This window comes from Scleropages formosus, chromosome 25 (assembly GCF_900964775.1).
Source record: "Scleropages formosus chromosome 25, fSclFor1.1, whole genome shotgun sequence".
Taxonomy (NCBI): Eukaryota; Metazoa; Chordata; class Actinopteri; order Osteoglossiformes; family Osteoglossidae; genus Scleropages; species Scleropages formosus.
This window is the reverse complement of record NC_041830.1, coordinates 5,597,299-5,649,771: the sequence shown is the minus strand read 5'-3', so window position 1 is coordinate 5,649,771 and position 52,473 is coordinate 5,597,299. Positions and strand designations below refer to the sequence as shown.

General features: G+C 42.2%; 2 protein-coding genes across 2 annotated transcripts; both read left to right on the top strand.

The window, feature by feature from the left end:
- The first annotated feature begins 3,040 nt into the window (after positions 1–3,040).
- LOC108928276 (serine/threonine-protein kinase 17A-like) lies at positions 3,041–20,228 on the top strand. The gene is made up of 7 exons (XM_018742157.2): positions 3,041–3,435; positions 7,625–7,837; positions 14,074–14,218; positions 17,010–17,136; positions 17,294–17,342; positions 17,853–18,032; positions 19,089–20,228. The coding sequence occupies exons 1-7, from the start codon at positions 3,323–3,325 to the stop codon at positions 19,372–19,374; spliced, it is 1,113 nt and encodes a 370-aa protein (XP_018597673.2). The 5' UTR covers positions 3,041–3,322; the 3' UTR covers positions 19,375–20,228.
- A 30,272-nt stretch (positions 20,229–50,500) lies between these two features.
- On the top strand, positions 50,501–51,913 carry LOC108928174 (guanine nucleotide-binding protein G(I)/G(S)/G(O) subunit gamma-T2-like). Its single transcript, XM_018741963.2, has 2 exons — positions 50,501–50,584; positions 51,788–51,913. Exons 1-2 carry the CDS (start codon positions 50,501–50,503, stop codon positions 51,911–51,913), a joined length of 210 nt encoding a protein of 69 aa, XP_018597479.2.
- The last annotated feature ends 560 nt before the right edge of the window (positions 51,914–52,473 follow it).

Below are 52,473 nucleotides of genomic sequence, written 5' to 3'. Positions count from 1 at the left end.
ACATGTACTGGCTGCTTTCATCAAGCCCATGTCGGGCCTCTGAAAAAACCTCTTCCTGCTTTCACAGGAAAATATATATGAAATGTGGGTACAGCTGCACGATATCGTGACAAAATATGATGATTGCTCCAGTTCATCAGCACTGCACTATGTAAGAAATACATAAGAAACACTAATATATCAATATTACTTATTCACTTTCTATAAAATATGCTCCTAATTATAAACTGCTGTGTTCAGAAGTGACATATACATGCTAGAAACATCAGTTTAATAGAGGATATGAGGTGGTTTCATAGCTAGTGACCTTTAACAAGTGGCGATTGGTAGTGTTGAGCATAAGATGCCCAAGTCGAAGCTTGCGAGGTAAGGCAGGTGAGGTTTCTCTCAGTAACATCATGCCAAGCTCTTTCTGTTGAGACAAAGAAAAAGTTATGCAGGGCTTGAGCAAATGTTTATTTACTCTGTGGCATCTTCAACAGAATCAAGTGTGACACCTTTAATGGGGAGAAAAGACTTCAACCACACTTGCAACAGTGTCACCTGAAGAGTTTGGCCCGTACAGAGTTGTTTTTTCTTTGTGGTAAAATAATCGGACAAATTTGTTCATTGAAGAAATAAGAATATGACTATACTAAAAATCTCCGACCTGCCAAATAGCTTATTCAATGTTCCAATTTATGCCTCGCTCTATGGACTGTATACAGGCGGTCCCCGATTTACGACGGGGTTACGTTCCGCGAAACCCATCGCAACTCGAAAATATCGTGAGTCGAAAATGCATTTAATACACCTAACCTACCAAACACAATGGCCTAGCATACATGCGATGGCCATTACGGGCTTGACACCTTCATGCTGGGCAGTTATCTTGAGTTTCTCCTCAACAGTAATTGCTCTCTTCTTCTTCTCACCAGAAGCAGGAGACAGAGATGGGGGTTTCTGTTACATTATGGATGCACAAAACACAACGTAAATACAGGGGGTATCTGTATAGCGACTGCGTGGCAAACTGGGAGATGCGGATCCCAGCATCACGAGACAGTATTGCACCGCATATGGCTTGCCCGGGAAAAAAATCAAAATTCGAAGTATGGTTTCTACTGAATGTCTATCGCCAGCTCACCATCGAAAAATTGAAGAATCGTGAGTCGAACCATTGTAAGTCGAGGAGTATCTGTATTTTTGAATCGGTGAGTTGGTTAATTAATTTGCTAATGCAACTATTTTAAACCTGTCTATAGTAAATTTAGAGCAGGAGAACCACAGGACCATATCTTGAGATTATTACACTCAAAAATTTTAAAATCTTCAGGTTACATAATCCTGTGTTACTGTGCCTAATGACTTTGGAAACAGTCGGAACACTCACATTCAGCAGCACGTTCATGATTCATTGTTATGATAACTTGAAATCTTGCGTTAAAAAGCCACGACAAAACGCAAATTCGCTTTCATATGATGTAAAAAAAAAAAAAGCAAACATTCCTCTATGCTTCTTGGTTTTTAGCAGTACTTACATTCAGGCTGCTCTGTGTGTGAAACACTTGCTTTGCAGTATCTAAGGAAATGTGCATTCAGTTCTTCCCCCATACAGTGTCAATAATTTAGAGAATGTATATTGGTGCTGCTCAGTTGAAGGGTGGAATCCAGCTCAGCCTGTGGGGAATTTGTGTTCAACCAACCCACCAATATCTACAAACGCTCGTCCCAAGCAGGGTCACGGCGAGCGGGAGCCTTACCCGGCAACAAAGGACACAAAGCCAAAGGTGGAGGGGACACACCCAGGACGGGATGCCAGTCTGCACAAAGCACCAACCAGGGCTCGAACCCCAGACCCACCACATAGCGGGCAGTAACCCAACCTGCCACGCCCCCCGACACATTCAATTCATTTTCATAGAGCGTTCTTGTCATGCAGTGACACAGAGCGCTTTACACAGGCATAAGGCAAAAAGAATAAATACGTCAGAACAAAGAAACAAAAAAGACAGCTGACTAGGGACTATCGCAATATATTATCAATGCTTTTATAAAGCTATAATTATGCCTACTTGCCACAGAAGGAAGGATCAAAAAACTCCCAAGTGAAAGTTGAAGGAGAAAAAACCTCTGGGCGTCCCAGTGCCAGTGGCTGCCCACCGTCTTGGGTATTCTAGATTAAATGGGACTTCTAAGTCAGTTTACAGGTAATAATGGCACTGTTGCTGTATGATGGCTTGATTTCCCAGTTCAGCAAAGTACATCTCGTCTATCATGGACGTTGGTCATCATCTTCAGTCAGCACGGGATACGTCTCAGACCGCCAGCCGGCCTCCTCAGGTCTTACGTAGGGAGACGATGTTCAATGCGTGTCCTCCCCATGTGGGTTTCAGCCGGGTGCTCCGGTTTCCGCCCATAGTCGAAAGACATGAAGTTCAGTTGATTGTTGATGCTAAATTGCCCATGGCATGTGGCTGCCCTGTGATAGACTGGTGTCCTGCTTAGAGTGTTACCCTCCTCAGCCTTGCATATAGTGATTTGGGGATAGGTTTTAGACTGCTGCAACCCTCAAGGATGTTAAACTCCCTTAAGAGTACTAACTAAACCGAGTACTGCACTCAAGAGTAGGTTCAAAGAAGTTCAGGAAATGCTGAGATCAAGTGGGATGTACCGACAATCTAGAAAAAAAAAAGAAAAATTCTATATAAAATATTTACTTTATGACAAAACCTAACCTTTGGAACTACTTCTCGCAACGCACTTGCGTTTTTCAAATGTAAACCCGCATGCACGTATGTAGAACTATAACCATTCACAGTTCGTTCAAAGGTAACGCCTCCTGAATTTCATTGGTTGTCTCTCGATGAAGTCATCGCAAAAGCTCCGCCCTTCGGGAACGCGCTCTGTGTTTTGAACGTCTGCTTACTGCCGGTTTTCCGCTTTGGTCCTGTGTGCATATACCGGTAGAAGTTACCACGATGTGATTGGTTGCCTCTACGATACATCATTAGGGAAGCCCCGCCCTCCAGACCTCATTTGGTGTTTAGAGTATCTGCGGTCCAAAGTTGGAAGCCGTCTGACGAGTCGGCGATAGTCGTAACTACCGGCTGCTTCCCGTTTTACTTCTGTTTTCTTTTGATCTTTTGCCTTTATTTCTTCTTTCTTACATTAAACCGCATAACAGAGGTGCGAAGTCTGATTTTGGGAGGATATTCTTTTTTTTTCCGTTTCTTTTTATTGTGTTCCACGTTAACATGACATTGAGTTAAATGGTAAATCGCACGTGTCCTTATTAGCAGTCTTTGCGCATCATCATTCGCTCAGCGACGGATTGATTGCGATGCCCGATTCGAGGATGTCCGGCAAGAAGGGCATGGTGTCGAGCATTCGCACTCGAATCAGGACCGATTCGTTTAGCACCAACTATGAGATAGTGGGCAAGGAGCTGGGCAGGTACGTACGTGTTTCCCTTTCTTTTTTTACAGCAGCAGTGTGTGAAAATCAATGACAATGTCATGAATATCATGCAGTTAACATCGGACAGTCAGATTTACTAAGTCTTAGGCTGTAGTTCGGTGTCATGATCATCATCATGTCATGTCCAGCCCGGAGACAGACTCCAGTTTTTCTCTTTTTTTTTTTTTCTTTTCCTCCTTTCCCCCAAAAGCGACATACTGTGAAACTACAATTATTGACCCATGATTTATACACCTAGGTAATTTTACTCGATCAGTTCAGGGTAAGTACATGATGATCTAGAGTGGTGGGATTCATTCAAACCTAGGACCTTGGGTCCAAGGCTCTAACCACTATGCTGCTATCCGTTTTTTTTTCCCCACACTAAACTTTACTGCGAGATCCAATTTTAGTAGAAAGTTAAGAAGGTCTGATGACCCATCACACACTCAGTTACTGAAACCTGCTCTTTCTGCACGCATTCTACACAGTATCCAGTACATCACACCATCATAACCCTGGTATTATGTCAATGACCTTCTGTCTTCTCAATTCCACATATAAAATTTAAGAAAAAAAATTTAAAAAAATCCAAGATGGTGCAGCGGGTTTGGCTGGGTCCTGCTCTCTGGTGGGTTTGGGGTTTGAGTCCCGTTTGGGGTGCCTTGCGATGGACTGGCGTCCCGTCCTGGGTGCGTCCCCCTCCCCCTCCAGCCTTATGCCCTGTGTTGCCGGGTTAGGATCCGGTTCACCGTGACCCCGCTTGGGACAAGCCGTTTCAGACTGTGTGTGTGCGCACGCAGTGTTGCGGAAGACTGGAAGTGTCCTGTGGCGTTTGAACCTGTCTGATAGTCGGAGGGCTCCTGATGTTGCCCTTGACCGACGTCCCCTGTCCAGGCTATGAATCTTATTCACTGCAAGAATGGCAGATGTGTTCATCCCGTGACACAGACGCTAAAGTTGGACGAGAGCTGAGAAGGTATGGGGGTGTCAGAAGGTCACTTCCATTCTCACGCAGTTGTGAAGGTTAACGTCCCAGAATGTGCCGAGCCCATCCTACGAGATCTCGTTCATCCGTGGACTGCCGCCTTTAAGAGTCCCCCGGCACATTAGGGTCATGCTTCAGGCTGTGTTTTTGGTCGGTCTGCTTGTCAGCTCAGTGAATGCCTGAGTAATTATTTATTTGTTTTAAACTGACTTGACTGCTATTTCTGAAACATTCTTCCAGGCTCTGATTTGGGTTCAGGGAGGGTTGGTGTGGTCTGTTATTTGACATTTGCACTCATTGTTTTGTTGACACTCCGTTTTCCACCTTTGACATACTGACCCATGATTTATACACCTAGGTAATTTTACTCAATTAATTCAGGGTAAGTACATCTAGGGGTGGGATTCAAACCTGCAACCCAAAGGGTGCAGGTTTGAATCCCACCCCTAGATGTACTTACACCACTTATCTCACCACTAGTTGTACTTGCTGCTGTTGGTCTCCAAAGCAATTTCCAACGAACTCTGTCGTGTTATCAGCCCACACACCTTATCCACCAAGGTGACTTACACTACTTACACTGGGTCACTCATCCATACACCAGTGGAACACACTATGTCACTCACACACTATCAGGGAACCTGAACAGCATGTCTTTGGAGTGTGGGAGGAAACCAGAGCACCCGAAGACTTGCACTGCTAGATACACTACAATGGGTCACTCATCCGTACATCACTGGAACACACACACTTTCTTTAAGCCTCACTCATCCCCTTTAGACTTTGAATAGGTTTTCTTGTTACACATGGAACAGCCCTGTACCCTACTAGCTGTGTTTTTTTTTTTTTTTTCTTCTCCCAAGAGTGGACAGTATCCAGCTCTCACTGTCACTTCATTTTACTTGCAGATCAAGTCAGTCCAAACTAATACTTAGATTATGCCCATTTACTTATTTTTTTTGAAATCTGGGTGCTTTTGAATGAATTTATGCTGTTTGTCTTTCAGTTGCCAGTGGATGCATCTCTGTTTAACTATAACCTAAAGGTGGCTTGTGTAACCCCGAGTCAGTCAAAGCATCAAATTTAATGGTCTGGGAAGTTCATACATTAGTGGCTGTTGTATTTTAGCTCACTTGTTCATGTTAGTAGGTGGGGGAGCTTTGGATTACTAAAGGTCAGGGTGAAAGAGGCCTTCCATCCTGACCTGTATCGGACAATTGATGCTTTTTAGGATATGAGTATTTTTTATTCAGTGAAACTTCTGTCATGAACCACGAAAACCTTTTTCTCAATTACATTCTCTTACTTTCACCACTAATGTTAATTTTTTATTTCTTCATTTATTCCCTTTTATGGATGTCTCTTAAGAAATAGCTCAAGGTGTGATGATGCCAGGAAATGATGCACGTCTGGATCCCTTCATTTTGCACAAGCTGGAATTAGCTGGATTGCACCTTTCTACATTTATTATGACACATCTAATGCTGTTAGAACTGGATCCTTCCTGAAGGGAAATCAGGTTGGCTTTTCATACAGACCTTGATACCTAGTTTCTTTTTTGGGGGAAAGGGAGTGGTTTTATGCATATATGCATATGGGTGGTGATGCCTAGAAGGGAACCCTTCAACCTTTGGGCCACTAACTGCATCCCTTTCTTTTCTTATGTGAAATTTTTTTTAATTGTTTTTGGTTGTTTTCACTTTTTTTTTCTTCCCCCCCCCCCCCCCGGTCAAGACACACCTGAAAACACTTCAGGGAGAAAAGTAAATACATCTTGTGTGTCAACAATTACCAGCTTTTAATGGCTCAAAGTGTGTTAGGCTAGAGTTTTTTTTTTTTTTTTTTTGAGGACTGTTCATAAGTCCAGTGGGGTGTGTTCTTACCACCCTGTGTCATAACAGCAGCAGGTTTTTATCAGTGGGTCAATGTCCTTACACATCATGGACCCAAGGTGAACTTCTACCCTAAAATACATCATTCCGATTGCTACAGCGAGATTGTCTGATAGATTTCCAGTAGCTGAAACGGACTTTTACATTTATTTAGCGGATGCTTTTCACTTTTCTCCAAAGCGACTTCCAACGAACCCTACGTAGTGTTATCAGCCCACACACCTTATTCACCAAGGTGAACTTACACATGACCGTGCTTGTCTTCCCACACCTCTCATTTTCGATTCGTCGAAAGAATAACACGACGAACACAGTTCTCTATCTGCATAGCATTGCTTTCTAAATTCAAGGAAACTTTTTCTTAAATTGTGTTGCAGATTTAAATTTTTTTTGCCAAGGGCCAAAGAGTAACTTTAGTGTCAACTCTTGAGTAAACCACAAATTTATTAGGATGGCTTATAAATGCTCAGCCAACGTTGATGATCCTTCGGTGAATGTTACGCATTCTGCACTGCATGCAGAAGGAGTTGTTTGTTTAAATGAACACACCTCGCCAGCTTCCTTCATTGCTCTGACAAGACTCACCTGAGGATGTTTCGTAAGTCCGTTGTAATGCAGGAGGAACGGTTTACTGTTCCATATAAAAGCTCCGCATGATGGCTCAAGATGGTAGATCCAACAAATATCAACAGGCTGAGGGTGCTACTGACTTCAGTTATGGCTATAAGCATTAAGGTTGTTATTATAGTGACGAGATATGAAATTAAGTTCTCCTCCGAGTCATTTTGGTTTTAATAGCCTTTAAGTAAATTATGTATATAAGTGTGTTGGTCTCAGTCCTGCAGCTATGCTTTTAATGATTCTGTTAAATATTTCTGTAGTTCACGATCTGGCTGATCACATTGAGTTCGCTGTGCGGCTGGTAACGGACGCGGCGAATCCGCCTCGAGCTTTTAAAATGACCTTTTTATTTTGATCGCTCCTTTTATTGTAACTGAAGCACTTTCAGATGAACTTGGAAACCAGACAGCAGCCCAGAGTGTTAATTGTCATCATTAAAGTTGTTAAACGATTTCCTATTAAGCTACGGCACGTACCTCTTGGCCTGCCGACCTTCTCCAAAGAAATTTTGTTCACTCGACTTTACTCTGGCTTAGGTGTGTCGTATTTTGTCAGCGCTCCCTAATCGTTGCACATAACAAAGACACGAGGTTGCTGACATCAGTCATTTGGAATGAATCGCAAAAATTCGGGAAGGCCGTTGAAAGAGGACTCAACCTGTTCCTTTCTGTTGTGTGTGTTTCAGGGGTAAGTTTGCTGTGGTGAAGAAGTGTATCGAGAAGGCGACGGGCAAAGAGCACGCTGCCAAGTTCCTGCGAAAGCGGCGGAAAGGGCAGGACTGCCGCTCGGACATCATCCACGAGATCGCTGTCCTGGAGTCGGCCGAGTCCAACCCCTTTGTTGTGTCTCTGCACGAAGTTTACGAGACTGCAGCTGAGATCATCCTGGTGCTTGAGTAGTAAGTTCCTCCCCGGTTGGACGGATTAGCTCATGCAGGTTCACGCATGTGCCGTGCGTTGGAAGTCCAAGTCGAAGTCTTTTTGGCATGTAGAACAAGTTGGCTCATCATTGCAATCTTGGAAGGCAGAGTCCAGCAGGTTTTCTGTTTTCCAGAACTTCTTGCATTGTTAAGAGCTTGAAGAGCTTGAAGGCTCATAGAGCACTATATCTGATGGCCCACTGTTGTGGTGCAATAAAAACCTCCTGGACCAAGATTTTCTGCCCTGCTGAAAATTTATGGTATAAAAATACCTTGATATCTGGTAAATTTCCCTACTCTGCACAAAAAAAAGCATCTACTAAATCGATAAATGTAAATTCCATACACTTCCCTAATGCTCGTAACGTAGATGACAATGTTGATGCCTGCTGTGCTTAATGTCAGTAACAGGGACAGCTGGTAGGGTATGCTGCTGCCTTTAGACCCAAAGGTCGCAGGTTTGAATCCCACCTCAAGTTGTAGTATCCTTGAGCAAGGTTCTTACCCAAAATTGCTCCAGTAAAAATTACCCCGCTGTATACATGGGTAAATAATTGTAAGTTGCTTAACATTGTCAGTCACTTTGGAGGGGGGAAAAAGAATCAGTTAAATGAATAAATAAAAGTCACCTTGTGAAGGAGTTCAGCATTTCAAATGATTATCCGTATGATGTGGAATTTTAGGTTTAATAGCTTCTCTGGAAAAGTTTAGTTTTCTGTTAGAGCAGATTTTCTTCAACTTGTCAGCTGTGTTGGATTCAGATACATATACTCTTCCAGATTCATATTCTGGTAATGCTTCTATGCTTTTTATGATGAAGAATTTAATTAGCTAAATCCAGGCATCTTGGGAACTGAAACTACTTTGATAAATCTGAATCTCTGAAAAGAAGTGATCTTTACACCTTTTTCCCCATCATATGACATTCTTTCTAAACAGCTGGGAGGAAATGATTTTAAAACCTTTGGTCAGATGTGTAGATCAGGGTTAGAAAATGTCACGGTCTTTTAAACAGCGATGTTTCACAGTGGCAGGAAAACAAGATACCGTCTCAGGTTTAGAAAAGCTGGTTTCCTGTGTGTGTGTACGCACGCCTTTGAACGTAGGATGCTCGATCAGGACATCTGAGCCTGCAGCTTAAGCTCTTACTCCATCTTCCGTTTCACACGTGCGTCTGTTTGCCTTAAAAGGATGTTAAATGTCTCACCCTCTTTGGTTCTCACTCGTGTGTGACTGAGTCTACAGTGTAGAAATGTTTTCATGCCTTTAATAGTTGGTGCAACGTTTCACGTCAGTGGCCTGTTGGTCATTTTCAGTTCTGATTTCATGATCTGCTTCTGTTTATAGAGAAATTAAGTCCAGCTCTAGAAGAAAGTCACGCATAGTCTACATTTATTAATTTAGCCGATACTTTTCTCCAAAGAGACTTACGCTGTTAAGGTTACAATTATTTATCCATTTATACAGCTGGGTAATTTTATTGGAGGAATTCAGGGTAAGTACCTTGCTCAAGGGTACTACAGCCAGAGGGGAGGCTCGAACCTGCGACCTTTGGGTCCAAAGGCAGGTTCTCTAACCACTATGCTACCAGCTGTCCCAGTTGTGAACCAGGATAAGTATCTTGCTCAAGAGTACTGCAGTAGGAGATGGAATTCCATCTTGGGTCCTTTGAGTGCAAGCTCTGGCTCTAACCACTTTGGTATGTGGTGCCCATGTCTGTCTATACTTGAGAAGCATTGACTGGTTATTGGTGTTAATCAAGTTTTGCTGGTATTTTGATCACCATAGTCTGAAAAATCTCTCTGGTGTTTGGCTCTGCAGTGAATTAGGACTATGCTTTTATTTTTCATACATTGATTCCATCTGTAGCAGGCTTCTTTTGGAGAATCTTTATGAATTATACATATATTGTCTATGAGTGCGCTGGGTTGTACAGCGCAGCTCTCAGCTGTAGAGTTTGCGTGCCAACGCAAGGTAAGATGTGGAAAGCAGGTTACTAAGAAGTGTGAAAGAGGAAGTTTTGCCGCCAGGTCCCCTTTGCATAATCCAGACAACTTCCTGGAGCAACGCGCAGCTGCAGGCACTGGTGCGGTCATGCGGTCCCAAGCAAGGACTGTCACCGTCCCCCGCGCCAGGCACCAGCCTACAAGAGAGTCGTAGACGGCAACGCTTTTCCAGATGTGAAGCTCCTTTCATGATCTCATTCTTTTGTGCTCTGCGCCAACAGTGCCCAGCAGGTTCTGACATCGCCTTTGTACCACACTAGGCATGGTGTTTATGTTCATGAGTTCCTCTCTGTCTGTGGGCGAAACTTCTGACCCCTCAGAATTATTCTGGTGCATTCCCCACCGACAGTTTAAAAATGTTAATTGTCATAGCCACCGAAGGGGTTGCGTGCTTTTTAAATGCCCTAGACTCCAATGCGACACGTCGTACTTTGTCAGCATCTGTGCTGCGGTTGACCAAAACAAAGCTTTCTTAGCTCGCCGACCTCACCGTCGGCTTGCTTCTGCGTAAAGCGGTGACACTTAGTGAAAGAATATTTTCCATTTCCTTTAAGCCTTCATGTTTGTGATGTGAGCTGCAGTCTGAGTACCGGCTGCTGCGACCACATCCTGCGTACTGCAGAACTGCAACTTCTCATCATTCACTTAGCCAGACTGAAACCACGCTGCGCACGCTAACGGGGAGAACGCATTCCGCTTATCCCCACGCTGGGGTTTGAAGGGCTAGGAAAATGTACAGCGCTGAATAAATGATAAAGATGTTTTTATGGTTCTTAATTCTGAAATGTGTAGCATAACCAGGAACCGTGATGTTTTACGTGACTCGCTATTACCGAAAAAATACAGGAAGTAGCTTGCCAGAATCCAGATGAATCGAAAGGGCTCTTATGCCCAGAAAATAAAAGCAAGTCATATGAGCCCTGCTGATGCTCATCCTTTGAATGCTCTATATGATCATCAGCTACCCCATTCTAGAAAGTACTGTTGTATTCCTGAGCACGTTATGGAAGACTATCAGAGACGAGATTTTTGCCAAGAGCTTTCGCATTTTTCCTTGTCTTTCCAGAGCGCTTGCTTGCTGGGAGAATTAAAGTGATGGCACTTTCGTCAGACGTGTGACGGGTTTCTGAGGGACTTTGCAACTGAGTAGCAAAGCGCTCCTGACCAACTCCCAGCCTCCGTCTTTGTAGGGTTAGGCTGTAGCCAGGTTCCGGGTGACCATCCCAGAGAACAGCTGTCGTATGTTGACTTTGTCCAGATGTAAAGGATGATCCTTTTTGTAAAAGTACAAGTGGAGATATGAGTCTCTTGTTATGGACTTGCGGGGCAAAGGACAACTTATGTAGGCTGATTGGGGCTACAACGCCAACAATGTTGTGATGTATTCAGCATCCCTGGTGGGAGATGCCCCTACGTTGATCTTTGACAGCATCTCCTGTGCAATTCATAGCATAGCGGTTAGAGCTGTTGGCTTCACATCTGAAGGTTGCAGGTTCAGATCTTAACTACTGCTCTAGTACCCTAGAGCAAGGTACTTACCCTAAATTGCTCTCGTAAAAATCATTCAGCTGTATAATCGGGTAAATATTTGTAGGTAGCTTAACGTTATAAGGTGCTTTGGAGAAAATTGTCAGCTAAATGAATAAATGTAAATGAACGATGGCTACACTAATAGGCCATGGTCTCCTCAAACCAGATGTTCCACCTGATTAATCCCAGCTCTCTGTGTAGGCTGATCAAAGAGCATATTCTCCATGCTTGTAAAGCCCGAAGGGCATGAATGTTCATCCTAAGCCGGTATGAGCATTCCTGGGCTTTGTGAATATTTTGACAGGGCTGAATAGGATCTTGTTTTCGTCCTCGTTTAATTGATCTTGATATAGTAAGACTTTTGTACTCAAGTTCACCCCATCTTTCATCTGCTTAAGTGCGGCAATGTCATGTTTTGTTCTGGATGCTATGAGGCCTGTTATGTAACTTGCAGTATTTTCATATCTTTTAAACCAAGAAGATTTTGCATTTTCGGGAGCATAAAATCTAGCGTTTGTCCAACTGAGAATACATGTGCTACAGTGAAATGTTAAATATCCATACCCAGTTCTTGGCCAATTAGTATTGTGTTCTCTTTTTTTTTTTTTGAATTTTCCTATGAAATTCAACTAACAACACAGTTGTTGAAAACTAACCACACAGTGTTAGGTATAGTGGACAGCGTGTGAACATAGACATTGCATGACTGAAAGCTCTTCAGAAAAAGGGAGAATTGTATGAGATTATATAAGCACACAATAGAAATATAAAATGAGCATTATAATATGGCATTGGTGATTACAGCTTTGTTATTCAACATTAAATTGCTTCCATAGACTGAACTGTTTTATGTCATACCAAAAGTGGTTCTTGGAGAAATGGTTGCAGAACAAGTCTGGTCTACCAGCTGTTCTGGGAATCTAACTGAAGTACTTTTTTTAAAAAAATTTAAAAAAAAAAAAAAGCCTTTAAACACTTCCACCCTTATTTGATGACAGAACAGGGATGTCAAAGATTTTTTTTTTTTGTTTTGTTTTCTTTCCCATCTCTGGTCACCACAAACTTTTGTATAATTTCTACTAGAAAACTGTGGTTTTAAACCACATTTGTATGCTTAAGTTGTACCCAACAGCATTGTCTTTTCAGTTCACAGGTGCTCGGTATATTGTGATTATTTGTAGACAGTTTTAGTTGCATTTGTTGGCTCTTTGTACTTTTTCCTGACATCTGTGACAGTAGCAGTCTGCAGTGGGGAATAAGCTTTTGGAATATGTTGGAAATATTGTCGAATTCTTCTGTGGAAATTTCTAGAAAGGTGTTCGTCTCTATTGCTCGGCACACTTTCTCTTCCCCGAGGCCTACAGTAGCTCAGAAGGAATTGTTCATTGCGTGTTTTCCCTAATGGCCACGTAACTATAATTATACTTATTATTGTACTATCTATTGTATTGTATATAATTATTGTACTATTTGGGGGGGAAAAAAAAACAGCCTGCAAGTGGTTTAGTTTCTGACTTTGATAAAACACTCCTCTTTACCCAAATCTCTACACACCTATAAGTTTGTCAGAATCTTCATCTTATAGTGCTACGTGTCTGATCAGGAATGTTATGGTTTACAAGATTCTTTACACTTAGCAACCTGTATCAGCTTAAACCCTGTTTGGGGTAATCATGCAGTCTTATTCCAGTCTTTAATAGAATTTAATATTATAGAACTTTAGCGATTAGCAAGGTTTCTCCTGGTTTAGGTGTGATCTCAGTATCTGAAGGTAGATGCAGACATAGATGAGGCTCATCGACGGAATATGACAACGTTTTTGTGAAGAGCGGGCAAGCGGTGAAGTTACATAGTTGATGACCACCCACTATAGAATGAGAGAGTGCTCCTCCAAACATGCCATGTATCTTGAGCTCAAGTGAGGCTCACACATGGTTTTGTTTTCAGTAGGAATTTGCCCAAGACGACCATATGACAGAGCCTCTGTGTACTTTATAGTTGTTTGTGTCACAGCAGATGATAAAGGTGGAGGGGAAAGGGGGAATTCTACTGAAAAGTCCCATTTTTAATTTAATAATCAAGCATCTTGGTGGAACATTCAGTAACTGTAAAGGAGACTTTTAAAGAATGTGACAAATGTGTGTGGTTTTTTTTTTTTTTTTTTTTTTTTTTTTTTTGGGAAATGCCTTGGACTTGGCTCAGTTGCAGACCGTGGTGTGAACTTATGTGAATAGTTCATTCTTTGTAATTCCTGCAAAGGGTACTGTGAAGGTAGCTCAGCATGATGTATTCTTATTTTTAGGAATTTAACTATGTTGAACAAAAGCTGTGATCCTTGGTGTTCTACATGAGGTCCACGCCGCCTCGCTGGGGGGATTTGTGATTCAGTGTAAACAATGAGCACCTTGGTTTCTAGGAAACTGGAGACCTAGATTCCTATCTATAAATGAGTTTATTATATTATGAGTAACTGTCCTAGAAATTAACATTCCTTACTGTATTGTTTCCAGTGCATTGAGGAGCAGATTGACTTAGAAAAAATAATTGGTTGTTGCGTATAGTTATGGAAAATTGTAATAACGTAATGATTCAAGCCTGTAGAACACAAAGTAGGAAACATGGCATCAAAAGCACCTTCCTAATGATTTTTTTTTTTTTTTTCCTACCCTGTCCCTGCAGCGCGGCTGGAGGAGAGATCTTCCATCAGTGTGTGGCAGACAGCGATGAGTCCTTCACGGAGCAAGATGTCATTCGGCTTGTCCGGCAGATCCTCGTGGGCGTGGCTTGCCTGCATGGCAATAATGTGGTCCATTTGGATCTGAAGGTCAGCAGAAATTGGTGATGTGGTGTGTACTTTGTGCTGACCAAGAAGCTTGACATGATTAACTGCAGCTGACATTGTTCTGTTTAAATGTACTGTACCTTCTGCAGTAAATTGTTTTTCACTTAAAGTGCATGTTATGAATGGGGGGCGCGGTGGCGCAGTGGGTTGGGCCAGGTCCTGCTGTCCGGTGGGTCTGGGGTGCGAGTCCCGCTTGGGGTGCCTTGCGATGGACTGGCATCCCGTCCTGGGTGTGTCCCCTCCCCCTCCAGCCTTTTGCCCCGTGTTGCCGGATTAGGCTCCGGCACCCCGTGACCCTGCATGGGACAAACTGTTCAGACTGTGTGTGTGTGTGTGTGCGCGCGCGCGCATGAATACATGTTATGAGGGAATGGAATGGCTATATTTTTGGAATTGACTCATAATGTAGTGACACCAACACTGTATATTGTATTGAGTCCTGCCTCTGACTGTAGTACCCTTTAGCAAGGTACTTACCATGAATAACTTTTTTTTTTTTTTTTGAAGAATGGTTGAATAGTTGAAATAACTTTAACAATGCAATTCACTTTGGGGGGGGGGGGAGTGTCTAAATGAGCTAAATGCATAAAAATGTCAAAATAAGCAAGCTCTTTGTTAAGTTAAAGAATATTCTTTCAGGTCCAAAAAATATATTTTGTCACGCTAATCAGGAAAGGCTTATTAATATTTTTGGAGACTCGGTCTACTTTTTGTGAATAGCAACAGATGCTGTGTCATCTGTTAGGACTTCGTACTTATGAAATTGTCACCTCCTAAAGTGGTAGTCAGCATGATGCGTAATTTCATATCATACTTACTGACTGCCTTGGACAGAAGAAACAGTTTTAAGGCATACAGCACAGTCTCGTCTGCTAAGTGAATAAATGTAAATGTGTCTCATGCTTGTTAGCTCTGGTATGTGAGAGAGAACTGGTCATAACACAACCATGCTGGCTGGTCTGGTGCTGTAACCAGTTTAAGTTCCGTTTTTACGGTCTGTTGAGGAAGTTCATCACATGTTTTGAAACTTAACCAAGCCAGAATGAGAATACTAAGGTCAGCTAGCGCTTACCTACCCTTTTTTTTTTTTTTCCCACGTTCGGTTTTTACGAGCTGTCTCTGCCGGGTACATATTACTGTTGTGTGTATATCTAAGATATTCGGATATAATGAAACACAATGATATACAGTTTGGAATTATATGGGTTTCTGCATGAATGGCTCCTAAAATATGATCAGACCTTTATTTGAGTCATAATAAATAATGGCTTTCTAATTTAACAAATGGCACACACAACATTTTACATTGTTTAAAGCATCCGAAGATACAGCAGTAATGGTCACTGGTTTAAAGGTTGTTTAAACCAATCAGTCAAGGTCATTGACACAACGTCTGAACTCTAATAATTAGTAAAACCTCTTTTATTGCAAATAACTTCAGCCGCTTCAGCTAGAGCTTTCTGTAGCTGCTAATCACATCTACACAGCATGGTATTCTCCTCCATTCCTTTACACAAAACTGTTTCAATTCATATACAGTATGTATTTTTGCAATGTCTTCATATCACACCACAGCATTTTAGTGGAATTGAGGTTAAAACTTTGACTTGGCAATTCAACTCCCCCCCCCCCCCCCCCCCTCTGTTTGAGCACTATTTTGTTGATTTACTCCTCTGTTTTGGATCATTGTCATGTTGCAAGATCCAGCTTCTCAGTTTTAGATCACACACACTCTGACATTCTGCTGTACAACTTCATCATACAATATAGAATTCAATGGTCTCTCACATGACTGCAAGTTTTTCAGCCCCTGGGACAGAAAACATCCCCACAGCATTATTCTCCCACCACCATCCTTTTCAGTTGGGATGAGGTTTTAGTGTAGATATGTAGTGTTTTGTTTTCTCCAAACATAATACTGTGTACATTTACCAAAAACTTCCACTTCTGTCTCATTTGTAGAACACTTTCAGCAGTGCTGTGGAACATCTCGATGGTCATGAACACCACTTTTGTTCAGTGTTTTCTTATGGTAGACTCATGAACACAAATTTTATGACGTAAGAGATATTTGCAGATCCTTAGCTGTGACCCTAGGACCATTTAAGTATTGTATGATATGCCTCTGCACTTTCCTTTTTTTCTTCTTTAAAAAAGGATGCTGAATATTAGGATCAGTAGCAACTTTGCTCAGTTTCTTCCATTTGTAAACTGTCTGCCTGACTATGAACTGATAGCCCAAGTCTTTATAAATCCTATTGAAACCCTTTCTAATCTTACAAACTTCAACAACCCTTATTCTGATTTCCTCTGAAAATTTTCTTGGGCCATATTGCACTTCAACAGAATTCTGTTGTGATGAGCAGGTAATCACAATTAGGTTTTTCTAAATAAGGCAGAGCAGGTCTAATTCACACCTGAATTTATTGGCACACCAAACTCACTGTTGGAATACCCAACAATTACCCTCTTTCAGTGATATCATTACTGTATACATTTTCTATTATTGACCTTGACTGTTTAAGCCACTTGTTCAGTAAAGATATGGAAATGTGAAATGTTGAATGTGTTGTTTGTAAAATAAGATTATGTTTATTCTGACTGACTGACATGAAGATCAGGCCACATTTTAGAAGACATTAATGCAGAAATCCAGATAATTCCAAAGGGTACACTGACTTTTTCAGAGCTGTTTTTTCTGTTCTATGTCATACATGCTGCTATAATAGCCTGGAATCTCTGTTGATTATTGTTCTCATTGCTCCCATTCCAGCCCCAGAACGTCCTGCTGACTTGCTCCCAGCCCCTTGGGGACATCCGCATTGTAGACTTTGGCCTGTCCAGATGCATGGATGATATGACAGAGGTTCGGGAAATCATCGGAACTCCAGAGTATGTAGGTGAGTGTGTCTTCTGCAGTGTTTTTATTATGAACATCTAATACGCAGCAATGTACGTGTACACATGTGGAGTGGTCAGTTTTGGATGACAAACTATGTCTAGTGATGCCATATTTTACAAATTTTTAAAAAAAAATTTTATTTTTTTTTTTTAAAGCACCAGAAGTCCTCAACTATGAACCCATCAGCACAGCAACAGACATGTGGTAAGTTCCGCTTAACTGAGAAAATTTTATTAGAAAGGTTAAGTAATAAATAAGCCCCTTCCCACAAAATTCTCACGTTTTCTTAATTTCATGGCTGCGCTTTAACTTCTATACTGGGTCACGTTATAAAGGGTTTGCTGACATCACATAAAACTAAGCTCCCTGTATGGGCAGCTGATAGTGTAGTGGTTACAGCTGCTGCTTTTGGATTCAAAGGTTGTGGGTTCGATTCCCACCTCTGACTGCAGTACTATTGATCCCGGTACATACCCTAAATTGCTCCAGTAAAATTACCCAGCTGTATAAATGGGTAAATAATTGTGACTGTAATGTTGTAAGTAACTTTGGAGAAAAGGGTTAGCTAAATGAATGAATGTAATGTATGTGATTACATACATCTTGTGCCAAAGTGAAAAATTTTTTTCTTCATTACTGTTGAGATGTTTGGCTAAGTAAAAGTAGCATGTTCTAGATATAATGAGCCTTTTATCTCCTTCTGACTCCTTTCAGGAGCATTGGTGTCCTGACTTATGTCATGCTGACAGGCGAGTCCCCCTTCCTTGGTGACAACAAGCAGGAGACCTTCCTTAACATATCACAGGTCAACGTCGACTACTCCCAGGAGGTCTTTGAGGGCGTATCATCTCTTGCCATCGACTTCATCAAGTCTTTGCTTATCAAGGACCCAAGGTAAGCAGAATTGTTGGAAGGTGTCACAGCTCTTTCCTTTGAGAAGGGTGCTGTCCCCATTGATATGCACTTTCTGAGAAATAGACCTGATGTGTCCCTGTAGGTTTAGAACGCTCTGAATATGTCCTGGAAAGTAATGCTGTCCTGACTTTTTATTTCAGTTGAAGCCATTGTTAAGATTGGAACTTCAAATAACTGATTACTTATTTTTAGGTAACGTAAAAAGCAGTTTACACGAAAAAACAATTTGGCAACAGAGTATACTGAACTCCAATGATGAATCTCATCTGGATCAATTATGAATGTATAAAAATAAAAAATTTTAAAAAATATTTCAAGAATAAAATTATTGCATTTGATAATTGAGCTCAGCTAAAATTATAGCAGCATTTATAAAGTTACATTGAGATAAGAATCCTTGCTGGCCTGCTTGACATACGCAGTTGGGCATGAATGGATTCATACATTATTGTATTAAGTGTATATGGATGCTGCATGATCCTTCACTATTGTACTTTGTTTCAATAATCCTTCATAGTGTGCAACTAAAATTTCTTTTTTTGAGACTGTCCCGTGACTCTGAGGAACACTCATATGACCCTCATTTAGGGTTTGGAAACCACTTGCTGAGTAGATGATTTTCCAAAATGTACAGTTCTTAGATTTATTAATTTAATATTTTTCTCCAAAGGACCATATAATATTAAGGTACTTTCAGATACTTACCCATTTATATAGCTGGAGGCTTTTTTTTTGCTTCTAACTAGGGTACTGAAGGGTAAGTACCTTGCTCTAGGCTATATCTGCAGATGATTGGATTCCAACCTGCGGCCTCCAAGTCCAAAGGCAGCGACTCTAACCACTAGACTACTGACTGCCCAACTTTTTTATGCTGCAAGATGTTGTTATAGATAGTTTGTGCTAGAACTCAGACTAAGGGCTCCTTTGGGATAAAATGGTTTCCTTCCTGGGGTTTTTTGAGCTCTTAACTGCTGGTTCAGCTGTTACCCTGTCTGTGCTCCATTAAAGCTGATGTCACCTTGCCTCCATTTACAGAAGGAGAGCCACCGCTGAGGAATGTGTAGCCCATCCCTGGGTGAGCGAGCACCCCCACCCGCAGTCACACCCCCACTCTACCCTGCTGCCGACCCAGGAGCCCAAAACCAACCATCCTGAGTCAGAACCAGAGCCCGAGAGCCCAGCCCACTCACCAGAGCTGGTCATTGTTGCCTCCTACACCATCTGCTCCAATCAGAGTGAACTGAAGCCGGGAAGGGGGGCATTTGCGTTTGATGAGCCCTTCCCCACACACCCCGAGATCACACAGAAGTGCGTCTTCTGATCTGACTGCAAGATCTGAACTTTAATTGAGGGTTATTATTAGTCCCGTCCAGTGAGCACTTCTGAGTTGCGACGCAGCAGCATCTGTGCCGGAGGAAATGTTGTTGACGGACAAAGGTGTCAGTGCACATTTTGAAGTTATGCATGTATTTAGCATCCATAAACTGTAATGACATGTAAACCGCATCCAATACAGGGAAGTTTTGTTTTGATTGAAAATATTTTGGAAAAGATGCTGGAAGACCTTTCATGTCATTCTCTCTACCGAAAGGTATTAGAGATGAGAGGGAGAAGACTGGTCACTCGGGAGCATTAGTTTGATTCCGGAAACGCCCAGCTTGGCATCTTTCTTTCTTTCTCTATTTCACCACCAAGCAAAAGTGAGGAAGAGGGGTGAACAGTGTCTTTATATCCATTATTAGGACCTGATAAGAGAGAGGACTGTTATAACTGGAAATGTAACAAAGTTCTGTTGATGATTTGCAATATTTTTATGACATTGCTATAATTCCACCACTCGTGAGATGAAACTGTTGCAGAGCTGCACGAAGTTGGGAAAACTGATAGTCGGGTGAAGCGCCTCACAAAGGTGAATTCATATTTTGTTTTGCTTTTATTTATTTGAGCGTTTGTCCGTGCGCTCTTCACCAAGCAGTTCTTCTCAAGTCAGCTCTGCAATCCAGGTACCAGGATTTTTTTTTATGTTTACAGCCTTCCTTAGCTGAAGGACGTTCGAAGTTCTAAGCACTTTGTCGATGAATGCAGCAGGCACGCTCAAATGCTGGAGCATGTTGCTCATCAGAGACTCCTGGAAAAAAGTGGTAAAGGCATTTACATTTGTCCAAAAGAAAAAAATCTCAATTGTCAAATGTCATAATTTTTCATCATTCCATCACATTGTCGATAGAGCTAACAATTTGCTTGTTATACGCATAAATAATGTTTTGCTGCTGAACTTGCAAAATTCGTTAATCTTTATTAAAGTCCAGTCAACATAGCATTATTGAGGTTAGTACTGCCCTGTTTAATTCCTCTGCATTATTTCCCTGTGCTGCTTGGATTTAAAATGAAGTTTTGAAGGCAAATGCAGAATTATTTCAAAAATTGGAGCTATATAATTTTTTTTTTTTTTTTTTTACTTTAGCTCAGTGTTGAAACAATTTCCTCCACTCTTTCCACCTGTGTGATGCCTCAAAAGGCAGTGTACAGGAGAAATTTTCATTTTTTTTAGTGGTTATGGTGATAATTTTCTTTGAAATTTTGACAGTTGAATGATTTTTTTTACTTGAAAATATTTTTCTATTTTATAAGGTATTGTATAAATATATAACATGTCTTCTGTTCCATGTCTTGTTGTTCATTAAAAAAAAAATTACTGTAACTGAAGCTAAGCACTACTTTCTGCCAGATTTGAAACCTTAGAACCCAGTTTACTCTTAAGATTACGCCATCCAAGAATTCTTCATCCTAAAATTTAACCCTAATTTTATACCGTTTAAAAAATTACTTCCATAAGTGAAATACCAGATGTGTTTGTGGCGATCTTAGTGTTTGTGTTCTGCGAAACCCATCTCGTGCGTTGCGGATATTTAATGGAGCCGTTTTGCTCTTCCTTGTTTATAATTTACAGCGGTACAATGCGAAAGTCAACGCCGGGATTAGAAAATTTGAGCAATAAGCTTCAGATGAAGAGGAACTTTCATCAATACGTAAACTGTGAAAAATCAATATCAATCTTTTTTAATAAGGAGGGGCTGCGGTGGTGCAATGGGTTGGCCCAGGTCCTGCTCTCTGGTGGCTCTGGGGTTCGAGTCCCGCTTGGGGTGCCTTGCGATAGACTGGCGTCCCTTCCTGGGTGTGTCCCTTCCCCCCCCAGCCCTACGCCCTGTGTTGCTGGGTTAGGCTCCGGCTCCCTGTGACCCTGCATGGGACAAGCTGTTCAGACATTGTGCGTGTGGGTTCAGACAGACAGTAGAATAATGATACACTTGGATGTAAGTCTTTATATATAATATGGATTGCTGATTCCACGCTTGATTCCTCACTTCTTTTCAATGCGTTATGCTTTTTTATGACTGATCTTTTCTCGATGTTTGTATAGCAGATGTGCTCTTTAAACCAGGCATCAACATGCCTTTCAATGGTAGCAAGGGCACTAAAAACACATTGATGCGTTTTCCAAGGTGTTACGTAATATTTCTGCTTTTCGGAGAGAAATAACGTGTCCGTGAGTTAAACGGCATATGCAGCGCCCGACTACTTAAACGAAGTCCTTTTGTGGAATTGCTCCAGTAAAAAAACCAGAGGTACACGGTAAACTGGCCAGATAGTCTGTGGTTCTGGACAGAGGTGTCAGCTGAGGAATGAACTAAGATAATAAAACCGTAGAGCATGATGTTCTGACAGCTTCATTTCATAGAATCCCAGCTCCAAGTTGCATCAAAAGGAAATTCCTGACTGTTTATGCCTTCCTTGGTAAAGGGGAGGGTGCGCAGCCTCTGAAAGATGTCTGATGTGAGCAGGAGAATAACAACACGTGAGAAGTCGAAATGCGAAAAGAAAATGGAAAACGATGATCTGGAGCCACGTTTTTCTAGATTTGTGGAAGCCATTCGCTCTGGAGACTACAGCCTGAGATCCGGGTTCTTGACACATACCCATCCATGGTATCCTTTACCTTTCTGTTGAAAATTTGCATCTGTCTTAATGAGAATTAAATCATGTCTCCAACACATTCTTTATGATGCAGTACTTTTCCTAGCTTCCCCTGCTGTATTTTGTAGGCAGTTTACTTTTAATGCACAGGAATGTGGATCTACCTAATTTACCTAATATTTGTAATTCTCTTATTGTGATTTTATGGGGGGCGTGGTGGCACAGTGGGTTGGACCAGGTCGGACCAGGTAGGACTGGGTCCTGCTCTCCAGTGGGTCTGGGGTTCGAGTCTCGCTTGGGGTGCCTTGCAATGGACTGGCATCCTGTCCTGGGTGTCTTCTCTCTCCTTCTAGCCTTTTGCCCTGTGTTGCTGGGTTCGGCTCCAGCTCCTCGCGACCCTGTATGGGATAAGCTCTTGAGACATTACACTGAGACGAATAAATATTATTGAATTATAGGTGGACTCGACAAGACAGTCTATGCTATAAATGTGATGAGAAATATCTCATCTTCACATAACTATGTCTTATGTTATTACATATTTTATGTTCTCACTTCCCTGACTGGGTATTTATGCCCCGTGGTAAATTAAAAAAGTACAATAAGAATCCTTGGTCAGAGCCAGAGCTGGGTATTGACAAACTGTCTGTGAAGCAGGTGAAGCTTTTGTGCAAATTTAATTTGTTTAATTTGTGTGTTTAATCTAGCTTGAATTAGGGAAAAATAAATACTGTAAGATTTCAAAAAGATGACAAGCAACCCGGTTTCTTCTTTTTCCCCATCGACACCCATCCTTTTGGGAGGTTCCTCCCGAACTGAACATGGAGATAAGCTCTTTTCTGTCTGTGGCCTTTTTAAAGTGGATTTTATTAAGTACTGTAATTAAATCTCAAAATCAGAAAATGAGGCACCCTCTTTGTGGCCTTCAGCCTCCCCCCACAATGGAAAAATAACAGAAAAATTAAGTTTTCGGACTTTTAATGAACCACACAATTGTGTGTCGTGTGTCATTTAAAAACCGGTTGAAATTAGCTGACTGGTTTGGTAAATAATTACTATATACACAGACTGGCCTGTGCGTCTATCGCTAGCTAACTGCGATTGGCTGTTTAAAAAGCATTACCTTGATTTTCTCATCTGAAATGTAAATATTTAATTTAATTTCAATAATAATCCTTAATTTTCAGATTCCTTAAAGCAGTTTATTCACTGCCTTCAAAACAAGAACAATACAACAGCCTGTGCTCCATCTAGTGGCCAGTCGGAGAAGCGCAGTGCAACGAATTACTGAGCTCCCCTGCGGCAGGTCTCTGTGGAGGGTATAGTACTGGTAAGGAAGGGAAGTGCTGATGTCCCAGTATGATTTGCACTTACAAATTCTGCACTGCTGTTGCCTTCCAAAATTCTTATGGAATTAATTTTGGCGGGGAAGGAGCCTGAGCTGGTGCGGGAGGTTGAGAGATACCGTCTAGATATAGTCGGGCTCACTTCCACTCACAGCTTGGGTTCTGGAACCACTCTTCTCGACCAGGGATGGACTCTCCACTGTTCTGGCATTGCCCAGGGTGAGAGACAGCGGGCCGGTGTGGGCTTGTTAATAGCCCCCCAGTTCAGCCGCCATGTGTTGGAGTCTACCCCGGTGAATGAGAGAGAGTCATCTCCCTGCACCTTCGGGTCAGGAAACGGTCTCTCACTGTCATTTGTGCTTATGCGCCTAGCGGCAGTGTAGAGTACCCGGCCTTTTTGGAGTCCCTGAGGGGCGTGCCGGAAAGCGCTCCCACTGGGGACTCTGTCGTTCTACTGGGGGACTTTAACGCCTACGTGGGCAGCGACAGTGACACCTGGAGGGGCGTGAGTGGGAGGAACGGCCTCCCTGATCTGAACCTGAGTGGTGAGTTGTTATTGGATTTCTGTGGTAGTCACGGTTTGTCCATAGCAAACACCATGTTCATGCATAAGGGTGTCCATCAGTGCACTTGGCACCAGGACACCCTAGGTCGGAGGTCGATGATTGACTTTCTAATCGTTTCTACTGATCTTCAGCCATATGTCTTGGACACTTGGGGTGAAGAGAGGGGCTGAGCTGTCAACTGATCACCACCTGGTGGTGAGTTGGATTCGATGGCGAGGGAAAAAGCTGGACAGACCTGGCAGGCCCAAACGCGTAGTGAGGGTCTGTTGGGAAAGTTTGGCGGAGGCCCCTGTCAGAGAGGTCTTCAACTCCCACCTCTGACAGAGCTTCAACCAGGTCCCGAGGGAGACTGGGGACTTGAGTATGAATGGACTATGTTCCACACCTCCATTGTCGGGGCGGCGGTTCGGAGCTGCGGCCATAAAGTCTCCGGCGCCTGTCGCGGCGGCAATCCCCGAACACGGTGGTGGACACCGGAGGTAAGGGATGCCGTCAAGCTGAAGAAGGAGTTCTATTGGGCCTGGTTGGCTCATGGGACTCCTGAAGCAGCTGACGGGTACCAGCGGGCCAGACGGAACGTGGCTCTGGCAGTCGCCAAGCCAAAAACTCGGGCCTGGGAGGAGTTCGGTGAGGCCATGGAGGAAGACTTTCGGTCGGCCTCAAAGAGATTCTGGCAAACCGTCCAGCGACTCAGAAGGGGGAAGCGGTGTTCCGCCAACACTGTTTACAGTGGAAGTGGTGCGCTGCTGACCTCGGCTGAGGATGTCCTCGAGTGGTGGAAGGAATACTTTGAGGATCTCCTCAATCCCTCCGACATGCCTTCCGTAGAGGAAGCAGAGGCTGAGTACTTGGAGGGGGACTCGTCCATTATCCTGGCTGAAGTTGCTGAGGTAGTCAAAAACTCCTCGGTGGCAAGGCTCCGGGGGTGAATGAGATCCGCCCCGAGTTTCTCAAGTCTCTGGATGTTGTGGGGCTGTCTTGGTTGACACGCCTCTGCAGCATTGCGTGGAGCTTGGGATCGGTGCCTCTGGACTGGCAGACCGGGGTGGTGGTACCTCGGATTCAGGAGGAGCAATGCGGTTTTCGCCCTGGCCGTGGAACACTGGACCAGCTCTATAGCCTCACTAGGGTCTTGGAGGGTTCATGGGAGTTTGCCCAACCAGTCCATCTGTGTTTTGTGGACCTGGAGAAGGCATTCGACCGTGTCCCTCGTGGCATCCTGTGGGGGGTACTTAGGGATTATGGGGTTCAGGGCTCGTTGTTACGGGCTGTTCGTTCCCTGTATGACTGGAGCAGGAGCTTGGTTCACATTGCCGGCAGTAAGTCAGACCTGTTCCCGGTGCATGTTGGACTCCACCAGGGCTGCCCTTTGTCACCGATTCTGTTCATTATCTTCATGGACAAAATGTCTAGGCGCAGCCAGGGAACGGAGGGTGTCTGTTTTGGTGGCCGCGAGATCTCGTCTCTGCTTTTTGCGGACGATGTGGTCCTGTTGGCTTCATCGAATCAAGACTTACAGCGTGCACTGGAGAAGTTTACAGCCGAGTGCAAAGCGGCGGGGATGAGAATCAGCACCTCCAAATCCGAGACCATGGTTCTCAGTCGGAAAAAGGTGGATTGCCTCCTCCGGGTTAGGGGGGAGTTGCTCCCTCAAGTGGAGGAATTTAAGTATCTCGGGGTCTTGTTCACGAGTGAGGGAAAAATGGAGCAGCAGGTTGATGGACGGATAGGTGTGGCGTCCGCAGTAATGCGGTCATTGTACCAGTCTGTTGTGGTGAAGGAGGAGCTGAGTCGTAAGGCGAAGCTCTCAATTTACCAGTCGATCTACGTTCCTACCCTCAACTATGGTCATGAACTCTGGATCATGACCGAAAGAATGAGATCGCGGATACAAGCGGCGGAAATGAGTTTCCTCCGCAGAGTGGCTGGGCGCACCCCTAGGGATAGGGTGAGGAGCTCAGTCACCCGGGAGGAGCTCGGAGTAGAGCCGTTGCTCCTCCGCATCGAGAGGAGCCAGTTGAGGTGGCTTGGGCATCTGTTCCGGATGCCTCCTGGACGCCTCCCTGGTGAGGTGTTCCAGGCATGTTCCACTGGGAGGAGGCCTCAGGGCAGACCCAGGACACGCTGGAGAGACTACGTCTCCCAGCTGGCCTGGGAACGCCTTGGGGTTTCCCCAGAGGAACTGGAGGAGGTGTGCGGGGAGAGGGAAGTCTGGAGGACTCTGCTTGGACTGCTGCCCCCGCGACCCTGCCCCGGATAAGCGGAAGAAGAAGAAGAATAATAATTAATTTTGAAATGTTCACTGCTTTGTCTGTTGGGTGCTAACTCACACATATCACACATCATCTGAACCGCTTGTCCCACACGGGGCTGCGGGGAGCTGGAGCCTAACCCGGCAACACAGGGCGTAAGGCTGGAGGGGGAAGAGACACACCCAGGATCAGACACCAGTCCGTCGCACGGCACCCCAAGCGGGACTCGAACCCCAGACCCACCGGAGAGCAGGACCCAGCCAAACCTGCTGCACCATCTTGCATTTTTTTTAAATTTCTATTTTATATGTGGAAGACAGAAGGTCATTGACACAATACCAGGGTTATGATGGTGTGACATAGGGTGCAAGGCCAAAGGGGGAGGGGACACACCCAGGACGGGACACCAGTCCATCAGAAGGTACCTCAAGCAGGGCTCAAACCCCAGCACCGCCACACAATGGGCACCAGCCAAACCCTCCGCATCACCACAGCATAAGAGAAATGGCCAAATAGATAGCTGGCTATATTTTAACTGTATAATGCATAACTATACTATATATGAAAGTATGGAGCAGTTAATAAGTACAGTGGCATCGTGGTACAGCAAATAGTGCTGCTGTCTCACAGTGCCTGGGTGGTGTGAGTGGACATGGGTTCGATCCCCTCTCAGTCTGCGTGGAGTTTCCCTGTTCTCTCCTTGTCTGGATGGGTTTCCTCCGGGTGCTCTGGTTTCCTCCCACAGTCCAAAGACATGCTGTTCAGGTTCACCCATAGTGTGTGAGTGACAGAGAGAGAGAGAGAGAGTGTGTGTGTGTGTGTGTGTGTGTGTGTGTGTGTGTGTGTGTGTGTGTGTGTGTGTGTGTGTGTGTGTTCCACTGATGTATGGATGAGTGACCCATTGTAAGTAGTGTATCTAGTGGTGTAAGTCACCTTGGTGAATAAGGTGAGTGGGCTCAAAACACTATGCAGGTCGGCAGTTTGAGTCCCCTGCTCTGGAAGGTTCTGAAGGTGATCTGGAGAAGGGGCACAGCTGCACAGCACCACTTCACTTTTGAGTACCAAAGTACTCAAGCATGATGGTGTGGTGGCACTGTTAATGTGGCCTGTGAAAGCATGGGAGATTTAACAGTGCTGTGAAATCCTACAAGCACCTACTGCTCAGTAGCATTTAACCTGGTGGAGGCAACAGTGTGGTACCGGATCAAGGGCTGTATGAGGGTCATGACAGGAGGAGTACTATCCCAGTGACATATGCTGGAGAGGGGGACAATTAAAGGTATGATCTCTGCTCTCCAGTTTGCTCTGGAGATGAACATGCTTTTGAAGTTGGCAAAGGTTAGAGTGTATACGTCCGCAGACTATGTCAGATGTCAGGCATCATCCTCTCAAGGCCTTCATGGATACCCACGTAGTGACTACATCCTCCACCCCAGGATGCAGGTGGAGAGGCTCATCACATCGTCTACAGTGAGTTTCAAGCTGTCAAAGCTGGTTTCAGGAGGTGTGAACAGCAGCAGAGGAAGAATGTGTGACTAGGATGGTGGAGATCAGTGTGCTACGTAGGGAAAAACACACACACACACACACTTTCTGAACCGCTCATCCCATACAGGGTCACGGGGAACCGGAGCCTACCCGGCAACACAGGGCATAAGGCCAGAGGGGGGAGGGGACACACCCAGGACGGGACGCCAGTCCATCGCAAGGCACCCCAAGCAGGACTCGAACCCCAGACCCAGCGGAGAGCAGGACTGTGGTCCAACCCGCTGCGCCACCGCACCCCCCAATGGGAAAAACATAATGAAGAGATTATTGAGAGAAAAACAGAGAGGTTTGAGGAACTGGTGGAGCTGTGCCGCTCAAAAGGCTGCAGGCCAAGTCACCAACTTGTTTCATCGGGTGCCCCCCGGAGGCCGCAAGGCTCTAAGCAGCTGCTCGTGTTGCGTGTTAGGTAGAGAAAACATTTTTTCTGTAACAAATACAATAAAATTGTGGCGCACAGCACCATGGGTTTGGATGAGGTGAAGAAGGACACACAGGCAGTATTCATTGTGTACATTCTATTAGAACACTGGTAAACAGGGAAATAATACTCCTCATCCAAAGACCCCTGTTCCTTAAGGACTTGCACCTCCAACCAACCTTCCTAACCTACTTACCATCCCCAGGACTGTTTTCCTTCCCACTGGCAAGCACAGTCACCCCATCATTTTCCCCAGAAGTGCCCCCACTAGTTGAACAGTTTTTTTACAATTTACCAATAATCCAGGTATTTACATTAAACACATTTCCCGCTCAAACTTAAGGTAACGCGAGTCATTACAATATGAACAAATTAAATCTGCAGAAATCACTGACATGTTATAACACATGCTATTTCTTGTGAAGTGCCTATGAAAAATTCGTGTTACAGGTATTTAATGACAACACAACCTCTCAGTAGTTTCATGGGTGGGAAGAAGAGTTTTTGATAGTTTTTTTTTTTTTCTTGGGATCAGGTTGGCGGTGGTTTTGAGTTTTGATTGCTATGCATTATGTGATCTTGTACACAGGATGCTGTTCTGCTGTTTAACACCCCATCTACACCCCACCAGTGGTGACGCTAGGAGAGTGCGGTCCGCACCAAGTGACACCATCAGAGGGAGTGACACCAAAATGATTGTCTAGTGTGTGGAGCCAGACACCATTGGGTGGGTTGGTGATCCATTCTGATCCGTGAAGAAAAAAAAGTAAAAAAAAAGAAAAAAAGTATTTTTTATATAAAAATACCGTTGAAGTTAGTTATAAGAACACAAACATTTTTCATAAGGCGAGTTTACATGTATCAATAGCTACAAGACTAAAACTCTATGCTAATCGACTTTTTGAACCGTCCAATGCGCTCCGCTCAGGGCTCTCATTATTACCCAATTACAATGACGCTTCGAATCACGTGGGTTCGTCTCCATGCGCTACAAGCACGCGCTCTTGTTTTCGTCGCTGCTCGTGTTTTTGTAGTTGCTGATTTTGTAAAATTTCCTGGTGTTTTAGCTAAAATATTGTGGTAATTAGTATTTGTGAACCTATATCAATAACGTTAAAATAAACATAATTTTGATGTAGTTCTTGAACGTTTTTACTTCAAATTCTATTGTTTTCTTACCGAATTTTCACTTTAACCACATGAAACTAGTATGTAAATGTAAATACATTTAGGGGCTGTGCATATGACATATTGTAATTTAAACTAAGGTGTAATTTTAATTTTGCCAGTTATGTCACTATTCTATTGCCATTACATTCAGTGATATACGGGAATTACGATCATTTACGTGTAACATTAGTAGAAAAAAAAAAAAATTATTTTCTGTGTGATGTATGTTTGCTTTGGAGAAAAGCGTCTGCTAAATGAATAAATGTAAATGTAAAAACATTACTCAGGATTCAGTATGGTCTGGTACGGAGGTGGTCCATGTGGGGGTGACACCAACCCCAGTGAAGCTGTGTACCCCACCCTGCTCATGTTTGTGCATGAGCTGAGGAACCCTGTGGCCTTAGCTTTTTTTTTTTTTTAAAAAAATAATAATTTCGTATATGTATTTGTACCATTCACCTATTCCATTAAAATGTTACTAGGGGAGTAGGGGAGACCTGCTGCGAAAAGGCAAACACCCAAGAACGGTAGGTAAGGTGTATATATGGTAACACCCTGGGAACAGGGCTCAAGGGACCACCTGTAAAATTTCCTTGTAATTATTTATAGTTTTAAGCCTTGGGATATGTTTTTTTACTGTTTTATAGGTCCTGTTAGAGGGGGTGCGGTGGCGCAGCGGGTTGGCCAGGTCCTGCTCTTTGATGATGGGTCTGGGGTTCGACTCCCACTTGGGGTGCCTTGTGCGATGCGCTGGCGTCCCGTCCTGGGTGTGTCCCCTCCCCCTCCAGCCCCGCGCTCTGTGTTGCCGGGATAGGCTCCGTCTCGCCGTGATCCCGCTCGGAACAAGTGGCTTCAGCCAATGTCTGTCTTCTGTCATGCAGTCTCTATATGAGTTGGGCTTATTGTTTTATTTTTAGATTTTACATTGGCACGACAGTTTTTAGGATTTATGTATTTGCTGAATAAAGATCTCAATTATCGGAAATAATGAATGGAGAAATGTTTACCTTTCGAGCTGGACAGCGTGTGGAACCAAACACCCGGTGGGCTGGTAATCCGTTCTGATCCATGAGAAAAAAAAAAGAGAAAAACTTAGCTTTCGCGCAGCCCGCTGAGGTGAGCGGAGAACCGGGGTTGGAAAACCTACCAGTTGCGGCACTGGAGCTACATTTATATTTACAGTTTTATTTACCAAATGGCCATACATCAGTGGAACACACTCTTTCTGTGTCACTCACACACTATGGGTAAACCCGAACAGCATGTCTTTGGAGTGTGGGAGGAAACCAGAGCACCCGAGGAAACCCACGCAGACACGGGGAGAACATGCTAGGCGCCACTTAACGAAGGCGGGGATGCGGCAGAAACGCGCGTATAACACACAGTGTTACGCGGCCATATCCCCTGAACACAGGGAATCGAGTGTGGGTCTACAGCCCCGGCGGAAACGCGGACTCTGACCTGTGCTCACCGACAGCCGGGTGGGTCTCTGTCTGTGTCGTCCTGGACCGGCTGTCGGACATCTGATCTGAGTGAGTGCGGATGGGACCCGGACATCACCCGATGGTGGTACTACACAGCGGGGGACAGGCTCGCGCTGAGGGGGCTGATCTAAATCAGTGCAAACAGTTGGTGTTAGTATGCATTTGTGTGCATAGTGCTGTTCAGTTCTGGGGGGGATCAACGGGTGACCCCCGGACCTTTGCGGGGAGTGGGAGGCTCAGAGTGACCTGAGGGAACTGTCCAGTGTTCTGGGAGGCTGCCTCGTACGTCTGTTGCATCTTTGTCAAGGCTGCTATGAAAGACACGCACGCATTCAATAAAGATTACTTCTCCTGAACCTAAAGTAGCTCAAGGAGGGACGCCACAATATGTAGAAATATGACTGGCAAACAGTATAATAAAAATGGATATAAGATTTTCAAAACTGACAGTTCTTATCACTTAAATTTTACCTGCTTAGATCTGGGAAGGTTTTCAGTATTAAAAAGAAAAAAAAAACAGTTACAAATGTGATACAATGTCCTTTTACGTTTATATTTATTAATTTAGCGGATGGTTTTCTCCAGAGGTATGTACATCTCAGAGAAAACAAACAACCTTCGGCAACAGACGACGAGCTTTAGATATGAACACTGATCAAACGATAGTGATACAGTGACGTCATCGAAAGCCGTAGCTCAGTAAGCGACTGTAACTACGCAACTGTACCTGGGACTGTGTATCCAAGGCGGCTATTATTTTACAATGTTTATTGTAGGCGGTGCAATATATTTTGTTCTTGCGCGTTAATATTTGTTCTGGAAATTGAAGTAGAACAGGTAAAACACGCCGTTACTTTTTGAAGAACTTGTGTTGCGGTCCTGTTTCGGTTATATTACAGTAAAAGTCAGAGATATTTGACTAATATATGCACCTTAACTAGTGTTTGCGGCTTTGGCCGTTTTTCATTAAGATCAGAAATTATGATAATGATCATATTTTAAAAGGTAAATTATATGCCACGTTTGGACGACCCCAAATAACTTATTTTTTTTTCGTCTTAAGACATTGAACAAGGCTTTTTTTTCTGTTAAATATAAGAAAACATGACTTGTAATAGAAATGTGGCTGGGTGACATAAATATATGGGATTTAAAATTTTGAAACTTGGGAAGCTTCTAATCCTTAGATGAAGGATACGTATTAAAACACATGGAGGATACTCAAAATATGATATTAATACCAGGAGTTCTTACACTTTATAGGCAAAGTACTATGACGTCATGACAAGCCTTACTCAAGGCGCGTAAAGTAAAAATTATTCCTAAGTTGTGCCACTTTCTTTTGGAAATAAATCGTCTACTTGTTTATATGAAAAGCTCACCTGCAAGAATTACTACTAAGCAGACATTGGGCAATATTCAGTTATACCCTTTAATTAATTACATGTGTATAAGTATGGTCATACATTGATACATTACTGTACTGATATATTTATATATGTGTACATATATTTTATATATGTATGTGTGCAGTTTTTCGTTGTGATTCGCTTTGCTTTTTACTGATCAATTTTATCCTCTTATTTTGGAGTAGACTATCTCATTATTTGCAAAATATGCTTTATGTTGAGACTATTGCTGTGATGTGCTGTGGTGTGATATGTTTAATGTGTTAACAATGGATTATGATCATAACAGTTGATACTACACCAAGCACACAACTGTTCACTAATCACTGGAAAACTTGTTAAAAATACCACTTATTCTTCATTTTATTTATTTGCTTTGATAATTAATCTGGAAGGGGTTGGGTTATTTATTTTAAACCACAGCTATAGATATCCTCCATTATGGCTAATTTGCACAGTCATTATTTTTGGTTTAAAGGCAGCTGAACTGTTTACTTGTGGACACAAAATTTCTACCTGTACACTTTAAGAAAACCTGCAATTTTATTTTTTTTTCAGATTTTACAGTAAAGTTTATCAGTTTTATTAATCATTGTCGTTTGTTTCAAGGATACGGAAGACTTTGCATACATTGCATGAGAAACGGATGTTCTCCCACTGGAAGAGCAGCCGCAAGGCCACAACGGACGAACAGTGCACTGTCGACTATGAAAGTTGGTTGCTCATATTACTAGTGTTTTCAGGGTAGCTGCATTTTTGAATAATAAAAAATAAGTTTGTCATTAACTGTGATATTTTTTCTCCAGGTTTCAGATTTAATGAGTCTACTAGTGTAGAGCAAATCTGTATTTGTAAAGCCAAAGACACTGTGCCTTGCAAAAGTATTCAAGTCTGTTGAAAGTAGCACCATTTTCTATATGATGCAAATGAGTATTTTTACTGAGGTCTATTTCATGCAAGTCCATTTCAAAAACCAAAATTATCTATTTTTCCTTTTATATTAAAAATAAAATAAATAAAACTGAAAATGGCTTGGATAAGTATTGAATCCCCTGTGCTCCAAAAGCTTAAAGTGGCAAATCGTTTGCAAAAAAAGACATATTTGTTTCTTATTTGGATATAATTGAATAATTAGTTTCTACCAATGAGCAATGGGGGGTGTGGTGGTGCAGTGGGTTTGGCCGGGTCCTGCTCTCTGTTGGGTCTGGGGTTCTAGTCCCGCTTGGGGTGCCTTGTGATGGACTGGTGTCCCGTTCTGGGTGTGTCCCTTCCCCCTCCAGCATTGTGCCCGGTGTTGCCGGATTGGGCTCCGGCTCGCTACGACCCCACTCGGGACAAGCGGTTTCAGTCGTGTGTGTGTGTACCAATGAGCAATTAATGTGAAGGTTACATTTTTTGGACATAAAAATCACCCTGTTTAAGGGTTATTAGTAAGGCTCTGAAACCCCTGTGAAAATGAAGACTAAAGTGCCTCTCACAGAAGTAAGAGCTAAAGTTGTGCAAATGCAGGCCAGGAAATGGGTGTGAGTGAAATATCAAAGTGTTTGGATGCCCCAGTGAGCACTACTGGATGGATCATCAGGAAGCGGAAGGTATATCACACCACCCAGTTGCTGTATAAAGAAGGCAGTCTTACCTAGTGTCCAAGCAATATGTAAACTGGTAACGGAAGTGACAAAGATATCATCCATCATTTTGAAGGAACTGCAGAAGTCAGTTGCTGTCAGGAAGAGAGATCTGCCAGGAAGAATGGGACAAAATCACTCCTGAGCAGTGTGCAAAGCTGGTTCAAACCCCAAAACACTTAAAGCTGTTACTGTGGCAAAAGGAGGCCCTAATAAATCTTAAAGTGTGGTGGTGGAATACTTATGCAAACAGTGTTTTTCCAGGTTTTCTTCTTTTTTTTCAAAGTTTTGGCAAATAATTAGATTACTCAGAAGCACGGGTATGTAAACAATGCGATCTGTTGTATTCATACCTTTGCTTTGACAAACTTGGAATACTTAAGTTTACAATAAAAAATACAGATTGGGAGACTGTGTAGATCTTTTGAAATCCAAAAATGGTGATAACTTTCAAGAGGCTTGAATACTTTTGCAAGGCACTGTAAATATAATAATATCCCTTCATGGTGTATGTGTGTAAAAAATCTTTTTTTGTACTATGTAGTATTATATGTGTGTTTTTATGTAAAACTACACATTTAATTTCCAAGTAGACAAAATTTGCTATCAGATGGTTTCAGTGAATCATGATTTTTGTACATATGAATTGTGTGAATATGAAATGATACTATATGTCTTAAAACTGAAAGCTCATCAAGGTTGTAAATAAATAATTTCAGTGATTTTTTTTTTTTTTTGCTTGATTTCAGTGCATGCAGAGTGAACCTGTCTAGTTTGAATTTAGTGCAGCTGTATATTTTGTGATAAAATGAAATAACTGACAAACTGAAAAATGTGCATATTTGCATCGCATTGTTGTTTACAGGCACAAGCTTCTGAGTAATCTGCTGTATTGATACCTCCCGATAAAATGTTTTTTCTGATCTTTCTCGCATAACTTTTTCTGTACACAGGGTCTCAAGGGAGTAGCTCAGGGACACACCAGCAGATGGGCACTCATGATGATACGGCTGCGGGGGCACTGATGGCACCCTCTCCCAGTCCGTGGAGTGTGCGCACCCCTTTCCATTTGTGGAACGACTCACCGGTCTATCTTTCATTACTTCAGCATCTAAATGATGAGTAAGTTCATATTATCCATATAGGGTTCTTACATTAACAACACGTGAGTAAAAGTAAAATTAATTTCTTTTCCAACAATGGATTGCAGGTTACCTGTTTTCCAGTGTCAGAATTTTTTTTCCTTTTCTGCACCTTTTTGCAGGGAATGGAGTGAAATTCATGAAATCATACATGATCTCAGTTGCAGTTCTGTGAGTTTTCATTTATTTACGTTTTTGTTCGTTATTTCACGTGAATTGTCATTTATCTCAGTTTTATTTATGGTGGTTTAACATATAATTACTTACTTTTGACCTACTGTGACTACAATACAGTAAGTACAGTGGGTAAATGCAAAAACAGTAAGAGATGCCAAAAAGCTGGCAAAAATTGGAAAAAAAAAATAAAAAAAATGTATTATTTCTCATTTTAAGTCATGCTCCATTTATATGCTTAGTGCCTAATTCAAAGTGTTTTAACGGACCATTACTTACTGTTCATTCCTGTAAGATACTTTAAAAGATACCAAACAGAGATGTGAGACAAACGTTTAGCTTTAAGTAAATGTGGGATTTATTTTTGCATTGTACCCATTCTTAAATGGTTACATGCTCTATACCTGGTCACTAACTTTTTGTGGCAGTGTGGCTGAAAATATACAAATGACGTTATTGTTCCTTGGGTTGTCTGGGGTTCTCTCCACGGTTGCTTACAGCAACATTTACAGACAGCTTGGTGCTTACAGGTCTGCAGAAAATTGTTGTGTTGAGCATGACCCGAAGAAGCCTGTACAATGAGTCCTAACCCTAAGATGAATTGTGGCATGTACACCAATGCTGGTGTCTTGCTTTGGCAGGAAAACAAGAGTTAAGTCTTTCTTTAGTTTTTCTAAGTGCTTCTGTTTGTTGCCACAACAGATGACCAAAAGTCAGTTCACCGGACTGTGTACAAACATTGTGATGTGGGTGTCAGAGGCTGCCTCAAGGATTGTCTTGCCAGCACTTGCTCTTGTCTTGGATGCCTTACTCACTTACAGCAGGCCTTCCTCACCTAAGTCAAGGTCAGAATTGCTGGTGTTTAGAGCTTGATTGTTTATGCCTTTTATGTTATGTTTTTGTGTGTGTGTGTTATGTTTTTTATTTTATTCTTTGCTGTTGATACACTGGGTCCTCAACTTACGAATACAATTGGGACCAAAAGGCTGTTCATAAATAAGTTTGTTTGTAAATCCAAGTACAGCATCACAATCAGTAAAAGCTTATTGAGCCCGATGTCCTTTGGTTTAAAGCTAGGGTTCCGTAAGATAACATGCTCTAAGGCTTAATTTATTTATTAATTTTTCATCAACCATTCATTTTATGCAGGGTACCTATATTCCACACTCCACCCTTGATACAGTAGATTAGAGTACACCATGGATGGGACACCAGTCCCAGGAACATTCGTCAGCATCAGGCTACTTTCTGTCTTCTTTATTATAGATGGAGTCAGTGATAGTTTCATAATAAATGCACCTTGATTTATTTGCTGGCCGGATTCTGTATAAGTTTCATATATAGCTATAATAAATTAAAAATGCGCCTTTCAGATACTCCGACTTAACATTTTCATTAATTTTGATGTCAATTTCAAACTAATTTAAAATGAGTGAAAATAAAAATACTTTCCGTAAATTCCTATTTAATCCCAAATGTTGAATAATTTGTCTCATAAACCTATGCAATATTTGTCATCTTGTTAATTGATTACAAATCGTTGTAATCTCTGGACATGAGCCGTAAACATTGGAAGTGAGCTGAATGAAGGCGGTCCAACATTACTATTTTGTTTCTGTTCTGCCTGTGTTCTACTGCTAACTAAAGGCTTGATAAGGAGATTCTGGAGTCATTTGCACCGAAAACAACACCTTTGTAAAGAGACAAGTAAAGGAGTTCAAATTAAATGCAAAATATTTTTAACTCAACTATTTGTAACATAGGGGGTGCGGTGGCGCAGTGGGTTGGTCTGGGTCCTGCTCTCTGGTAGGTCTGGGGTTCAAATCCCGCTTGGGGTGCCTTGCGACAGACTGGCGTCCCATCCTGGGTGTGTCCCCTCCCCCTCCAGCCTTATGCCCTGAGTTGCCGGGTAGGCTCCGGTTCCCCGCGACCCCGTATGGGACAAGCGGTTCAGAAAATGTTCATGTTCTATTTGTAACATGGGCACCCAGTGTATATCAAACAAGACTGCTATTACTACGCTGTTCTGGGTGTCGGTTTCTTTCACAGCTGTACCGTTTGAATAGCCGCTTACCGTTTGTACTGTTTGTGTTACACAAATCTCTTGATGTCGAGGTTTAGATATTCTATTCAGTATAAACAAGTAGCTAGATGCACTGATTTTAATTCGCTTTGCCAAAGTCTATTGTAAAATTTCACTGAGATGTTTAAATTACATGAGAAGGCCCTGATTATAAGCTTCATCAGTATTATGTTTATTATTTGAAAATGTAATAGCGATTCTTTCAGTTTATATTCATACATATGAATATAAACTGATCAAATCGCTATTATGTAGTTTATATAAATAAGAATTTAAATACAGTGAACTGCAACAATTTAAACAGATCTGAAGAGTCCCCACTCCAATCAACTGGGCTGATGCCAGCAAAGAATATTGTCACCGAGGGATCCATCGATGATGGCCATGCCTCTACAGCTTTGTTGGATCAGGCTACTCCATCTGGCCAAATGGAGTGTTCAACAATCAGTTCAGAAACATATGATGACTTAAGTATCAGTCTAGAACCTCTTGACCAAATGTCCACCAGTATGAGTACACAAGAGATCAGTACTGATAGCAGAGCTGCAAGGTCCAGCTTCAGCTTTCCATCTCACATCAGCAGCAGCTTTGTCAAGTGGTTCCATAAAAGAGCTACACCAGCGGTTTCTGAAGTTGGAACTCAGACCACTCCACCATTTCTGAGAGAGGACATACCAGGCATTGCCACCTCCTCTGTTTCCTTAAATGTGGAGCCACATGTGGACTCTGCAGCATCTGCTGTCGACAGCGTTGTTGTGGAAGGGGTTCAGAGGTTATCGGAATCAGCTCGGTCAACTGATAATTTCACCTTAGGCTCAGATATGCCAGTCTCAGGAGTCTCAGTCACCGCTACAAATATTGTAGATATGATCATGAATGAAATATTTCAAGATCCAGTGAAAATTACAGATCGCGCTTCCTTTCATTCCAAATCTGCTTCACAAAATAAGTTTGAGAAGCTGCTTTCAACAGAAACCATGCGCCGTTTGTCACCTCATCTGGTTGCTAAGGTGTATCGCTTCATTATGGAGGACAAAAGAACCCTCCCGGTTAGAGCAGCTGCAGCCCGCAGGATCAAATCTGAGTCGTCGCTTCCACGAATACAAGAGGGAGAAAGACTGGAACGAGCAAAAGAAGCTTTTTCTGAGCTAGTTTACAGCTTCACGGAGAGGTGCTTGAGCCAGCAATTGCAGGAATGCCTCCGCCTGCAGGATAGGCCAAGGTCTGAGATTTCTCCCAGTGAACAAAGCAAACCCAGTACCAGTATTGATATGGAGATGAGCAAGACCAAAAAAGTAGGATTTTTGTCCAGGTTCTTCAGCATGCACTCCAAAACTAAGGTACAAAATTGTGTTTATGCCACTGCTACCTTTTTATCCATATTTATGCAACAAAAAAAGCTCTTTCATTATTGTTTCAGTTAAAGTTTGTGAAAATGACTGCCAGATTTCCAGCATTAGCTGTACTCACTATTGTTTAATGTGGTGCAAAACTGTATGTTATTGTAGTGGTGGTTTGAAATTAAATATAAATAATGGGCTGCGGTTGCCTGCTTTTCCTATTACAAGAACAAGGTCAGTCCGAGTTCAGATTTTGAGGATGACGACTCAAACATAGAGAGAAGTTCTGAAAGTAATCTAGGTAAGTTAAGGAACAGGTGTTAAACCAGACAAAAGCTTGCATTTATGTATAGAATAAATATTTGCATAGATATTCAAGATAATTAAGTACCGAGAGCAGAATAAAATATTAGGTATTGGCAAAATGCCAGAAGGATATGTATTATTTACTGTATTTGTAATATTTTGCATAAATTCTCTTTACCACTTTACTGTTAGTATACTGAATCTGCAAAGGTGATGTTGTAGGTTGAAAAAAATGATTTATGACAGACAAAAAGACAAGACTTGCAGTAAAGACGGATTGACGTACTACTAAAACAAATGAAAGCGAATATTGCCATCTTAAGTCCTTCAGTGTGATGTTCACCTGATAGTCAAGCTGTTGAACAGTGATACATTAGGGATTGCCTTGTCCCTTATACCTTGTCCTAAAAGAAAATACTGAGAGAGCATAATTTTTTTTGAAGTGGTTTGGTGCGCAAGTGAAATATGGGTTTCGAAGAGCTGGTGTTATTGGTGTTCTAGGATTATACTCAATTAAAACTAGTGTTGAATGATGGCACCAGTAGAACAGCTGTAAATGAACTCAGTTTGATCCAAAGAATAATGAAAATGATTTGTTTTTCTCAGGTGCGTTGCATAGAACAGTGTTGACTTCCAGATCGGGATCACCGGGCGTTAAACCGAGTAAGATCCCAATAGGTACCAGCAGCCAGTCAACCTCTGGATCTTCTTGTATGACCTTTGACTCCAGCAAGACCACTACCAGTGCGAGCAGAAAATTCCGATATATCCTCAGGTTTCACAGGATACATGTCAGTTCAGAGGTACAGGAGATGTATTTTGTTAGAGCTGTCTTAGCATTTTAACAAGAATGTCTTCTCTGTTGTGTTTTCTAGCAGCACTGGGTTAAATTTGTTCTTTAATAGCATTTGGGATTATTCCACTAAGCATAACAAATTATGAGAAATGGTGTGAAAGCGCTGACTATATTGTAGGTGTTTCTGTGGAAATTTCAAATGATAGCTGTACCATTTTTGATTTTGGTTTTTTTTTTTTTCTATTAGCACCTGAACTTTAAAGCCACAGTGCAGAGAAGATACACTAAGAGAAGTACTAAAAACAGGCGAGGTAGGCTGTGATTATGCTGAGTAAAGAGACATGTTTAGGAGTAGGTTTTGCTTGCATAATAATTGTTAATATTATTATTTGTATTATGAAATACAAAAAATCATGCAATTTGTACCCTAGAATTAGCCTAAGCTTAAATTTATAAGAAGCACTTAAGAAGAACAAAAACTTCAATCCAAAATATGAGCTTTGTTGATGGTGAGTACCATACGAGGCAAGGAGCTTTTCCTCAAGCACTTATCAAGCAGAATTTTCAGCCACACATGTTGTGAACCTCCTGTTGAACCTTGTCTCAGTGGTGCCCCATCTGAGATCGAAGGACTGTACAGGCCATTGGAGTAAACTGAACTCAGTTTTATGTTCCCGGATCCACCAAGTAAAAAGTGATTTGTGACACGGAACATTATTCTGTTTGAAAAGGGACGTGAAGGGCCATGAAGCAATGCTTAGGTATGCTGCAGCATTGAAGTAATGCTCAGCTGGATTAAGGAGCCTAATGTATGTTCGGAAGGAATTCTACACACTGTCATACCACCACAAGCAGCTTGTACCTTTGATACATAGTTGGATCAATCCATGTATTCATGGTGGTGATGCCAAATTATGACCCTGCCATCACCATGTTGTATGAGCAGTTGAGATTAGTCACACCAGGTGATGTTCTTCCACACTTCATTCATCCAGGTTTGGTGATCATATGCACACTGTTATCTTCTAGTTTTTAGCTACCATGCGTGGAAGCCAGTGTGATGGGCAGAAATCGGTAGTCTAAGAAATTGCAAATGCATATAGGTGCATAATACAATTCAAAGGCAAAGGGTTCCGATATATAATGCTGGCAGACATGGCAGGCACTAAGAAGGTCCAAAAAAGGTAGCTGAGCAGGTTGCCCTACTGGGTCAATGTTAACTGCTTATTTGTGAAAAAGAGCTGCCGGTGTGGCTCCGAGACAATCTTTTAATAAGATTAAGAAAAAATCTCAAGAAGTGTACAATACAGAACACATGCTGCACTGTGCTCTACATTTGTTATCAACCACACAACACTGTTTGCTTGTTTTTGTTCATTAGACTTCACAGAAGTGTGGAATTCAAAATGTTTCACTATGCATATTATCACAATCAACATTTTGAAAAAGAGTTTTGAGTAATTAACAGCTTTGGAGCATTATAGAATTTTGAAGATGATACCGGATTTGAGTTATTAAATAATTTGTAATATGTTTCTGTCAGGTACCTTCCAGAGCAGAGCATTACCTGCGCAGGCAGATGTCTCAAAGGAAAGGCTCCGAAAGGGAACCAGTCAGTCATCTTTTGGATCTTCCTGGATCACCATTGATGCTGAAGATGCCACTATACACAGAAGCAGGATATTTGGGTTTCTACACAAGTTCTTCCACATACACCCAAAGACTGAGGTAGAGGATGTTTCTGCCACAGCATGTTTTCATATTCATTTTTAATGAAATACACACACACACACACACACACACACACACACACACACACACACACACACACACACACACACACATGGGCTGAAACCACTTGTCCCAAGTGGAATCCTGGTGAACCGAAGCCTAACCCAGCAACACAGGGTGCAATGCTGGAGGGGGAGGGGTCATAGCCAGGACGGGACGCCAGTCCATCACAAGACACTCCAAGCGGGACTTGAACCCCAGACCTGCCAGAGAGTGGGACCCAGCCAAACCTCCTAGTATGGCTGTTTCAAAATCTAAAAGAAAGATTGATCTTGAGCAGGGTCAATTTGCAAAAATTTCTAAAATCTTGTTTTTGCTTTTTCATGATGGGGTATAGTGGGGGGTGCTGTGGCACAGCGGGTTTGGCCTGTGCCTGCTCTCGTGAGTCTGGGGTTTGAGTCCTGCTTGGGGTGCCTTGCAACAGACTGGTATCCCGTCCTGGGTGTGTCCCCTCCCCCTTCAACCTTACACCCTGCGTTGCCAGGTTAGGCTACGGCTCGCCGCAACCCTGCTTGGAACAAGCGGTTTCAGACAATGTGTGTGTGTGTGTGTGTGTGTGTGTGTGTGTTCTGTTTCACTGGGCACAAGAAGTTGGAAGAAATGGTAGGAAAATGTTGATTGTTTGATGTGGATGCACATTCATGTGGCTGTTTGAAAGTACAGACACACCATGTCTGATTTTGATTTGTTCCTTTACATTTTCCCAGCTGAATTTTAAAGCCACCGTGCAGAGAAGAGCTACAAAGAGAACTCCTATATATAGACCAGGTATGCTGCTATTATGCAGGGTAAAAAGTATATTTCTGTGTATATCTTTAAAAGTTGTTGATCAGCTTATATTGTACTATTTATTACTATGGAATATGCATGGACTTGTTTTTTTGGACCAAACCAAAGTGAGCACTCAGTCAAAACATTAATTAAATAAAAAAATGTACTTTTGCAGAATTTATTTACTGTCCCATGTCTGGGATGGATTGGGCCTGTTTTTTGAAGGTTGAAAAGTCTTTAATGAAACCTGATCTATTAACCAGTGAAAAATGACGCTTGGAATTTATGTCTTTTAGGAACTTTGCATAGGATCGCCTTGGCTCATAGGTCAGAGGTCACGAAGGGAAGGATCAAAAGGAGTAATAGCAGCCAATCAGCTTCTGGATCTTCGTGGATGACTGTTGATTCTGAAGATAGTAATATCTCCAGAAGTAGGATATTTAGGTTTCTGTCTCACTTCTTTAGGTCAAATTGAGTCTTTTTACATGAACATTCTTGTCTATGTGTCAAACTCTGCCCTACAGTTGTACATAGTACTTAAACTAAAATCCATAGTTTATTCGTAGTTTTTCCTTTGGTATGTCAACCCAGTTCAACACAATGTCTGTACATCAGACATCCAGATGCCAAGGAAGCTATTCCCATTATTTCTTGTGGGACAAATATAATCCTTTCCCAAACAGACATATAACAACTTAGTTTCACTCACCAGCTCGGTATACTTCAGTACCAAAAATAATGCAGTGCACAGGAAGCAAGGTGTTGTTTCTTATGAGCACAAATGGAGATAGTGTCCATTCTCAGCATTCTCAGCTGTTTAGCTGTTCATTCACTGGGAGTAGTTCTAACCGGCAGCTCAGGAGGATCATATGGTGAGAAGTGTTATATTCTGGATTTGGGACACATAACTTATAACTGAAGGGTCTCCATAATTGGGTCCAGAGTGTGACACCAATTGATGAGTGACACCAATTCTTAAAGTTCAGTGAATATCTTTACAATGAATGTCAATGGATAAAAAATGTACTCTGGGTTTGTTTCTACATTCACCGAATTATATCAATGGAATACAGAGAAAAAAGGGTTAAATCTGTTTTCAATATTTTGACAATAAGTAAACAAAGACCAGGCCGTTAATGTTTCCGAAGATTCGAAAGACTTGTGTCAAACGTACCAACAAAATGAGTAACCTCCGGTCAATTTTTGATGACTGATTGTTTTGCTATACATTTTAAGGTGTGATTTTTTTTCTTGGCTTATTTGGTCAGCTTCCATTGTCAAAGATTGTTACGGCACTGCTTTTGCGAGTAAAGGGTAGCAATCTTCTGTCCTAGATGAATAGTGCAGCAGCAACTGACAAGAGCAACCTAATATACACAAACCGCTAACACAAGATCAAATTTTTAAAAAACTATTAATTCAGTTAATTTCTATAGAGTGCTCTTTTTGCACTGGTGTGGTGGTGCAGTGGGTTTGGCCTGAGCCTGCTCTCTGGTGGGTCTAGGGTTCAAGGCTGGCTTGGGCTGCCTTGTGATGGACTGGTGTCCCACCCTGGGTGTGTCCTTTCAGCCTTGCACCCTGTGTTGTCAGGTTAGGCTCTGGCTTGCCGCAACCCTGTTCGAGACAAGTGGTTTCAGATCACGTGTGTCTTCTTGCACTGAACGAGGGCAAGAAACAACTTGATTACACATTATCAATGCTTTTAATAGTTATTAGTATGCCTACTGGCCACGGAGGAAAGAAACCAAAAAACTTCCAACTGAAAGTCAAGGGAGGAAAGAAACCCTCTGGAGGTCCAAGTGTCAGTGGCTCCCTGCTCCTCCTGGACATTCTAGATTAAATAAGACTTCTTAGTCAGTTTACCAGTAACAATGGCATTGCTGCTGTATGTTGACTTGATTTCCCAGTTCACCAAGGTATGTCACGTCCATCATGTTGGTTGGTTATTAGCTTCAGTCAGCATGGGGTGCTTCTGTACTGGCCTGCCGGTCTCCTCAGGTTTTATTGTAGGGAAACAATGCTCAATAAAAAGAAATTGTTATTTATAACTCACAGAAGTCAGACAGTTTAATACAGAGGGGGAAAACACAAACAGCCATGTGGAATTACATTTCTTAGTGATTTGCCCGAGTGAACATGCAAGTCTTTAGTCTGGATTTGAAGACTGATAGAGACGGGGCATTTCTGACGGTAACTTGTAGGCTATTCTACAGTTTAGGTGCTTTATAGCTAAAGGCGTGACCTCCTACTGAGGTCTTTTTGATCACAGGTACTTTAAGGTAACCTACATCCAATGAACAAAGATATCATCTTGGAATGTAAGAATCTATAATCTCACAAAGGTAAGCCAGAGCAATGCCATGCGCTGCACTGTAGGTCAGAAGGAGGATTATTAGATGAAATTATTTAAAAGATCACAGCGAGACAGTCATAAAAGCCTCAGAAAGACAAAATAAGATAAGGTATCATCATACGGTTAATGTAGGTAAGAACTCTTGTACAAGTGTTTAGTATCTAATAAAGGTGAGTAGGATGTGAAATTGTATTGAAGGGACCAAAAAGCAAAAGAATCAAAAAGTTGGACAGCTTTGCCTGATCTCCCCCGAAGCCACTACATTATGTCTATAGCAATAGCATTGTGTAGTTTGCCAGGTTCAGGGAGTGACCAGGCAGGGCAGTGATGGAAGAATCTGGGAGACTATTTCTTCCCAGTAATGCATGTACAAAACCAGAAAGCAATACCAAAGTTTGATGGAAACTAATAGTAGCAACCTCTTCCATCAAAACAAGCATGTTCTTCTGTCTCTGAGATGTAAGAAACAAGTAAGTGCAGCTGGATCAGGCACACCTAAGCTTTACCCTACCACTCATTAATAAGAGGCTGTTTCCATTTGTTGATGTGGGTACTGTTATTCCTTAGCTGTCCATAAGGCATAGACCTTAATTTCTCCAAATAGCCCACGTACCACCCCTGTTACGCAGCGGATTTTGCTGGGTCCCGCTCTGGTGGGTCTGTGGTTCAGCTCCCGTTTGGGGTGCCTTTTGGTGGGCTGGTGTCCCGTCCTGGGTGTGTCCCCGCCCCCTCCAGCCTTGCGTCCTGCGTTATCGGGTTAGGCTCCGGTTCGCCGCGACCCCACTTGGGACCCCAGTTTGTGTGTGTGTGTGTGTGTGTGTGTGTGTGTGTGTGAGAGACCACCCGTATTAGTAACTGCCGCAGCTGCTAATGCTTTATCCTGATTAATGACAAGCCGATTTAGATAAACTGCTTGTCCTGCTTGCGTGTAACATAGATAATTTAGTCTATACCGTTGCAAGAGTTCTCTAATGATTCCCCTTTCAATTAGCAATGCGGGCACTCACATGCCTTTTATAATGTACAAATGTCAATGTACACGCTGGCTCCTCACCTTACAAACACAACCAGGGCTGGGAGTGTGTTCATAACATGGTTTTTTTAGGAAATCCAGTCACCTTTACCAGTAAGTCATAATCAATCAAAACTTTGCAGGGTAATTTGTTTGATAGGTTCTGTAAAAACCTCAGTTAAAGCTATAACTGATAAAACATACGCAGTGTATTAGCTCTAAACATCATGAAAATGAGCACTAAAGTTGCTGGGGAAAAAAGATCAATCCCAATTGCTGACCAATTAATCATATATTCATGTGCCATGCTTGTCAGCATCTTACCATTTTCACATTTCTTTAGTAGACAATGAAAGTTTAATACAGATATTCCTCAGTTTAGATTCAGTTTAAGTTTTGTAAAAATTGCAGGTATGCCTTTTATCAATAAAAATATTTATAATGAATGATACAGTTGTGTTTTTTGTACTACATTACAGTTAAAACTGGCTGAAAATAGTACCTTTTCTTCAAAAAACAGGAGACTTATTCAGTATTGACTATCAGTTCAACTCCTAAATATGTGTAATTTTCTGCATCTTTCTATTACCCATATTGGACACTGTAGAAATACTACAATAATACTGGACAGTGCAAACAGTGTAGAACTGAGTTGAATTAAGGTGATTGGGTGTCATTTTACTCCCAGCTATTGCTTGGCCATGTAAATTAACGTTACTTTTCTTCTGCAACATTCTAGAAAATAAAAGTGAAGGAAATGTAATTAAAAGCAAATAAAAGGGTTGGGGGAAGCGGTGGTGTGGCAAGCTTGGTTGTGTTCCTCTCTCTGGTGGGTCTGGGGTTTGAGTCCTGCTTGGGGTGCCTTGCGATGGACTGGCATCCCATCCTGGGTGTGTCCCCTCCCCCTCCAGCCTTGTGCCCTGCATTGCTGGGTTAGGCTCCAGTTCACTGTGACCCTGCTTGGGACAAGTGGTTTCAGACAATGTGTGTAAATAAAAGGAAAGATGCATGCAAAAATTTATGACTTCAAACATTTTAATTTAGCCTTTTATTTATTTATTTTTTTTTTCCTTTTTTAATGTCTCTTCATTCATTTACATTACATTTCCTCATTTTTGTGGCCAACCTGTTGACATCAAACATAGACATTACATACCTTCACTGCACTTTTCAGAACTGAGCATCTGTAAGATGCAAAAAAATTGTAGAACACCAAATATTACTCTGACTTTCCAGCCTTGATACGTCTAGTTTTCCTGGCCTTCAGTGTAATTTCTGATATATAGTCATCCTTGGAGTCCTAAGACCCTCTGGATTTTATCCATGGGGCTGGGCCATGGCTTCCTTCAAAGTTCCTTCTAGAGCCTTGGACATCAGAATTTGGAGGCTTAGGATCATTTCCTAACTAAATGAAGAATGACGGGGCTTTAAGGACTTAATCTTTAGAGGATCAGAGCGGAGAGGATCCTGAAATAGGCTTAGCGGATGACACAAAGGCAATGCGCAGATTTTCCGCGGATAAACGGATTGCTCAGGTGTAGCGCTTAAATTGAAATGACGGCGTGCAGCATAAAACTGAATTGTGGCTCGGTTAAAGTGGTATAATTAGCACAACAAGACTCTATTTTAAAAACCCATTTTACCCAGAGAACCTTATTTAGATCTGTTTGAATACTTGATTTGAAATTTAAATGATTTTTCACTGCCCTGCCAATGAAATGGAGGGAAATTCCAAAAGACATTCCTTATCAACTGTTTTCAATTTTTTTAAAAAGTCGCTGTTAGAATATAATTGTTTCAGATCAAACAGATACGCAGAGTAAACAGGTACGTCACAAGCTTGTGCTGGGTAATCCTAGTGCTCATCCCATTTTATCTGTGACTCGAATATCCACACGATCTCATAATATAGCGGCAGTTAGTGTTGCTCTCTACGTTGGCATTAGTGGATGTAAATACTGCCAAATCTCCAGCGATGAACTTTTGATTCTCACGAGAGTCCATGTAAACAGTGTCTTTAGTTAATCAGATCAAGAAGAGCCAGGAGCACACTGTGTGGAATCGTTTAATCTCGCTCACGTCCATCCTTTCTTTTTTCCATGTATATTGATTGACATTGTGAAGATTCCAGGCAGCATTGCTGAACACAGTCTAAAATAAAACACTTCACTGGCTTGAGTTGATAAAATGAAATTTCGGGAGAGGAGTTGGCGCGCCTTGTTGTCAATCATGCGCAACACACATAATCACTTATTGAACGCCATGCCCCACATGCACCGTTTTCTACAAACCCATAACCTCCCTTCCTCCACCAAACAGGTTCAACAGCCTTGCTCAATGCCAGGTAAGAGCCCTCTAGCAGATTCTTATCCCCAGTGGAAAGTACACAACGCATCCACTCAAACACACAACCAGTCTGATCCGCCTAACCCTTGAAATGGTTATAAAGGTAAAATCTTGGCTTTTTCATTCATATTTTCCTAAACTGAAAATTGGAAATAATGTGAATCAAATACAGACTACTGATATTGGGTGACACTGCAACCAAACAATGGAATTCTTCAAGTTTCTGTCCTGGATTACAAGATACAAGGCAAAAAATCTAAATGACTCCCGCACCACAAAATATTACAAAGTGGGTCCCAAACTGTATGTGATCCAGAATTTTTGTTCATTTGAAAATTGCTAGTCGTGTAAATTAAGTTCTCCCTGCATTTGCTGCAGCTAAGAAGATTTAACATGTTCTGGGGAGGTGCAGTGGTGCAGCGGGCTTGGCCGAGTCCTGCTCTCGGGTGGATCTGGCGTTCAAGTCCCGCTAGGGGTGCCTTGTGATGGCCTGGTGACCCATCCTGAGTGTGTCCCCGCCCCCTCTAGCTCTCCGCCCTGTGTTGCCAGGCTAGGCTCTGACTTGCTGCCACCCCACTCGGGATAAGCAGCTTCAGCCAGTGTGTGTAACATGCTCTACTGGGTTTATGTTTGCAGAGGAAAAACATAATCAGAGCTTAATATTGAAGTTAGTGGGTAATTTCTGCTCTGTATCCCTACCACCTCTCCCTCCCCTTTTTTCCAAGGCCAAAGTTCTTCTGCATGACGTTTGGCACGTTAATTATCCTGCTTTCTTAATCTGATCAGGAGGATTGGTGACATCATTCTGTCTCCCAGGGCCCCCACTTGTGCTGTGCCCCCGCCCCCTTAGCCATCTAGAAAGGTCTGAAAGAATAAAGAGACCAGGCAGTGGGTGAAAGCCTGCACTCAGAAGGACTCCTATTAGTACAACTCAAGAGGTGAAGGACGGGCTTTTTCTCATCATCCACAGCCCTCCCATCCAGCAGGTAAGTGTCATCTCACCTGGGATTTTCTGCTAAGACTCATAGTCCTCGATGGCATTGCACTTCAGATTCTGCTCCATTTTTGTACTTGATCAGTTCACCAATAAAGTTTTCCCTGAAGAGTTCTTTTTTGTGTCCTGACATTCCTATAGGATCAAATCATGCTAAATGATTCACTTTAACTTTCATTTTCGTTTTCATTCCATTGTTCCAACACAGTGTTGGAATGGATCAGCTATGACTTTACAGCTGTGCAAGGAGGTTTGCTTCATTCGTGTAGAAGCACATGAAATCATGACATTTTTAAATATGTTCATATCAGTAAACACTGAAAGAGAAAATTTCAGTGCAAATATAATAGTAGATTTTTGGATTGTTAATGACTGACTCAGAAGTATGCATGAATAACAAAAAGAGTGACGGGCAGTTTTGCTCCATCCGGACCAGGTCTTGAGGCTGGGCAATTAAAGATGAAGAGTCCTATGGATGAAGCAAGGGTTGAGGAGACAAATATGAGAACATCATATAAAGACACCACAACTGCACCACCTCTAATAAGCCTAGAATCAATTTTGTCATTGAATTTAATTAGTGAAAAATGGCTTTGCATAGGATTTTGCATGAATTTGTTATGAATTATGGATTTTGAGTAAATTATTTTAACACTGGCAGGTATCTGTTGCTGCTCTTTCCTAGAATAATACATTAAAGTGTATCGAGAGATTGATTGTGCAGCTGTGGTTATACTTCAATAAAGCAGTGCTGTTAAATTTGAGGAAAAAATTACTATGAATATGTACATAAAACGACACTACTGATGAGGGACATGGATTTTCAAATGTTTACTGAGAGACCTGTAAACATTTCTAGTATTTAAGTCTGAGGGATAGCAACATGGGGGGCACGGGGGCATGGTGTGGCGGGTTTGGCTGGGTCCTGCTCTCTGCTGGGTCTTGGGTTCCAGTCCTGCGTGGGCTGCCTTGCGCTGCCCTTCACTAGTGGTAAATATTAAATCATCTGCTGTAAAGTTAGAGCTTCATCTATACATTTGTAGTTCTTTGATATTCAGTTTATATAAGACTGTAAGCATGTTTTTTATTTTGTATTCATCTGAATTCAACACCTTATGGCAATGTACCTAATAGGTAATGTCAAAGTACAGTTGGAGGAGCCATGGCAATAATATATGATTATGTTTCACATCATCTGATTAGGTGTCCCATGATTTAGACATTTAAAAATGTCATTTTTAATTGCTGGTAGAAAAATCCATGCTTCTGGTACCAGGGACCATCAAAATGATGTTGAAAAATAAGGAGGTTAGGGTTAGTAGTACCAAATATGTGATTTTGCAGATATATTATGATTTCATGGAAAGACATGCATTTCAAACATTGTGCCATGTTTTTATTTTAAGAATTCATTTAAAAAAAAAAAACTACTTTTTGGTGCAAAGGTTAATTTAAGATGAAGACTTTGCATACCCACCTTCTGAACGATTATTGTGTTGTTGCCTTTCCATTCTGTTGTACTCACTCATCCTTTTTTTAGGGCAGGATGGCACGGGATATGTCGGATAAAGAGATCCTCAAAATGGAGCTGGATCAGCTCCAGAAGGAGGTGAAAACTGAGAGGATGCCGGTGAGTGTTTTCAGAACACCAGCACAGGTCAACAGAATGACCATGGTTAACCCCTACCTACCACCTAAACTTTAGTATGGAAACAAACTAGAGGCAAAGAACAGAAAGTCATGCCTTACATCATATTTCTTAAAAGGTAGATGAAAGCATTGCATAAATCAGAGCAAAGCAGGATTATCTCCGTAGACATGAGCACTTTAGGGAATACTGATGGAAAACTGACATGGATGTAACTTCAGATTTGGTATTGGAAGGTGGCAGGTGTGCAGGACTGGCACTGTTCTTTTATAAATTCAAAACAAGGCCATAAGTCTGGTTAGCAATATTCTTCTGAAGTGCATTATGTTTTCTCTCTCTTAATCTCTGATCACATAGTCAGGTTAAGATGTTTAACCAGATAATCCAGTTAAAGAGTAGAGCAAGAGACATGGACTCCATGGCCATTATAAAAGCTGCTTTACTTGATCCTGTGCAGGAAAAATCCCATATAGACCGCTGAGTCGGCCTGCATATCTACTAAATTTGTACATCTCAGTCATGCAGGCTCTATAATTTTGAGCTGAACGCATTGCATATTGTATTTGTAATTGGACATTTTTGCATACCCTGCTTTGGACTAGCATCCCGTCCGGGGTGTATCCCCTTTTGGCCTTGCCCCCAATGACTCTGGATTTGCGCCTTCTCATGGCGACCTTGCTCAGGACAAGAATTTTTTGAAATTGTATGGATGGAAATAGTTGTATATTGGCCTGATTTATTTGGACTTTTATCGGTGGAGGCGTGAAACAATGTTGGCCTCACACCAAATGACACTGCAAGTTTGTTTGATGAGAAAGGGAACTGATCCTATGCCCAAACAACAAAGGTGCTGCGAGACAACAGCACTACCTGCTGCACCACTCTGCCTCCCATCCAATCCAGCCCAGCTGTAATTTCCAGAACACACCATACCTGTGGCCCACACAAAAGGCTCTTGCATTGTTCTTCATTCCCATTAAAACATAATCTTGAGTTCTGATGTTTAGGGATGGCGATATTCTTTAATGGTCCACTGTTGAGAGGAAGAGAGTAATAAAGTTGTGTCATATCATGAAGTGAGAATAGCCAGAGCTGTCCGAAGGAGTGGTGATTTGGACCTAGTAAGTAACATTTAAACTTCCATCTTAATATAGTAACTTAGATTCATTAATCTCTTTCTTCCAGGTGTCGGTAACAGCGAAGGAGCTGTCAGACTGGGTGGAAGGCCAGGTTGGGGAAGACCCCCTAGTGAAAGGCATACCAGAGGATAAGAATCCCTACAAAGAGAAGGGTGGCTGTATAATATCCTAGCCCTGGCTAAGGGTGGAAACACCCTTGACCCGTAAATGGGACCTTTTTGTGGTATAAATCTAATCGTAACTAAGCAGCTCTCAGTTAACTGTTCCATGTTAGATCTTGTTATGGACTGACCCAAAATTCAAAACTGGAACATGAAGACTGAAATGACTTTCCAGATGCTGGAGGCCAACCCAATGTCCCTTCGAGAACAATGAAGACAGCAAGACCCCAACAGCACTTTACCATGTTTGGGAAATTTCTTACCCTCTGTGCTGTGTCTCCAGCTAAATTGTAACAACTTCCTCCAGTTTAGAAACAGATCCCTCCCCATATGGCCCCCAGTCAAGGCCAATAGGTCTGATTCTGAGGTCCAGAGCCTTTTAGCCCTCCACTCCCTGCCCTAAGGAAATGAGTTTTTCTGCCTACAAATAAAACACACTTAGTTATGCAAAGTGTAGGCACTGTGTATCTTTCCATTCTCTGCGGTTTACTGCTGTTCTAAGTTCAGTATAAAAACCCAAAAAAGCTTTTTTCAGGGAGATGACCCTCTCATTCACCGGGGTAGACTCCAA

What these genes read in the sequence shown, in the direction of transcription:
- LOC108928174 (XM_018741963.2), top strand. Translation starts at nt 50,501, where the DNA reads ATGGCACGGGATATGTCGGATAAAGAGATCCTCAAAATGGAGCTGGAT. An exon ending in TGAAAACTGAGAGGATGCCG is followed by an intron (nt 50,585 to 51,787) that starts GTGAGTGTTTTC and finishes TCTTTCTTCCAG; the next exon opens with GTGTCGGTAACAGCGAAGGA.
- LOC108928276 (XM_018742157.2), top strand. Translation starts at nt 3,323, where the DNA reads ATGCCCGATTCGAGGATGTCCGGCAAGAAGGGCATGGTGTCGAGCATT. An exon ending in ATCATCCTGGTGCTTGAGTA is followed by an intron (nt 7,838 to 14,073) that starts GTAAGTTCCTCC and finishes CTGTCCCTGCAG; the next exon opens with CGCGGCTGGAGGAGAGATCT. An exon ending in TTGCTTATCAAGGACCCAAG is followed by an intron (nt 18,033 to 19,088) that starts GTAAGCAGAATT and finishes CTCCATTTACAG; the next exon opens with AAGGAGAGCCACCGCTGAGG.